Raw genomic sequence first — 72,089 nt, forward strand, 5'->3', positions numbered from 1 at the left:
AATCAACATATGTCAAATGAACGTTGGTTTGGTCCGGAAAGGTGGGACAACTCAAGGAGAGGAGGGGGCTTGGGGCTTTCAGATCGTGGGTGGGAGACAAATGGTTGCATTCCTTTGACTTTCTGATTAGCCTTTCCAAAGGAAGCAATCATATATGCATTTATCTCAGTGAGACTTTGAATAGAATGGGAGGCAGGCTCACCCCTAGCAGCTCCCAGCTTGGACTAACACTAACAATTTTAAATATCTAGCAAAGACAAACATAAAATTCAGACAAAATGTATGCTGACAATTCTGATGGCATTTCTCTTTTTATTCCACCAATAATTGTAAAGCCAGCTTGTTTAATAAAGTTATACCTAAGTCATGTGAACTTGAAAATTGCTCAGACTTATTTACTTAATTTATGAGCATTCTTTTATTTATAACCGATTTGGAAGACACAATATATAACAATAAGTGTATATACAAATAATCACATCTAGACATGTATACACACACATAAACGAAGATCCAATAGCTTGGAACCTTGGCCGTGAGATAGCAATACAAGCTTGCCAGTTTTACTTTGCCCCAATAGATAATCCAAGGGAGGCTGAGAACCAAAATTTTAGGTAAATCAGTCTCCATGGCAGTTTGATTTTTAAAGGCTAAACCTCCCCAGACTCCAAGGAGCACTGGGGCCAAACAGTACCAAAGGAGGGCGTCACACGTTAACCAGGCTCCCTGCTTAGTCCAGCAGCACAAAAGCAACAGCAGCACAAAAGCCTGAATACATGCAATGCCATCCCACTTTCCAATTCGACAGTAAACTTCAGATTCTAAGCAATTTTGGGGCCAAGCAGCATTGCAACTGTGAGAGAAAATTCCAAAGAGGTCTTATTACTAGATCTCAGAACCTCTGCCAGGAGCATCCTCTTTGGAGAGTTTGAGGTCTGGAGGATCCCCAGGAGTGTCCACTTGTGGGGTCTAATCTTAGCGCTCCAGACGTCTCTGGCCTTAGGTGGGCACTGGTGCCACTTTGCAAGCATTCCCTCCAGAGCCTACTATGAGCTTTCCTTTGGTACCTGGGTGTAATCCCCAACTTTTAGCATCCTTATAATTTGATAAGGCCTTATAATTTGAGAAGCTTTTCCATGCTTCTCATTCCATGAACTTTAATGATAGGAACTGGAGGCTGGGTGGGATTCCTTCACCCTTAGCCAGTTGAATAGGGGAAGGGAAGAATTTAGCATAGGAAAAGAAGGTTTAAGTCACCTGAAACATGTGCGGGTTTGCTCTGAGCTGTGCCACATATAGGGATCAGGGACCATACACCGAAAATGCATTAAAAAGAGCCTTCCCCCTTCAGGGCAGGCCAATTATTCCCATTCATTCTTAGGCCTTCGGGCAATACCAGGGAGTGACCCCAGCCAATTGCCCTCAATTTCCAAGGAGCTACTAGGAGACAGCCATCGAAAGACTGAAAATGAAGGAGGAAAAAAAATGAAAGAGATCCACATTCCTTAAGTGAACCGGGTGGTGGGGGTCAGGCTTCTCCACATGGAAACCCCTTAGTTTCACTGACCATGGCCAGAAATGTGAAGTTGCTTCCATGTTTAGATGCTGCCCACCAAGGGTCCCAGGTTGGAAAGGAAAGGAGAGAGAAAGAGATTCCCCTGTATGGAGCAGAAAAGAAAAGGAGAAAGGAGAAGAATAAATCCCAAATTTTGGGCTTACCTCTTCCTCCTTCCCGGGTCACCAAAATATGTTAACGGTGGAGGGTGTCCAGGTTCTTGGGGGTATTTAAACTCCCAAAAATTCTACAGTGGGGCCTTTGAGACCCTCTGCTCAGGCACACTCCCACACTGTGGAGTGTACTTTCATTTTCAATAAAACCCTTCATTCCTTCTTGCTTTGTTTGTGCGTTTTGTCCAATTCTTTGTTCCATTGGTTGCTTTGGGTACGCCCTATATAAATGGGGAGGATGAAGTAAAGTTACAAAGTCATTTACCGCATACACCCTATGGAGAGGATATTTCCTGTTATAGCTGAAGTGTGAATCAGCCTTATGTTCCCTGCCTCCAGACCCTATTTTCCTGCCTCAAAATGAGCTTTGAAAAACCCCCAGTCTACCAGTCTTTGATGAGATTGATTTAAGTAATAACTCTCTCCCATGTGGCGTGGCTGGCCTCATGTCAATTACATTTTCTTTGCTGCAATGCCGTGCTCTCTGTGAATTGATTTTTGTTTGTGCAGCAGGCAGGAAGAACAGGTCGGGTGGTTATATCAGCCTTTCCACAAACAGATAAACAAACCAACAGGCCAAGACATCCAGTATTTATCACTTTTTTTTTCTCTTAAAATGTGGAGTTGAGTCCTCAGCAGTGAAACATTTGTATACCATTTATAAACATTACAAAATCTTTCAAATGTTATTTTAAGAGCACCCTTATATTTTCTGCACCTCTTCTACACTTACAGTGTTGTAAACAATGGGTGGGTAATGAAACGGTTTTCTGAGCTAGCTAGTGTTCTCCTCCAAGAAGGCATCATTGTTTCTGTGAATGCTTCAACGTTTTATTTTCATTACAGAGAAAACAAAGCAGAGTAAAATAAACAAAATGAAAACAAACACACATACACTGTGCAGAACTATTTACCTGCCCTGCATTCATCCTACTTTTTCTCTCTAGAACATGCATTTCTGCAGATTTCTATCTGACTCAATGCCTCACATTGGGAAAAATTTCATTGCATATAAACACAAGATAGCAAAAAACTACTTAGTGACTGCCTGCTTGCAGTAGGCAACTGTGACTTGCTGTTTTTGTTTTGTTTCTATTCTCTCTTACCACAATTAATCCCCCTTTTGAAATTAGCACTTGATTTTTTTTTTTTTTTTTTTTTTTTGGTAGATTCACCTTCTCCCTTGTCACCCTCCAACCCGGCAGCTCCATGCGTCTCCTTCATATGGGGCTGACTTCAACCTCAGGATGCAGGGAAGTCACCTAACCCAGGCCTGACCAATCAGGGCGTCACACCTCTTAGAGAGTATTTAAAGGGCAGGCTTGATGGCCAATGAGATCTCTTCCTGGGGCTTTGCTGAGAATACTGAGGGAAGTTGTCCTTCCTTCCATCAGTTTTCTCTGCTGATAGATGAATAGCTTGGAGCTGCAGGCGTTTATCTTGTGTTATTTGGGAAGCATCTACCTGAAAATTACAGAATAAAATAGAACCAAATATGAAAATCCCATTACCTGAAGACATTTTTGATAACCTGGTCCGCTCTTGTACCTTTCAGCTGCATAAGAAAATGCATTGCCTTATTTGTGTGTTCATGTATGTCTTTCTTTACAGGCTTCATCACAGTGGAGCTAGGTCTTGGTCACTTTCATCTGAGACCTGACAAGTACGCTCATCACACACTCTGCACCTTACTGTGTTCACCCCATTCTATCCATTCTGCCTCTGTGTTTTGAAAACATTGCTTCTTATTCTCAAGATACCTTCCCCTTTTTTCAGACTGGTAGCATCACAGCTATTCAAATAAATGCTCCCTCTTCTACCACTCTCCCTGGATGGGCCAGTGGTCTGCCCTTTAGCATTCACAGCTTTGGTCTACTGCACTGGACTATGAGTGACCTGTGGTGGAGACTGTGTCTGAGTCATCTTTGTTTGCAGCACCCACCACAAAATGTTCGTGCTGAACAAGCAGAGGAGGCTCCACATCCTGTTCTTTACAGATTTTGATTACTGTCAGGTGCCTGGCTGGGTGAAAAAAAAATTCTTCCACTTTCCTGGCTTTCTGAATGTCTTTCTTTTCTGGATCTTCCTTAGGAGACGGGCTCAGCCACACCAAGCTCATGCAGTCCTCTTGCTTTGGGGGATGTTCAGCATCCAGGTAGCTGCAAAAAAAGAAGGCAGATAGTTATGAATCTACCTTTTCGTCTCTTTCTGCCTTAACATACCATAATTTTGAAGAGGTTTTGTATGCCCTTTACTTCAATGTGCTTGTGTCTGAGGGAAATATTGAGATACAGACATCCGGCAGAAAATGTTTCCTGGCATTGGAATCCTGCACACATCCACCTCTTCTGTGTTTACCCCAATGCTGCTGTTAGTGAGGGGAACAGGGAGAGACCCTGAGACAGCCTGAGAGTCACCTACAGGAAGAGACAGGGCTTCTCCTGAAGAGGAAGTCACTGGGGTCTGGCAAGCAGGTCAGCTCACTTCATTACCACCTGGGGCCCAGGTCTCTTTCTATCCCTCATGGAGTGGTTCCCAGCTCTAATAATGAAAACACTTAAGGAGCTTTCCAAAACAAAGATTCCTGAGTCCTATCCCAGATTTAGAGGTCTGAAGATCTAGCAGTAGTACCTGGGGAATTCATTTTTTTTTTTTACAAAGCTCTGCAAGTTTGACAACCACTACCTTAAAACACACACATCTACCATTTCAGTCAATTAAAGATGCAATATTAACATATTCTCTGCACCTCACAGAAAACCAGAGCACGAAGGCCTTTAATTTCCCAGGATTGGCCCATGTTACAGAAAGGAATCCTAACAGATTTGAACATCTTCTGTTGTACCATACTAGGGTGCTTGGAAAATATGTTGTTTTCTGTCTCTCTCCAGGCATACACGTAAGAGAGCACTTCACAAAATTATTGACTGAGAAGTGGCCATGTGTCTTGTTTTGGCCAATTAAATGTGAGCAGAAATCATGTGGGTCACTTCCAGGTGTAAGATATAAGAGGCCTGCATGCTTCATCTTACTAGTTTGTCTCTCTTTGCCATGACAGCCAACAATCTTCCAGAAAGGCAATGCCTAGTAAGTCTGGCTCAGAGGTCAGGACAAGCAATGTCATTGTGGAGCAGCCTCCTGAGGTTAATGAGTAGCCTGAAAATCCTAAGTAATCTCCAAAAACCTTCTAGAATTAATGCGTGAATTTAGCAAGGTCTCAGAATACAAGGTTAACCCCCAAATCTACCAAATTTCTATATCTTACCAGTGTACAATTAGAAACTCAAATTAAAACACACACACACACCCCACTGCTATGTAGAATAGCTCCCCTAAAGTGAAATACATTGATATAGATTTAACAAGACATGTAAAGGTTGGTATGTTGGAAATTACAAATGCTGATAACACAATCAGTGACTACCTACATAAAATGAGAACTAATTCATGTCAACATAGTAAAGATGTTACTTTTCCCCAAATGGATCTTTAAATTTAATGCAATACTACTTAAAATCCCACCAGGATTTTTATAGTTATAGATATGCTAATTCTATAATACATATGGAAAACAAAATGAATTAGAAGACCAAAACAATGTCGAAAATCAAAAATGTAGTTGGAAGAAGCAGTACCCAATTTTAAGACTTACTATTAATTGATAGTAATCAAGACATTGGTGCACTAAGGAAGAGATGGCTACTCCCAGGACCCAGACTGTGATCTCTAAATGCTATTGACCAGTAAAGAGAACCAGAGCCCCAAAAGGAAATGGCTGATTCCAAATATTGGTCTGAAAAGGTACAAAATGAGCATGTATATCTTGTTATGATTGAAAGCAAGGACATTGTCAACTATTAATGCAATTTAGTCAAAAAAGATACAGGGATCTGACCATCCCTTTATACAGGCCATCCCTCTGGATAAAGAAGTGACCATCTGAGGATTAAAAAAAAAGATATTGGCAATGCTTTGTAACACACAAAACATAGTCAACACAAGTAACGTTTTGAGCTTACTAGATTACCACATTACCATTTTGACTTTCAGAACTGTAATATTGGCCAGGCGCGATGGCTCACACCTGTAATCCCAGCACTTTGAGAGGCCAAGGCGGACAGATCACTTGAGGTCAGGAGTTCAAGACCAGCCTGGCCAACATGGTGAAACCCCGTCTCTACAAAAATACAAAAATTAGCCAGGTATGATGGCAGGTGCCTGTAATCCCAGCTACTCGGGAGGCTGAGGTGGGATAATTGCTTGAACCTGGGAGGCGGAGGTTTCAGTGAACCCAGATCGTGCCATTGCACTCCAGTTTGGGTAACAGAGTGAGACTCTATATCAAGAAGAAAAAAAAAGAACTGTAATATAATAAATTTATATTGTTTTTAGCCACTACATTTGTTACAACTTATTAGGGTAACGTTAAGAAACTTTTCTATTTTCCGTAGAGGCCCCGGAGCTCCTTAGCTTTGGGATAAGCCGGTGCTTACCCCAACTGTGGGGTCAGAACGTGGAAGTGAGAGAAGGGAAAGACCATCATGGTTTGCTGTGGTCAGGGAAGGCTTCCTGGAGGAGGAGAAAGTGGAGGAAGCAGCTGAGCCTGGAGGGATGAGGTCACTGCCTTTAAAGCATCTGTCAGCCATGGGGATCTGATGGTTTTTTTATTTTTTATTTTTTATTTTTATTATTATTATTTTTTTTTACAAACCCTTGTGTGGAGGGCTGACTTTCAATAGATCGCAGCGAGGGAGCTGCTCTGCTACCTACCAAACCCCGACCCAGAAGCAGGTCGTCTACGAATGGTTTAGCTCCAGGTTCCCCACGAACGTGCGTTGCGTGACGGGCGAGAGGGCGGCCGCCTTTCCGGCCGCGCCCCATTTCCCAGGACAAAGGGCACTCCGCACCGGACCCTGGTCCCGGCGCGGGGCGGGGCGGCTCGCCGGCGGGGACCGGCTATCCGAGGTATCCGAGGCCGACCGAGGCCGACCGAGGCCGGCCGAGGAGCTGCCATATCGTTCCGCCTGGGCGGGATTCTGACTTAGAGGAGTTCAGTCATAATCCCACAGATGGTAGCTTCGCCCCATTGGCTCCTCAGCCAATGGGATCTGATTTTTTAAGCAGTCACAACACTAGACTTTTAATTGAGAAAGCTCTGTAAGCAATTAAAAGCCGCTGTTGTTTTAAACTCTTCTTGTGTCACCTGCTGGCAATGAGGAAAATGATACATCACCTCAACAAAATGCCTCAGTGAGTTGGTACACATTTTTTATTTGCATTTTTATTTGCACATATTCTAAGATACAACCATGTCAAAGCTTCCAATTATCTTTTTTTGTTTGGTTTTGTTTTTTGAGACGGAGTCTCCCTCTGTCACCCAGGCTGGAGTGCAGCGGTGTGATCTAGGCTCACTGTAACCTCCTTCTCCCCGGCTCAAGCAATCCACTCACCTCAGCCTCCTGAAGAGCTGGGACTACAGGCACCCACCACCACATCTGGAGAATTTTGTTTGTTGTTTGTTTGGTTTGAGACAGGATCTCACTCTGTTATCTAGGCAGGAGTGCAGTGGCGCAGTCTCAGCTCACTGCAACCTCAGCCTCCTGGATTCAAGCGATTCTCCTGCCTCAGCCTCCCAAGTGGCTGGGATTACAGGCACCCGCCACCATGCCTGACTAATTTTTTGTATTTTTAGTAGAGATGGGGTTTCACCACGTTGGCCAGGCTGGTCTTGAACTCCTGACCTCAAGTGATCCGCCTGGCTCGGCCTCCCAAAGGGCTGGGATTACAGGTGTGAGCCGCCATGCCAGGCAAATGTAATTATTTTTGACCTCACAAATTTACTTGCAAATATATGGTGAGGGTTAGACACTTGCTACATAGCAGGAGGCACTCAGGAAAGCAGGTGTGGTGACTGCACTGACTGACGTTGAAACCTAAGGGAAGTGACAGGCAGCAAAGAGTTGCCCTATAATAGATGAGTGGTCTTGCAATAACTCTGTTGTGAGATAATGTCAGTGGAGGCCCCTGTTGAATTATGCAGCCCAATGTGGGATAGGGTGGAAGAAGGAAGGGGAGAGACATCCAGAGATGGGGTTTGGCATCATCTCTCAGAGTCTGGGAGAGACCCAGTCCAAGCCCACATGCTCAGCCATCTTAATTTATTGACAAATGGAAAAAAAATGTACAATGTATTATACTTTAAATGCTTCCATTAAAAAGATTCTTATTTCTGATAGGCGCATGCAAGTATAACTGTCTTTCAAAATATTAACAAATACATTTATCTGTGGCTGTGGGTCAGTTAGAAACCTGCATCTAATGTGTCTTCTTCCTGCTTTCTCTCTGCCCCACTCCATAATCGGCTGTGGATCTTAAATGGCATGACTGAGCCTCAGATTGGGTGAGTTCGACAGTACAGATGCCAATTTTTAAAAATGAAATGAACCTTGAGTACAGAAGGATAGATTTCTTGTAAAACCAAAATGGTACTATCTTCTACCAAAGAATTAAGGCTGCAAAGATATATTGTTCCTCCGTACATCTGTTCATGATTGACTTATAGATTAGGAAATAGAGCCAGGTTAGGTGGCAGATCACGTGAGGTCAGGAGTTCAAGACCAGCCTGGCCAACATGGTGAAAACCTGTCTCTACTAAAAATAAAAACTTAGCTGGGTGTGGTGGCGGGCGCCTGTAATCCCAGCTACTCGGGAGGCTGAGGCATGAGAATCACTTGACCCTGGGAGGCAGAGGTTGCACTGAGCCGAGATCATCCCACTGAACTCTAGCCAGAGCGACAGAGTGAGACTCCATCTAAACACACACACACACACACACACACACACACACAAGATTAGGAAATAGAGCCTGAGTCTCTTTTTTATTATAACCAGCAAGGGTGAATGGGAATAAATAATCATATTTTCTCTTTGCTTTGCACCATTATGCCATTACCCAACTTGGTGGGCAGTTTCAGGAATGCCCCTGGAACCTATTAACGGTGAATTATTTATCTTAACAGCTGCTATGAAGCGCATTCCAGCAGTTGCTCCATGAAGGACATCTCACAGTTTTTGAACTTTGCTGAAGGCCCATGTAAGAAACAAAATTCATCATCAAATGAAAGAGATTTTTTTCCTCGTTTTCAAATATAAAAACATAGTCACACACAGAATTCTTCCACAGGGAAAGCCAAAATTCCGATCTTAGCTATGTTTGCAAGATAGCACTCTCATTGCCACTGTGTTCTGTGCAATATTTAGTCTAATGTGGAAACAGAAGTGGTAGCTTCTGCCCACCACAATGGCAGACACTCCGAGTTTCAGTCATATGTTAGGATTCATCGCTTTAAACAGAAGAAATCTCAGGCAATGTCCCTCCAGTACCAGTCCACCTCCCTTTATTTCTAAAATGCTGTGTATGAACATGCATACTTTAATATTAACCAAGGAAAACTTTACTAGAAAGTCAAAATAATGAAAACTTCAAAAGAAACGACTTCAGATACTTTGGATTTCTTTTTTTTTTACCCCTTTCCACCTCAAAACATATCCATTCAGTGTGTCACTTCCTCAATATCCCTCTCTACCATTTCCAAGATAAAAGCTCCATAATGGAAAAACTGATTTGAAATAATATGTTCAATAATTGTTAGCAGATTGGCCAAATTCAGATGTCAGTTTCCATTTTAATGGGAGCTTTTTGGGAACATAAGGGGGACTGTGTTGGTGGAAATTTTAGGAACAGTCACAAATATGGTAATAAGAAATATGGTCTGGATAGTGCTATATTTCCTGACAACTTCAGTAAAAAGCAACCATCTGAAGTTCTTTGTTTTAATAGTTGTGTTCCATCTTTTTTTTGGTACCATCTCAGGAGATGGAAGTTGAAGTTGATATACCCCTTCAGATGTCAAGATCTTTTTAACCAAACAATGTTTTTCTAACACTTTCATGCCTTCCTCATCCTACGTTCAGTTGGTGAGTAGTGGGAGCAGGAGAGAGGAAAGCACATGAGATGATAATGCTTCTTCAATTTCCATGGGCGTTTCCTGCTCCAAGAACAAGGGCATATCTGCATGAGAAGGTCAGAGTAACTCAGCCTCCACCCACACCTGCACAAACACGTGCACACTATTCCACAGAGAGCCAAACATCAGTCAATGAGGATGTTTAAAGCGCTGAATCTCCCCAGCACTTTGGGAGGCCGAGGCGGGCGGATCACCTGAGGTCGTGAGTTCAAGACCAGCCTGACCAACATGGGGAAACCCCGTCTGTACTAAAAATGCAAAATTAGCAGGGCGTGATGGCGCATGCCTGTAATCCCAGCTACTTGGGAGGCTGAGGCAGGAGAATTGCTTGAACCAAGGAGGCGGATGTTGCGGTGAGCTGAGATTGTGCCATTACACTGCAGTCTGGGCAACAAGAGCGAAACTCCGTCTCAAAAAAAAAAAAGCTGACACTAGCGGAATACAGTGAAATTCCTGTGGGCAGGCATGGATCTTAAGTTGTCTTCCATTGAATTCCATTTAGGAATGTGGAGCTGTAGACACGTGAACACAGAGAGAAATCTCCAGATGAATAATACAGGCACCTAAGCTCCTGCATAAATACACAAGAATGGCAGTTACTTAAATTTCTGATATATTGAGGAAATAAAAAGTTAATACCAATTTGCATTACCAGAGCCTTGGCTATTGCTAGTTCTGGAAAAAAAAAAAGATAACAAGAGTGGAGTGATGAGATGATAAATTACACTTTCAACCACTGCAAAGCATTGAATGTGGCTTGTCCTGGCTGCTCTACAGTTACATATTCACCTAGCAAATATGTATCCAGAATTTGCAAAGTACACTGTTAGCCCCATGCTTTAGATGAGTTGGATGCATTTGCATCAGATCAATAGGTTAATGAGGGAATCTCTGACTTTGCACCATGGTGCCCGTAATGAATGTCTGCCTTGTTTCCTGCAGCCAAGCCCCATCCTCTGGTCCTCCAACCGTCTTTGAGCAGGGGCTACTTGCCTGCCCTTTCAGCTTCCCTAGGTCTAGGCTTCTTCTCAGACCCTCATTCTCTCCTCCCAGGTCTGAACCTCAGTCTGAACATCAGGGCTCTGATGCCACACAGGGACCATATAGACACCCACTGGCTGGCACTGCCCCTCAACTCCTCCTGCGGGGACTCCCTTGGTTCCTGTCCTGTCCCCAGGGATCTGGTCTCTGGGTCCTTTCTGCCCAAATGCGGCTCCCCCCACCACCAGCCAGGACAAGCAGAAAAGAAGAGATTAGGCAACTCTATTTTGTTTTCCAATCTGTGGTGAGCAGTCAGTTGTTGCTACTTCATTCTTAGCATATGTCTTAGTTGGAATTCTTCCCAAAGCAGACACTGATACAGGGACTTAGGTTGAGGTGAAAGTGGACCCAAGAAATCACAAGTGAGAGAATGGGGGAAGTGAGACGGGGGAGAGAGAAAGTCAACAGGTATGTGTCAAAGGGTGTTTGCTCCTATGTCGCTGGGGCCCACATTCCACTGGGAACCTTCTAAGGAATGATGCATGGTGTGCCTCAGAAAAGACCCTCTGTGGGACAGAGACACTGGGCTGTCTGTCCAGAACTCGTCCCTCCCTTTGGCTGAGAGTTGCTTTTGGCAGCATTTCCAAGCTGTCTTGCACCAGGCTGAGCACCTTCTGCAAGGCTGGAGAAAGCTCCCAGGCAAAGATGTACAAGGATCCAGGAAGCTTCCAGAGTGCAAAGAAACTGCCCTCCATGGCTCTGGATGGAATCGAAACTCCACAGCTCTGGATGGATTTGAAAGTGGGCTCAGCAGCTGTGGGGCAGGGCACTAGCGATAACTGTGACAGCACAAGTTCCCATCTCACACCTGCTGTTGCCTCTGCCAGAAATGTTCTTCCCACACATCTGAAAGAGCCTCCCCTTTAACTGCAGGCATCTGCTCAAATGTCCCCTCCCAGTGGCATCTTCTCTAACCATCCTATTGAAAATAATATGCCTTAAACCCCAGAAAAACATTCCATCGTTTCTACTCATCTTGTAAGTGATACACATGTGATAGATGTGTGTGTATGTGTGTGTGGGTGTGTGTGATCTCTCCCTCTCCAGCAACGTTAGTTCCGAGAGGGCAGGGACCAAACACACAAAGCTTCCTCTACTTGTAGGGTTTGTATTCTGAGGACTGGAGAAAGGGAGAACAGAAACAAAGGAGAAGATAATCATGTGGCTTGTTATAAAGAGATGCGTACTGTGGAGCAAAGGAAAGAGTAGAATAAGGCGACTGAGAATGCATGCAGGCTGGGCAGGGCTGTGGCTTCAGTTTTAAACCATGCTGTGAGGGTAAACCATGGGACATGTGACTTTTTTTTTTTTTTTGATGGAGTTTCACTCTTGTCACCCAGAGTGGAGTGCAGTGTTGCGATCTCAGCTCACTGAACCTCCGCCTCCCACGTTCAAGCGATTCTCCTGCCTCAGCCTCCTGAGTAGCTGGGATTACAGGTGCCCGCCACCATGCCTGGCTAATGTTTATATTTTTAGTAGAGACGGGGTTTCACTATGTTGGCCAGGCTGGTCTCGGACACCTGACCTCAGGTGATCCACCCACCTTGGCCTCCCAAAGAGCTGGGATCACAGGCGTGAGTCACAGTGCCCAGCCAGATGTGACTTTTGAGCAATGACTTGTTGAGCTAGACCATGTGCCTGGCAGAGGGAATGGGCACTGCCCAGGCCCTGAGTGGGGAGCAGGCCCAGTGTGTTCCCAGAAAGGCCAGGCCGGGAAGTCAGTGTGGGCAGAACACAGTCAGGAAGAGAGTAGGAGGAGAGATGCTCAAAAAGGCCTGGGAGGAGATCATGTGTAGCTTTGAAATATATTAAAAGAGATACGGAGCCGAGATCCTGCCACTGCACTCCAGCCTTGGCGACAGAGCGAGACTCCGTCTCAAAAAAAAAAAAAAAAAGAGAGAGATACAGTCTCTTGCGATCTACCAGAGCTTGCTTCCAGGAACTCCAGCAGATACTGACATCTGGGGATGCTCACATCCACTCTCCAAATTTACAATCTTTGCATCCAGCAAATACCGTTTTTGAATCTGAGATGCAAAACCTGTGGGTACGGAGGGCTCACTGTAAAATGACACTGAGCTTTACTCTGAGTGTAATGGGATGGCACTGCCTCATGTTCTATCTAGGAGGGGCCCCCTGGCTGCTGCCACACCCTTGAGTGTGCATGGGGGGATGGGGGATGATATGTTAATTATATTTGTCAACTTGACTGGGCTCAGGGGTGCCCAGATAGCTGGTAAACATTATTTCTGGGTGTGTCTGGAGGATGTTTCTGGAAGACATTAGCATTTGAGTTGGTAGGCGGAGTTAAGAGGATTTACCCTCACCAATGTGGGTGAACATCATATAATTTTTTGAAAGCCTAAAGAAAACCAAAATAGCAGAGGAAGAGTGAGTTCTCTTCTCTCTCTTTTTGAGCTGGAATATCCATCTTCTCCTGTGCTGGGATGTCAGAGTTCCTGGTTTTTGGGCCTTCAGACTTCTGGACTCTGGAATACAACAGAGCTCTCCTGGTTCTCAGACTTTCAGACTCAGACTAAATCAAAGCATCTGCTTTCTTCATTCTTCAGCTCACAGATCATGGGACTTCTCAGCCTCCATAATACTGTGAGCTAATCCCCATAATAAATCTCCTCTGATGCATCTAGGCCTGTCCTATCTGTGCTGCTTCTCTGGAGTACCCTGACTCATCAAGGGGTCAAGGGTTGAAGCAGGGAGACCATCATGGGTGCACTGCAGAATCCAGGGGAAAGGCCATGGTGGATGAGAACTGGGAGTAGCAGGGTGGCGGTGAGAAGTGGTCAGAATTTGTGTATAATTGGAGGAGGTGGCAAGAGGATTTCCTGACAGATTGGATAGACAGATTGGATAGAAATGAATGGGGCAAAAGTGAGTTAGAGGCTTTGACCTGGAAGGACAGAGATGCCATCAACTGAGATGAACTGGCTGCCAGGGACCCCAGATGTGACTGTGGTTAGAGTGGGGAGGGGCCAGTGCTTATAACTCTGTCTCTGCAGGGATCCCCAGTTCTACTCTGGCACCCCAGTGGTCCATGGCTGAGGAACATCATAAGAAAACACCTTTGGCATGACCATTAGTGTGTAAGTGGCTGACATCTTCAGTAGGGTTCGTGCTGGGGCTCCTCCCAGCAATCTCTCCAGGAACAGACTTTGCAGGACCTGAGATGGTAGTATGGAGGTTGTTAAGGGTCACAGATGTTCAGGTTTCATTCTGCAGCTGTGTGCCACCAAAACCAATGGGTTACCCAGCAGGCAGGTCACCAGGCAGCCTCTGCTCACGTTCGAAAGCCCAGTAACGTCATGTGATATCAAACCAGTAAGTTATTAATTGTATCTAAATTTGTAAACTTTAAATAGGCTTTAAATCTTCCCTTACATATAATAAGATATTAAAATCATCAAAGATAGATTGCAAATTAGTCCACACATCTCTATGTCCACTGCCGGCTTCCTATTCCTCACTGAATTAGTCCATTCTCATATTGCTATAAAGAACTACCTGAGACTGGGTAATTTATAAATAAAAGGGGTTTAATTGACTCACAGTTCTGCAGGCTGTACAGAAAGCGTGACTGCGGAGACCTCAGGAAACTTACAATCATGGTGGAAGGTGAAGGGGAAGCAGGCACATCTTACATGGTCAGAGAAGGAGGAAGAGAGTGAAGGGGGATGGGCTACATACTTTTAAACAACCAGATCTGAGAACTTACACATTATCATGAGAACAGCAAGAAGGAAATCCACCCTCACGACCCAATCACCTCCCACCAGGCCCCTCCTCCAACACGGGGGATTGCAACTTAACATAAGATTTGGGCAGGGACACAGATCCAAACCATATCACATACCGTGATCTACCCTTTCCTGGATGTTTATCACAATTTCCTAGTATGTCTCTATGATGTTCTTTCTGCCCTAGGCCAGAAAGATCCTTTTAAATATTAAATTGTATCATGACACTCTGTCTCTTCAGAGCTTTCAGTTCCATCTCATTACACTTAGAATTTAAATCTCTCTCTCTCTCTCTCGTCTCTCAAGAGTGGTTGAAGAGGCTCTGTGTGGTATGACCCCAGCTCATGCACCTTCATCTCATGGTCCTTTCTCTTCCTCCCTGTGCGCCAGCCACCCTGGTGTCCATCACTGGCTATAAAGCAACTTTTATCTTTCAAAAAAGGGAATTTAGTTTTAGGGCACCTCCATCTAATAAAGCCTAAAAACCTAACTGAATACCTGGAGTTAATGACTGATTAACTTTGTTGATCAACATTGGGTAAAAAGCAACATTTGAAGAGAAAGTTTGTTTTTGGCCATCTCAGAAAGACACATGTGGGTCACAGGTGGGATGGCAGTGGCAGCTGCCAGCTCACATGGCACTAGGAGCCACCAACCTGTGACGCCCCTGAGCCATTCATCACTCTTGGCAGCAGGACTTTGATATTGATTAAGCAGCGGGCACGGGGGAAGGAGAAAAGAAGCTCTTGCCACTTCGTCTCGGCGTTTGTCTTTTCTCCAAACGTCAGGGCAGGGGAGCATCTGCTGCCAAGACATAAATTATAAACAGATGAAGAAACTCACTTTATGGGCCAATTCTCTTCTTTTTCCTCTCCACCTGTTCCACCTATGCTATAAAACCCAACATATCCTCTGCTTAGTAAACTCTTAATCATGTAAAGGATCATAGACAGGGCCCCCTGTGACTCACACCACGGCCGAGAACAATTTCCAACACTTGTCACCTCCCATCTGCTGGGTTTATTAATGTGAGAAGCACCAAATAATGTTCAGCAACAGCCTCATCCTTTTCTCTGTTGTCCTCTGCCAAGGCATGAATCTAAAGAAACTCTTTAGGTACTTGGTTTTGCGTTAGTTATTCATTGATTTTGTCAATTGACAAATATCTAACAAGCATTGATTAGCTAACAGACACTAAGAATAAAGCAAATGTAGTGCTTGCATTCATGGAGCTTAATTATTGTGAGGAACATATGAAGATAATTAGTATTTTATATATATATATATATAATTTTGAAACAGAGTCTTGCTCGTCATCCAGGCTGGAGTGCAGTGGTGCAATTTTGGCTGACTACACCCTCTGTCTCCAGAGTTCAAGTGATTCATGTGCCTCAGCCTCCAGAGTAGCTGGGACTATAGGTGTGCACCACCATGCCCAGATAATTGTTTTGTATTTTTAATAGAGATGTGGTTTCACCATGTTGCCCAGACTGGTCTTGAACTCCTAGGCTTGAGTGATCTGCCTGCGTCGGCCTCCCAAGGTGCTGGGATTACAGGCATGACCCACTGCACCTGGCCATATTTTTAATATTTTAATCTGAACACTTTAGAATAGAATATAGAGAAAACATAAAGAGGAAGAGATATGAATTTAAGTGGGTATATTTCATTGGATGAGTAAAAACTCATTGCTTCAGGTCAGTGGACATCGTACCTATCATCACAGATTTCTCGGTCAAAGTGGCACCCACCCCAAGACTTACATAAGTGTTTCTATTGGTCAAGTGCAGTAGTTCACACCTGTATTCCCAATATTTTGGGAGGCCAAGTTAGGAGAATCACTTGAGGCCAGGAATTTGAGATGAGCATAGGCAACATAACAAGACCCCATCTCTAAAAAAAAAAAAAAAATAGCAAAATTAGCTGGACAAGGTGGTTCATGCCTATAGCCTCAGCTACTCTGCAGGCTGAGGTGGGAAGATCGCTTGAGCCTAGAAGTTCAAGGCTGCAGTAAGCTGTGATTATACCACTGCACCCCAGCCTGGGTGACAGAGTAAGGCCTTGTCTCAATAAATAAATAGATAAATAAATACTTCTATCTTTTGGGTTGCAGAGTCCCTTCTTTGTCCAAGGAAGGAATGGGAGATAATTCATGGGGTAAAGATGCATTCTTGAGGGTAATAGCCTGTGATACAGCACAAGACACAGGCAGCAGAGGACACGCAGGTGGAATCTGAGACCCTGAGAGTCAACCACCCCTCCCCCACTAGCTGGCTCCCCATTGGTCAGGTAGAGAAGTGAGGTGAGGTATATGACAAACGCTTCTCCACCATAACACCATTACATTAGTGTAAAAAGCACTTGATAATTTGTTAACAGTATTTGATTAATGTCCGGAGTCCTGATTTTGATAATTGCATTGTGGTTAGGAAGCAGGATTGCAGATGGGCAGCACTCTTTCTGCCAAAAGTAAAATTACCTTGCTGAGAAAACTTTTTGTCTGAATGCTGATTCTTCCTTGCAGCACCGAAGAATAAGCAGTTAATTCAACATTTTCCCATCAAATGGAGACCTGCGTGGCCTTTGGTTTAGCTTAAGGGATGATGTCTCCTCAAGCATGCAAGCAGGAACCAGTGTTTCAATTGCTTCTCTCCATCATCTCCATATCCTCCTAGTCCACATGGTGCTGCTGGTGTGTCATGGGCCTACTTCTGCACCCCATAACTTCCTCTGCCCCCTTGCATGGCTGCTGCAAGCAGCTCCTACTTGCTTTCCTGGACTTCCATTTTACCTCCTTTCAACTCCTCCAAATCCCCGGCAGAAAACCACGTGTAAGACACTAATCTAATCACATTGCTTATCTGATTATTTCCATAAAACATTTTCCCACCATTTTAAGAATAAATCCAAATACCCTACTGTATCTGAAGCCCAACCTGACCTCTGGGCACTCACTGTCCACATCCCATATCCCAGCTGTAAGCGGGTATGTTGTTGTTCTTACACGGGCAGTGTCTGCTACTTATCTCAGTGTTCACCTCTTAGCTTTGGTTCTTCCAGAAACAAACCCTGAGGCACAGGTTCAAGTGAAGAGTGTTTATTTGAGAAGTTCAGGAAAGACTGGACAAGAAGTGGGAACCTGGTAGAATAAGAGAAAGAGATGTCAGAGGGCGCTGTCTCTGGCCAGCAACCACAGGGATCACCAGATCTTTGGGTGAGGAAGTGTCAGGAAAAATTGCAGCAGACTTGTCTCAGAATTTTCCCATCTGAGGTGTGGGGGACCTGGGGTACTTATACTCCACCCACTAAGAGTGATTCATGAGGGGCTACTCCTAGGGACAGGTTCCTATTATTCTTCAGATGTCTCACCCACCCAACAGTCAGATAGCTGACTTTTTCACAGTTGTGGGTAGGAGGGGGAGACGTAAGGCACAGAAGCACATGTATGAGAAGTTATAAGTTCATGGTAGAGTGGAATATTCACATGGAATGTTTCAAAAGCTATAGATAGGGTGGCCCACTGGGAATATCTGATATACCTTCTGTCCCCGCTCTCTCAAGACCCATCTTCAGCTCCTTTGCCTGGCCTATTTTTTATTGTCTTTTGTGCCTCATTTTGTGTGTTAAGTCCTGAGGGCAGACTTCTCTGGCCTCCAGCATCCTGGCTTAGCTGCCACTGCTGTAGTGTCTCAAGCACACACTGCTGTCTCTCCCTCACAGCCCTGACTGCACTGTATTGTGACTGTCTGTGAATGGGGTGGTGTTTCCGCCAGACTGCATACCGACTGAGGGCTAGGGCTGCCAGATTCACATAGACACCTAAATCTGAATTTCACACAAACAATGAATATATTTTTAGTCTAAAGCACGCCCTGTGTATATGCTATACATGTGGCACCTATTGAGAATCTTATGGTATCTGACAGAAAACAGGTACTAATTTTAATGAATGACTAAACAGAACATGCAAAGCAGCATATAGCTAATGTAACTGAAAACAGATGTACATCTGATCCTATGGCAAGCCTCTGTTACCCCAGCCAAAGTGAAGCCTCCACAACTATCATTTTTTTTTTGCAGAGTGACAAGACATTTAATGTGCGCTAACTTCAGGAAACACATTGGCTGTCAGGTGCCATAGTCCCCTATCAGGGCATTAAAACGGAACCTGTACAGCAGCCAAGGCAATGAAGCTGCAAAAAGCTTATGGGATGAGGAGATTGAGATCTAAACATCCACATGTTTCATGACCCTTTGTATTAAATCGTTTATGGGAATGACTGTGTTGCTAAATTTAACAGAGTGTAACAATAGTCAGTAGTCTCACAATGATTATTTCCCTCCTCACTTGATTGGTTAAGTTTGTGATGAGGGCAGATCACCTGAGGTCAGGAGTTCGAGACCAGCCTGACCAACATGGAGAAAGCCTGTCTCTACTGAAAACACAAAATTAGCCTTGTGTGTGATGGCACGCACCTGTAATCCCAGCTACTCTGGAGGCTGAGGCAGGAGAATAGCTTCAACCCGGGAGGCAGAGGTTGCAGTGAGCTGAGATTGTGCCATTGCACTCCAGCCTGGGCAACAAGAGCAAAACTCTGATTCAAAAAAAATAAAAATAAAAAAGTTTGCCATGATATTCTGTCAAAGATAAGGGATTCCTTTTATTAGGAGACAGTTCACGAGAGTATCTGGTGCAGGCTCCTGCTTTGACAAAACACAATAGAGGACACAGAAGTAGAGGAAATTAAACAGACAAACACGGACAATGTGAGACCAGAAAATGAACTGTTTCCACTGCCTGATCATTTCATTAGGGAATTGACTTCATCCCCAAGCCTGAAGCCGTTTTACTCATCTCCCATCTTCCCAGTCTCTCTCATACACAGACACACTCTATGCCACAGTCTCTTGCCAAAGAGTTACAAATCCATTTGGCTTCCAGGCCACGAAGACAACTTAAATTCACAAATTGCTACTCACCTACACTCATTTTTTAAAAATAAACTTTATTTATTTTTGCTCACCAATTATGTATTTATGCATGCATTTAATTATTTTATTTTTATTTTAATAAACCTTTTTTTTGAGACAAGGTATCCCTCTGTCACCCAGACTGGAGTCCAGTGGCACAATTATTGCTCACTGCAGCCTCAACCTCTTGGGATCAAGCGATCCTCCTACCGCAGCCTCCCGAGTAGCTGGGACTACAGGCATATGCCACCATACCTGGGTAATTTTTTTTTTTTTTTTGAGATGGAGTCTTGCTCTGTCACCAGGCTGGAGTGCAGTGGCACGATCTCGGCTCACTGTAACCTCCGACTACCTGGTTCAAGCGATTCTCCTGCCTCAGCCTCCCAAGTAGCTGGGATTACAGGTATGTGCCACCATCCCCAGCTAATTTTTTTTTTTTTTTTTTTTTTTTTTTTTTTTTTTTTAGTAGATACTAGGTTTCACCATGTCGGCCAGGATAGTCTTGATCTCCTGACCTCATGATCCACCTGCCTCAGCCTCCCAAAGTGCTGGGATTACAGGCGTGAGCCACCACTCCCGGCCCATACCTCGGTAATTTTAAAAAAGTTTTTGTAGAGACGTGGTCTCACCATGTTGCCCAGGCTGGTCTCAAAGTCCTGGGCTCAAGCAATCCTCCCTGCCATGGCCTCTCAAAGTTCTGGGATCACAGGCATGAGCCACCGTGCGTAGCCAACTATTCACAGCAAAATTGAGTGGAAGGTACAGAGATTTCCCATATCCCTCCTCTCCCTGCACAGGCACAGCCTCCCTCATTCTCAGCATCCCTCACCAAAGTAGTCTACTTGTTACAATGGATAAGCTTATATTAACAAGTCATTATGACCCAACCTCCATAACTGCCATTAGGGTTCACTCCTGGTGGTGTCCATTCTGTGGACTTGGAGAAATTTATAGTGTATCCACCAGTGTAGTAACATATAGACTACTTTCACTGTCCTAAAAATCCTCTGTGCACTGCCTATTCATTTCTCTCTCTAGATTTTACTGCATCCAAAGATGGATAAGACACAGCCATATTTTCTCAGTTTCAGAGAAAATCCTGGGACCCAAAAGTGAAATCCCACAATTTTTGAATCTCTGGAGCCCAGACCTGTGCTCACAGCAGTCCCCGTGACATCCTACCTGACACCCAGCTCCTGCTTAATCCCCACTTAAAACTTGGCCTAGCCCACTCTAGCCAGTTCAGCCCTCAGGGAACCCCCACTGCCTCTGTTTTCCAAACTACCCCATGCACCAGTCATGGGGAATTTATCCCAGATTCTCATCACCACGAATGGCAACTATCTGTATCAGTCATTGTACAGACACTGCCTCATATATATGTATACATTTACTTAGTTATGTATGTCATATTTCAAAAGATTATGATGATTTAAAAATAATATCCAAACAACATGCTTTGTCTATAGAGTTTAATTTGAACAGAACAATTGGAGAGGATAATTATCAGGAGTGTTTCTGTTAAGACCTAAGCTAAGGGCTTTCTTTTCTTTTTCACTTAATTCAACCTCATCATAATCCCAGGAGGAAGTTACCACTAGAATCCTTATTCTTTGGGGAAACTGAGTCCAAGGGAAGTGACATCTCAAGTGGCTACACAGGTAGTGAATATCAGAGCTTGAGTTTAAATCCAGGATGTGGGGAATTCTTAAAAAATGTCCTTGAGAAGCATTTGGGTGAAAGGATAACTTGTGGAGTGCTGAGACTTTCCCAGATCCAACACAAGGCTCCAAAAACCATGAACATGTCCCAGAATTTAGAAACTGGAGAAGCCAGTGGTTTGCAGTGAGCCTTCCTCAGGTATACTTACGGTGCCTATAGGCTAAATCAATACCAACGTCTCTTTTCAGGAACATCCTTGGCTCTTTTCACTTATTTGTTAAGTATCTTCTTCCTTTTTTTTTTTTTTTTTTTTGAGACGGAGTTTCCCTCTTGTTGCCCAGGCTGGAGGGCAATGGTGCGATCTCAGCTCACAGCAACCTCTACCTCCCGGGTTCAAGCGATTCCCCTGTCTCAGCCTCCCGAGTAGCTGGGATTACAGGCACCCACCACCACGCCCAGCTAGTTTTTGTATTTTTAGTAGAGACGGGGTTTCTCCATGTTGGTCAGGCTGGTCTTGGACTCCCAACCTCAGGTGATCCATCCACCTTGGCCTTCCAAAGTGCTGGGATTACAGGCGTGAGCAACCACGCCTGGCCCATTAAGTACCTTCTTTTACTCACTTTACTGGAAAGATTCTGTGCTACAATTCTGCCTTTTAATGGGCAAGTAACATACTTACTTTTCTTTAACTGCTCAAGCCCAAGCATCCCTAAGGAAATAGAAGCAGATAGCGATGCTTGCAGTTCTGGAATTTCAGAATGCCTCATAGACCTGCCTCCTCATAAATGCTGCTTTGCCTTCCAATTTTAAACCTAAACTCAATCCTTCATGAGGGAAAGTATCAGGTATCATGATAACATAATAATCTTGATTGAAGTATAACAAACACACATGAAAACACTGTGTATTAATCAGGGTTCCCTAATAGGATAGATGTATATACGAAGGGGAGTTTATTAAGGAGTATTGACTCACACGATCACAAGGTGAAGTCCCACCATAGGCCGTCTCTAAGCTGAGAAGCCAGGAAGCCAGTCCGAGTCCCAAAACCTCAAAAGCTGGGAAGCCGACGGTGCAGCCTTCAGTCTGTGGCCAAAGGCCCAAGAGCCCCTGGCAAACCACGGGTGTTAAGTTCAAGAGTCCAAAAGCTGAAGAAGTTGGAGTCTGATGTTCAAGGGCAGGCAGCATCCAGCATAGGAGAAAGCTGAAGGCTGGAGGACTCAGCAAGTCAAGTCCTTCCAACTTCTTCCGCCTGCTGTATTCTAGCCAGGCTGGCCTCTGATTGGACGGTGCCCATCCAGATTGAGGGTGGGTCCGCCTCTCCCAGTCCACTGACTCAAATGTCAGCCTCTTTTGGTGACACCCTCACAGACACACCCAGGAGCAATACTTTGCGTCCTTCAATCCAATCAAGTTCACACTCAGTATTCACCATCAGACACTGTGGTAAGTGTTCTTGCCTTAATCACAGTTTCACGTTACGATGGCGCACAGGGACCATAACCTGGACTAATGTGACCACAGAGAGCTTTGTCTGGCCCAATTCATGTTTAATGTCTTCACGAAGAGAGCCCATGCTCTTCAGACACCACAACCCTCGCCAGCTCATCATGCACTTGCAGTCACTTGGGTTACGCACTTGGTACCAGCAGGCGTTTGCTTTTGGAATGCCTGGAACTTTTGTGAGGACTGTACATTTTCTGTCTCTGTCTATATAGAGGTGCTAATATCTGATTAGCACCTGTATATGTATATAGAGGCAGAAATATCTGATTAGGTTTTTTATTTCTAATCTGAGGATTGAATTTAAATATCCTTCAAGAAAGAGCAGACAGATATAAGCTATCAGTGACTTGTAGTTATTTGTAGCTATTGGGAAGACTCATTCTTTGATGGTTCAGAGAAGGCACTGTGCCTTTTTCAGAACTCGGCTGCTGAGTTAAGTTCTGATGTGGAGGCTGACATCTGGTGAAAGATGTCACGCCCGTGGGAAGGAGATACATATACCAAACTCAAGCCCACCATCTGTTAAGTGCAGAAGTGGCTTCAGTGCATTAAGGAGACTTCACCTATGAGTCTTTCTACAGAAGGAAAGTGAGCCTGATGCTAAACAATGATATGTATGATACAGGGTGCTACAAATGGAGGCTTCAGCTGGGCATCAAGAGTGTAGGTAGGCACTTCAAAGTGAGGACAAGAGCAAATGCAAGGACCCACCACTCACAGCCATCTCTTTTTTTTTTTTTTGGGAAAGGGGGAGGGACAGAGTCTCGATCTGTCATCAGGCTGGAGTGCAGTGGCGTGATGTCGGCTCACTGCAACCTCCGCCTCCTGGGTTCAAGCGATTCTCCTGCCTCAGCCTCCCAGTAGCTGGGATTACAGGTACCTGCCACCACGCCTGGCTAATTTTTGTATTTTTAGTAGAGACATAGTTTCACCATGTTGTCCAGGCTGGTCTCTAACTCCTGACCTCAGGTGATCTGCCCGCCTTGGCCTCCCAAAGTGCTGGGATTGCAGGCATGTCACAGGCCATCTCTTTACAACCACTTAATATTTACAAGTGTGTCCCAGTTTCCAGAGTATGAAAGAAGGGTCCTAAGAACCAGTCTCAATAAGGAAAATTAGATTAGATTTAGCTCATTTGATGCATCCCTACTTTGTTCCTGCATCTGGGAAGAGAGGGACTTATTAAAGTCTAGCATAAATCTGGTAAGAGCTGGCATATTCAATTTAGTAATTATTATTAATATAAATGATTATTAATAGATGAGAGTTTTGTAACTTAGTAAGAAGGTAGGAAACGATTTGTTTCCTATTGAGGATAATTAACCATGAAGGGAATAATTATAGACCTCATAAGTAAAAATCAAATTAATTTTATATAATTTTTATTTTGTATAGTTTTTATGCTCAGAGAAGTATAAAATTTCTACTTATTAGTTTTTTGTAAATAAGAACAAGAAACCTGAAACTGTTCAATAATATAATAATGTTATAAAGATTACATTTAATCTTTTATTTAAATTCTACATTATGGACAGTTGGGAAGAAAATGAGGATAAAAAATTCAGAGACTCAGAGAATCAGGATGGGGTTTACAGAAGAGCTGGGAGTCTGGAGATTTGGGTCCATCTAGTCTGGGGTCCATGATGAGAAATCTTCGTGGAGTCATTCCTACTGCACAAAAAGAGTTTTAAACTCATTGGTCGCTTTGGTATCATCTATCTGTGAATTAGAATCAGAAGGGAGAGAGGAAGAGTTAGTTTAATGACACTCTCTCAATTACTGATACAAATAGAAAATAAACAAAAGTATAACAAACTTGAACAACTCAATTAAATTGGACTCAAATTATCGTTATTGGACCCTCCACCTAACAAGATCAGCGCACATATTCTTCTCAAGTACTCACGAATCATTTCCCAATATAGAACATATTCTGGCCCGTAATAAAGCTTCAAGAAATTTAAAAGGATTTGAATAATATAAATTTTATTATCTGACCAACATGAACATAAATTAGAAATCAGTAACAGAAAGACCTACAAAAAACTTCCAGATATTTGGAAATCAAACAGCACAATTTTAAGAAACTTAAAGCAGAAACTGGAAAGCATTTTGAATTAAATGGAATTAAATGGAAATGAAATGCAACATATCAATATTCGTGGGACATGGCTAAAATATTACTTGGGAAAAGTTGTTTCATGAAAATTTGTGTGACACTGCTAAAATAAGAAAAGTTGTTTTTGTTTCTTTTTTTTTTTTTTAAGATAGGATCTTGGTCTGCTTCCCAGGCTGGAATGCAGTGGCATGATCACAGCTCACTGCAGCCTCAATTCCTGGGCTCAAGTGATCCTCCCACTTCAGCCTCCAGAGTAGCTGGGACCACAAGCATGTGCCACCATGCACAGCTATTTTTTGAATTTTTATTTCTGTAGGAACAGGGTCTTGATATGTTGCCTAGGCTGATCTCCAACTCTTGGCCTCAAGTGATTCTCCTGCCTCAGTCTCCCAGAATGCTGGGATTATAGGCATGAGCTATTGCAGTACCTGGGCAAAGTTTACTGGGAAAAAAAGTCTGTGTTAGAAAAGAAGTAGGGCCGGGTGCAAATTAATGACCTAAACTTTCACCTTCAGAAATAATCCCAAACAGAGAAAGGGAAATAAGAAAGAAGGGCGAATAAAACCCAAAGTAAGCAGAAGAAAAGAAAGAAAAAAGATCAGAGTGAAAACCAATAAAATTGAAGAGAAAAGCAATAGATAAAAATTAAAGAAAAAAAACTAGTTCTTTAAGAAAAATTGAAAGCCCTCAGTCAGATTTACCAAGAAGCAAAGAGAGAGAGAGAAGACAGAACTTGGCAACGTGCAGGACTAGAGAGGTCATTTCGCTGCAGATTCTACAGACGGTAAAATAATAAAAATGAAACATGGTGAGCCCCAAGCCTATAAATGCACGCACTTAGTTGTAATACGTAAATTCTTTGAAAGACATACTACCAAAGCACACTCAAAAATAAATGTATAAAGCCAGGTGTGGTGGCTCACGCCTGTAATCCCAGCCCTTTGGGAGGCCGAGGAGGGTGGATCACCTGAGGTCAGGAGTTCAAGACCAGCCTGGCCAACATGGAGAAACCTCATCTCTATAAAAATACAAAAATTAGCAATGCATGGTGATGTGTGCCTGTAATCCCAGCTACTTGGGAGGCTGAGGCAGGAGAATCACTTGAACTCGGGAGGTGAGGTTTGCAGTGACCTAAGATCGTGCCACTGAACTCCAGCCTGGGCGACAGAGTGAGACTTTGTCTCAGATAATAAGAAATAAATATATAAAATTAATATCTGAGTTTATTAAAGAAATTTAAGATAAACCTTCCCACAAAGCAGCCAGATGGCTCCACTGGTGAATTCTACCATATGTTAAGAATGTTAAGAATAAATAAACATACAAATAAATAATAGCAATTCTACTCAATGTCTTCTAGAAAACTGAAGAGGAGAGGACATTTACTGGCCAATAAATTCTATGAGAGCAGCATTATTTTTATACCAAAATCTGCCATAGATAAAATAAGAATGACAGCTGTAGATTCATATCCTTAATATAGATGCAAAAGTTCTGAACAAAATGTAATTCAATAATATATATAAGCAATATATAATTTATCATGGCCTAGTATGGTTTACTCCAGTAATACAAGGTGTTTTTTAACTTCTGAATATCAATCAGGGATAAATTTATTAACAGACTGAAAAACAGAAATAAATATAACTATTTTTTTAAAAAGTAGGAACTGCATTTGGCAAAATCCAACATCTATTTCTGTTAAAAAACAAATGAACAAACAAGAAATACTCAGTAAACTTGTAATAGGAAATAAATAATTTCCCAAGTGGGTAAAGAATATTTACAGAAATACTCCAGCTAATATCATCCTTACAGGTAAAAGACAGTTTTACTTAGCGGTAGTTTTTACTCAGAGATAAAAGACCCTTAAGGTGGTGAGCAAGTCAATGATGCCAGCTCTGACTAAGAGTTTATTCAACATTGTCCAGGAGGTTCTACTCAGAGAAATAAGGCAAGAAAGCAGAAGGAAAAGACTTGAATATATGTCTTTATTTCACAAAAGATCTCCTGGAACTCATCAGTGAGTTTTAAAATGTTGCCAGATACAATATTTTGAAAATCCATTGTATTTCTATTAGCAATAGACAATTCAAATTTAAAGAAACAGATAGCATTTAAAATGGCATAAAAATATGTGTAAGAGAGGAATAAACCTGACAAAAGATGCATAAATTCTGTACAGCATGTGAAACACCACACAGAACCGGCCTCCTCTGTGGCACCTGCCAGAGTGAACACAGCTTGTCACTTGCCTCCTCTGATTCCAGATCTTGCCTGCTCCTCGGACCCTGAGAATTAATCAAGGCTCTCCAGAAATGAGCCCCTATGAGCCTCTGAAGGCCTCACTCTGGTCTTCCCAGTCCATACCCTTTCATCTTCCGTTAGACTCCAGGGGCTGCCTTAACAACATACCACAAATAAAGTGGCTTCAAAGAACAGATCTTCATTTCTCACAGTTCTTGAGGCCATAACTCTGAAATCAGTGTTGGTTCCTGCTGAGGCTGTGCTGGGAACCTTCTCTAGGTCTGTTGTAGCCTCCGGTGAGTGCTGGAGACCCTTGACCTTCCTTGGCTTGGAGATGTGTCACTCCAATTTCTGCTTTCGTCTTCACCAGACCTTCTCCCTGGGTCTTCCCACGACTGTCTTCTTATGAAGGACACCAGGCTTATTGGATTAGGGGCTCCTCCTGCTCTAGTGTGACTACATCAGAACCAATTATATGTGAAAGGACTCTATTTCCAAATAAAGTCACATTCTGGGGTACCGGATTTAGAACTTTAACAGATTTTTTTTCTTTTTTTGCGGATACAATCCAAGGCATGACACCTTCCATACTCCAATGATATCATGGGGTTTCACTTGACCACTTCCACTGGGCATGGGTGGACAGTCTGGGGCAGCAGTGGCCTGGGTTTGAGTGACTTCTTGTTCTGCCTCTTACAGGTTTAGTGAATCTAGACAGATCATTATTCTTCTCTGGGCCCTCTTTCCTGACGTCTATGAAATGGGTATGAACGCTGTTTCATGCTTCTAGGATTGTTACAGTGATGAAGTAATGAAGTCACTTCATGGGCAATTCCTATAATCCTATCCCAATGAGTCTTATTAATTCTAGTCGTTATCCATCAAGACACTGTTCAGATTTATGTCTAGTTTTTACTTTCCATGATAACCTGCCTTTTCTAATTTATTGATCATTTCAAAAGGCATCTATGGCAATGTGTGTTCAACTGTCCTGTAGCCTCATTGTCACTGGTCTATGAATCTGTTGCTGAGGGCATTCTCGAAGCTCTCAAAAACAGGATCTAAACCTCGCTCTACCATACCTACCCTGAACCTTGTATTTGGCAGCTTTAGCAAGGGTTTGGCAAATTAAGTTCAGAAAATGTACAGACAAATTCTAGAGAGATTATTTCAAAAGCCAACATCGAACAAGACAGGCAATGGTTCCATGGCTTCCCGCTGACTTAGGAAAAAGACAAAGCTCTTTTATATAGCTGACAAAAATCCATGCAGCCTAATTCCCACTTTTCTCTCTGGTTAAGGTCCCCAAGTTCCCATTCACACTCACCTTTGTGCATCGCTGGCCTTGCCTTGTCTTTCATACTCACTATGCTCTCTCCTTTCCCAGGACGTTGGCATAGGCTGCTCCCTCTGCTCTGCACCCTTGCCTCCTGCTTTCACCTGGTAAATGCTTCTGTATCCTTCAGGCTCCAAGTCAAATGTGAGGTCCTCAGAAGCCATCCCAACATCCTGGAGTGTGTCAATTCCACCATTTCATGGTCCTCCTCTGCATAGACTTGTAGGTGCTGTAATTTTCCATATGGTTATGGGACTATCTCTCTCCCCTAGCCTGAGCATGCAGAGAGGCAGGGACTGGCTTCCTTATTCCACACTGTGCCCTCCCGTACCCATTACCTATATAAAAAAAGTTTCATTAGTTAATTAATTAGCACCAGAACACATGTGAGTATATTTTACTTTACTATTACCCTTTAGTGGATTACATTAAAAAAGTTTTAGAAACAAATAAAAAAATGTAAATAATTCCTGATTTTATGCGACACCTAAGGAGATGCATCTGTGCTCTAGAATATGTTGCTAAATATCATAAAAGAATAATGAAAAATGTGCCCTTTTTTCTAATTATACTTATATCACATAAAATATATAAACATACATATTTTCTAATTATATTTATGTATATATACACCATTCATACATTCATGCATATATGTATGTATATATGAAAGAAAAAGATAAAAGACATTTTTATAAGTTATCTTAAGGAAAGGGTTATTTGAACTAGATAGCCAACAGGGTTTTGTAAGACCATGAAAACCATCGAATATATGCCTCCTTTTGAAGATTACCCATCTCTGTTTTTTATCTTGTCTCATCATTTTAACTTAATGTTGTGGTCCTAGTCAATATTTATTGTCTATTAAATATGTATCTCACACAAAGACAATCTTAGCTCATACCAAGTACATATCAAATTTAATAAGGGGCTACTGGTAGCTGGGGATTCATTACCATGGCATGAATTTTTATATCCAGATCTGGGAAACACAATCATTAAAAATAAGTCATCATATGTGTTTACATTAAATGGCAACTAAAATACCTAAAAATATAGTTTTCTCATAAAGATTAAATGAGATAATAAGGGAACTATCTTATTAATTTGGGTCACCAACATTTTAACGTAATGTAACACTATGTGCACTAAACTAATCATGAGCCATTAATGGTGTGGAATTTTAAAATGCTGCACCATCCTATTAAACATTACTGGTAACACTGATAGAACCAGACACAGCTTGAACTTCTGTTCTAACACTTCTTATGCCTGCACGACAATGTCATTATAGTAAAAATAGTTTTATAGGATTGATTCTACACAAACGTGAAGCCTCATAAGGCCCCAGGCTGCAATCATCAGTATGAAGAGTTTACCACAATGCTTCTGTTATATTTTAATATAGATAAGTAGTTGTCACACTGTGTTCCATGGACCCATAGTTTCCACAGCAGACCTGCTTTTTTTAGGGGAAGAACAAAATGGGTGGTGAAGGGTGAGCATCAGGTTGAGTTGGGTTCATGAGTTCCTGCCTGGAGCAGCCACCCTTTTGTCTGGGAATTCAGATAAAAGAGGAATGCAATTGGTAGAATGTCATCTATGACAGACGAGGTATATCTTCTATGCTGTGTTTGACTATAAACAACAGAAAACCTAAGTCAGAGTGATTTAAAACAAAAAGACATTTGTTCTTCACTTAATGAAATGTCCGGTAGTGGCTACCTCATGGTTGGCTTAGTAATAACTAAAAGATGTTATTAGAAATGCAGGCTCCTTCCACTGTTTCACTCTAACATGCTCAACTTGTTATTTCCTCTCTAATGCTCAATGCCTCACAGTCCCAAAGGGGTTGCCTCAGCTCCAGGCATCACATCATCACAGACAGCATACAATGCAGTACTGAATGTGATACAGGAGAAAAAGATAGCCTATGCATTAAAAAAAATAAGTGAAGGATATTTCTCCAGAGCTCCCAGTTCTGACTTATGTCCCATTGTCCAGAAATAAGTCAGATGTGGCCCCACAGTCACTGGGAACAGCACTGCAGTAACGATCAGACCAGTCTTGTTAGATCCTCTGGGTTGGGAACATGACTGGCCCAATAACATCAGGTTTAGGAAACTGGGAGACAGTGAGAATGGCTGCTGGGTGTTGGCCAAAGGAGGATAACAGCTTTGGGCACAAGTTGGTTTTCTGCTGGGTGGGAGATAATGAAGAAAGTGCTTGTTTGGGAGTTTTGACTGTGAAAAGGTCCTATTAATGAGCACCAGTGAATTATTTTTAAAATTACTGCGGTTATCCTTTTTCCCTTACGAAGAAAAGCAATACAGGTGAAAATTAGCTACTTTCTTAATCTAAACTTGAGATTTCCCAGAGATTCACCTTCTGGTCACCTCTAACCTAAAAATTGGCTCTTCGTATTAAACATGACTACCGTAATGCCACATTGCTCTGTTAGCTGCCAAAGGGAGATTCTTAGAAGTGAAATGATAAGAATATTTTTAAATAAACTTTAATTTCAAAGTGTGGACAAATAGAATTCTTTCAAGATCCCCTGTGCAAATGAAGAACCTGGAAGGCAGTTTTAGGTAGAAGGAGGAAATTTTCTTTTACATTGAAAACAAAAAAAGCAAAAGCAAATGTAATTTTACTACAATTTCTGTTGAGTTTTCCAGATTAAATCAATCATTTAGTGACAAATTATTTTTCGTAGTCATTTTTCATAGTCATTTAAGTCATTGATTGGGGTGGTTCACTGAAGTGCTGCCACAATTAAATATTTCACAATCAAGTCAAATAGATCCTTAACAATGATATGCAAAACCCACGTATTGTAGTGGTACTAACTTTGCAGAAACTGCATTCATTTATCATGGATGACTCAGACATGATGTGGAATTCGCTCATGTGCAATCAAGCCTACATGAGCTTATTTTGGTTACATTAATAGCTGAATCTCTGATGAGAGACACCAGGAAATAATAATCAAACTCATTCAGACTTTTCTGCTGTATATGTGAAGCTGCTCAGCAATGATTCATGCATTTGCAACTTTTAGGAGAATAAAAAATATGATGTCATGTGAGGCATGAGCCAATAAGGGTGGATAGAAATGGACACAAACTAATTACAGCAGTGAAGAGCAGGCTTTTCCATCAGCTTCCATTCCAATAAGCCAGAGGTTTGATATATGGGCAATTATGTTACTAGCTGGTGGAACTCCAACTTCTCCTCTGCAAATTAGTGAGCACTATTCTTTTGCAAAACATTTTTATTCATTTGAAAATATTTTAATACATAGATATTCTTAAGTAAAAAAGTAGAAAATACAGATGAGATTAAAAATGGAACGTGATGAAATCTCTACCATCCAGGGAAATAATGTTCTTTACAAATAGCATTTCCAAAATATATCAAAAATACAAAATAATCAGATGTGGTTTCTCTGCTTTCCTGCTGATTGGTCCTACTCCTGAGTTGACGTGATAAACGTATATTTTACAGACTGATGCCTCTGATGTGAGCTCAACCACAACCCTGTAGATACAACTTTAAAGCTTAGGACTCACTGTAGCTCTGTTCCTCTCTCATTCAGCATCATACACCATTCTGTAATTAGTCACAGGCCAAATCAACAACTTATAAATGTGCCGCTGGATTGAAATCAATAATCCATTAGCACAATGGATTCTCCAGCTTTCTCTAAATCTGGACAATGGTGTTGTTACTTTAAATGGTCTCAGCTGGACACGTTTTGACCCTGAAAGCTGACCACTTGCAGGTGACCTCCTGCTGTTCACACAGAACATGGCTGGGCAAGGTTAGTGGTAAGAAACACTAGTTAAAGCTGGAGCAGCAAAGACTGCAACAATGCTTATTCAAAGAAATTGATTTATACTTCACAAAATCATTTCCTTTGGAAATAGGCAAGCAGGTGGCTGCAATTTATATTTGTTAAGTTTTCCTCTGCTGTTTTTATTTTTTTTTTATCCTTAGGGACAGCTTTTTAACAAAACTGCTAATGTACAAGTATTTATCCTTCTTGTTTTTCTTTTCTTCTATGTCCATTTCCTTCTCTGCCTTCATCATGGAAAGTTTTAATCAAAAATGTAAGCACTATCTACCAGAAACCAAATGAGCAAAATAATCAATGTATTTCCTTTTTTAAAATGTATATCTAAATAGATCACTTGTGGAAAATTATGAGTAAGGACCGATTATGATTCCACATTGTGGAGTTGTGCAATGTTTTCCTGCCAGGCCCTGAGCTATCATTATAATCAAAATTCTTTTTTTTTTTTTTGAAAAACCAAAATGAAATTTCAAACTTTCTAAACAGTGCAAGATGGTGGCAGATAGTAGCTAATGCAAAAAGTTAATGGAAACTTAGATCCATAGATCACACTGAATAATTAGAAAAGAGGATGTGATCTCCCATTGCCTAGTAACTTTATCACATCTTCTCCTCTTTCAGAGATATTGAAGAACCTAAGTTAGTGTTTGCAAAAGTAATGGCAAGATGAGAGCAGAATTAGTTGCTTTGCCTATACTTCTGAGGACAGCAGGAATGGACACCTCCCCTATGCTCATGCGGGTGGGACATCTTCGTGAAGCTTATATTTTCAAGGAAGAATCTTGAAAAAATATCTACGGCACCCCAGCACCGTCATCACTCCTTCCTCAGATTTCACCCAGCTGCCCGCTTAAGCTAGCACATCTGCAGAGGTAACACTGACCCCAGCATGAATATAGACCTCCAAGTGTGCTTCCTCTCAGCTGTATCTAGCCACACTGTTCTTCTACTGTTGGACTAGAGTCTCAACTACTGCCTGCAAGACTTCCATGCTCCTGTCTTTCAGTCTGAACCCTGCTTACCACCAAGTGTCTACAGGGCATTAGGCAGGTCACCCAACTCCTTGTGCCTCCATCTCTGTACTCAGGATTCTGGAGTAGCTAATCTGTCAGTTCCTTCCACCTGGAGATGCCTGCTTATCATTTCAATAAGGCCATACCTTACAGGTGGGGTTTCTCAACCTTGGCACTATTGCTATTTAGGGTTGGATAATTCTTTATAGCAGGAAGCTGTGCTGTGCCCTGTAGAATACAGCATCCCTGACCTCTGCTAATTAGATGACAGTCATGCCTTCTCCTAAGCTTGGACAATAAAAAATGTTGCCAAGTATTGCCAAATGTTCCCTGGGGAGCAAATGGCCTCAGGTTGAGACTTGCTGCTGTAGATAACCACATTATCATTTGAGAGTTTTAACAGGGGGCGTTGTGATTCCTTACCTTACAACAACAACTTGGAACAGTAGGTTAAGTCTTGACCACAGACAATTACAAGACAATTATAAAGGCTTTCCCTGCTAGGCCTCACTGGGGTGGGGGAAGCTGCTCCCCTCAAACCAGCTTTAGGGCATAGCTAGTGCTTTGCAGACTCTGAAGGGAGCTGCACTCCAGTCCTCAGACCTCCCTGGCTCACCATGCCTTTTCATGGTTCCATTCCCAGCCCGAGTGACTCCATGTTTAGGTCTCGATCTGAGGCACTGGGCCCAGGTCTTCTTCAGAGGCCTCTGCCTGGTCCTCCTTATGAGGGTCAGAGAGGCAGGGAAAGGGTGAGATGCTTCCATTCTGACTCAGTGCCCACCTGTTTCCCACTCCTATACCTCCTCCTCCTCCACAGGCCCCAGGGTCCATAACACTTCAGGAGCCTTTCGTGGGGGGCTCCCTCAACAGGGATATGTAGTCTTCCTGCACTCTACTCTGAAGTTCCATGGGGGAAAATTACACAGAGGGAGTAGGCATTTTCTTTGGTTTTAGACTTTTGATTATACCCTGGCAGTAAGTGATTGAAGGCTTAATGCTTCCATTTCTGGCTTGTGTCTTTGATTGGCTGCTCTTACCCCCCAAGAAACGGAAAGAGCTCAGGGCACTTGCATGCCTGCACTTCTATGGGCATGCACACATGTTCTCTCTCTCCCTCCCCCCACCTTCCCTCCTTCCATCCTTCCCCACTTCCATCCTTCCCCCTGTCTCCAGCTCAGCTAAGGTACGCTTGGCTAAGCACTTAGGAGAAACCACACACTGGATGCCTGGAACTGCTAATTACCTTGCCGAGAGAATAGAAGGCCAGGCTAGGTTTTAAGGAGAAGCTGGATCTTTGTTCTCTTTTTAAAAACATTACCCTCTTGGTGAATATTGGCCCTTGTATTGTACAGCTCTCCCGGACCTAAAGCCCAGTGGTCTGTCCAGCCTGAAGCCTGCAGTTCAGCCCCTCTGAGCACTGCAGAAGCAAACTCCTGCTGCCCAGGGCTTTCAGGCATTCTGGCCCTAACGCCTCTTCCTTTTGCACACCCCACCCTGCTCAAGGTCAAAGCCTGGGCCATGAGTCAAGGGCAGCTGTCCCAGCCTTATTCATTAGACTACCTGTGTCTGAATAGCCTGTTAGTCAAGTGATAGGTTAAATCCATTGAGAAAGGTGGACTGTAAAAGAACTTAATTAAGATGACCAAATACTTTATCATTCAAACTGGGATACCGTTGAAAATGAAAGGGCTAGAGTCAATAACTATAGCAAGACAGTGATTGCAAATTGGCCAGGCCATAGAATCCCCTGGTTACAATGACATTTTCTGCAGAAAAGAGACTACTCTGTGGATTCTCAGATATCAATAGTGTGTGTGCTAAAGTGAGGTGGACCAATTTCCCCCAAAATCCTTACAAAGAGTCAAGAAAGCCAAAATTTGAGGATAAACAAGTTGATAAACCACTAACTGAATTAACAAAGAAAAATGGAGAGAAGATCCAAGTAAGCACAATCAGAAATGACAAAGGTGAAATTACAACCAATCCCACAGAAATACAAAAGAGCCTCAGAAACTATTATGAACATCTCTATGCACACAAAATAGAAAATCTAGAGGAAATGGGTAAATTCCTGGAAACATGCAAACTCCCAAGATTGAATCAGGAAAACAGAAACCTTGAACAGACCAATATCGAGTTTCAAAATTGAAGCAGTGATTTTTAAAAAAAGCCCTATCAACCAAAAGAAAGCCCCATAATAGATGAATTCACAGCCAAATTCTACTGGACATACGAAAAAGAGCTGCTACCAATCTTCTGAAATTATTCCAAAAAAGAGGAGAGGGACTCCTCCTGAACTTTCTGTGAAGCTGGCATCATCTTGATACCAAAACGTGGTAAAGACATAATGAGAAAAGAAAACTTCAGGTCAATATCCCTGATGAACCTAGATGCAAAAATCCTCAACAAAATACTAGCAAACTGAATCCAACAGCACATCAAAAAGTTAATTCACCATGATCAAGTAAGCTCCATTCCTGGGAGGCAAGGTTGGTTCAATATTTGCAAATGAATAAATGTGATTCACCACATAAAAAGAGTTAAAAACAAAAACCATATGATCATCTCAATAAATGAAGAAAAAGCTTTTGATATAATCCAATATCCTCTCATAATAAAAGCCCTTGAGAAACTAGGCATTAAAAGAGATTCACCTCAAAATATTAAGAGCCATCTATGACAAACCCACAACCAACATTATACTGAATGGGCAAAAACTGGAAGCATTCCCCTTTAGAACTGGAACAAGATAAGGATGCTGACATTCACCATTCCAGTTCAACATAGTACTGGAAGCTCTAGCCAAAACAACAAGGGAAGAAAATGAAACAAAAGGCATCCAAACAGGAAAAGAAGAAGTCAAACTATCTCTTTTTGTGGACAATATGATTCTACACCTAGAAACTCTAGAGATCCTGCCAAAAGCCTCCTAAATCGGATAAACAACTTCAGTAAAGTTTTAGGATATAAAATCAATGTACAAAAGCCAGTAGCATTTCTACACACCAATAATATTCAAGCTGAGAGGCAAATCAACAACACAATTTCATTTACAATAGCCACTAAAAAAAAAAAATCCCTAGGAATACATCTAACCAAGAAGACAAAAATTCTTTACAGGGAGAACTACAAAACACTGCTAAAAGAAATTATAGATGACGCAAACAAATGGAAAAACCTCCATGCTCAGGGATGGGAAGAATTAGTATCCTTAAAGTGGCCATACTGCTTAAAGCAATGTACAGATTCAATGCTATTCATATCAAACTACCAACATCATTTTTCATAGAACTAAAAAAAAGTATTCTAAAGTTCATATGGAACCAAACAAGAGCCTGAAGAGCCAAAGCAATTCTAAGAGAAAAGAACAAAACTGAAGGCATCACATTACCTGACCATACTATAAGGTTACAGTAGTCAAAACAGCATGGTACTCATAGAAAAATAGATACATAGAGCAATGGAATAGAATAGAAAACCCAGAAACAAATCTGTACACCTGTAGCCATCTGATCTTTGATAAAGCCAACAAAAATAAGCAATGGGGAAAAGACTCCTATTCAATGAATAGTTCTGGGATAGCTGGCCAGCCGTATGCAGAAGAATGAATCTGGACCCCTACCCTTCATCATATACAAAAATTAACTCAAGGTCGATTAAATATTTAGATGTAAGTCTTGAAGCTATAAGAATCCCAGAAGAAAACATATGAAACAACATTCTGGGCATTGGCCTTAAGAAAGAATTTATGACTAACTCTTTCAAAAGCAATTGCAACAAAAACAGAAATTTACAGCTGGAACCTAATTAAACTAACGAGCTTCTGCACCACAAAAGAAACCATCAAGGGATCAAACAGAGAACTTGCAGACTGGGAGAAGATATTTGAAACTATACATCCAACAAAAGTCTAATACCCAGAATTTGGAGGGCCCTTAAAAAATCAACAGCCAAAACAAATAACCCCATTTAGAAATGGGCAAAGAACACGAACAGGCACTTCTCAAAAGAAGATATACAAGTGAATAACAAACATGTGAAAAAATGCTCCACATCAGTAATCATCAGAGAAATGCAAATCAAAACCACAATGAGATATCATCTCACACCAGTCAAATTGGTGGTTATTAAAAAGTCAAAAAACAACTGATGCTGGTAAGGCTCCAGAGAAAAGAAAGGGAATGCTTATAGACTGTTGGTGGTAATGTAAATGACTTCAGCCACTGTGAAAAGCAGTTTGGATATTTCTCACATAACTAAAAACAGAACTACCATTCAACTAAGCAATTCCATTACTGGGTGTATACCCAAAATAATATAAATCATTTTATCAAAAAGACACATGCATCTATAGGTTCATCACAGCACTATTCACAATAGCAAAGACATGGAATCAACCTATGTGCCCGTAATTGGTGGTTTAGATAAAGAAAATGTACATATACATCATGGAATACTAAACAGCCATAAAAAAGAATGAAATTATGTCCCTTGTGGCAACATGGATGTAGCTGGAAGCCATGATCCTAAGCAAATTAACACAAGAATAGAAAACCAAATACCACATGTTCTCAATGATAAGTGGGAGTTAAGCATTAGGTACACACAGACACAAAGATGGCAACAATAGACATTGGGGGGAGGGAGGGAAACAGGTAGAGGTTGAAAAACTTATTATTGGGTACTATGCTCACTACATAAGTGATGAGATTTGTACCCCAGACCTCAACATCACACAATATACCCAGGTAACATACCTGCATATATACTATCTGAATCCAAAACAAAAGTTTAAAAAATAAAAATAGAAATGTTTTTTAAAAACCCCTGTATTTAACATTTAAAAATGTATATTTCAGGCTGAGCATGGGGGCTCACGCCTGTAATCCTAGCATTTTGGGAGGCCGAGGCGGGTGGATCATGAAGTCAGGAGATGGAGACCACCCTGGCTAACACGGTGAAACCCCAACTCTACTAAAAATACACAACATTAGCCAGGCATGGTGGCACGTGCCTGTAGTCCTAGCTACTCAGGAGGCTGAGCCAGGAGAATGGCTTGAACCCCAGAGGCAGAGGTTGCAGTGAGCTGAGATCGCGCCATTGCACTCCAGCCTGGGTGACAGAGTGAGACTCCATCTCAAAAAAAAAAAAAAAAGTATATTTCAGTTTCTCTTAAAAAGAAAAAACATGTAGTAACTCCAGGCTCTTGTTCCCAATCTGAGCTGTGTGTGCAGCTGCTCCAGCCAGCCAAAGGATCTGCTCTGCTGACACCACAGTCGCTATTCCTGTCATTCCACTTGTCTCTCCTAAGTAATTTAAGTCTCCTCTCTGGTGGCTGTTGGTGTTTATTTGGAACTTGTTCTACTCTTCTGCCCTGATATCTCTCCTGTGAGCTTCATTACTTCCTAAAGTCTCATCCCACAATCTCTCCCAGACTCTTAATGCAGATTCTCAGCTTGTGCCTGCAAATGAGCTGCCATTCACCCTGAGCAGAACGAGAACAGCCAGGGGCCCAAAGAGGAGAGGAGAGGACAGGGCAGCCTGCCAGGGGACCTCTGAGGAGCTGACAATGTGGCCAAGGGGGCAAGGGTCTTTCTATCCTTTCTCCATGGGTTTTCCTACCTTGTCCTCTTCTCTGACTAGTGCCTGCTGAGGGCAAAATGGGGACATCATTTGTGTTGTGCTGGGCTTGTCAGTCATTCTACCGGCCATTCTTCCAACTTCAGTCACAGTCCTGGGGTCTGGGAGTCCTTAGAATTTTGTGGCATGGAATTCCTCCACACTCCTTCCTCTGTGCATCCACAGCACGTCTTGAAGGTCCCTTTAGTTTTATTCTGCCACTTGCTAGTTTGTCTGTGTGTCATCCTTCAGTCTTGCAATTTCCTTACCCTCATATCCAATGCTGGAACAAGTTTTATTATTCCAGCCACTAAATGCCCTCCTCTCTCCACCTAATTTCCACCACCCTACTCCTTGCTCACCTATTCTTATGCTTGGACTATTGCAGTAGCTTCTTAAGTTCACCACAAGTCTACTCTTGTCCTGGCAATCCATTATCCACACAGGATTTATGGTGACTTTTTAAACTACATTACCTCACTCTCTTGCATAAAAACCTACCCATGAGTTTCTCAATGCATATAACACCATCAACTATAGTCAGCCTCTCCAATCTACTCCATCCATCTTCACCTCTTTCACCTTCCAATAAATGGGTTTCTTCACCTTTCTCAAACACTCCAGGCAATGCCTTTGCACTTCCTGTTCCCTGTTTCTGGAATTATTTTCCTTTAGGTTAGCACATCTGGCTTTTACATTCTCCTGGTCTCTGTTACATGTCCATTCTTCAGAGAGCCCTTCTTGGAAGACTCTCAATTAAAGCAGCACCGTAACTTCACTTTATGAAGTTAAAAGTGATGTTACGAAGTAAAAAGTGATTTTTTTACTTCATAACTTCATAATTGGAGTAAAGTGATGGAAATAATTGGAGTAAAGTTCTCCAATTGTTGTCTCCTGTTTTTTTTCGTCATTGTTTGTTTGTTTGTTTGCTTGTTTTTTGAGATGGAGTCTCACTCTCTCACCCAGGCTGGAGTGCAATGGCACAATCTCGGTTCACTGCAACCTCTGCCTCCCAAGTTCAAGTGATTCTCCTGCTTCAGCCTCCCAAGTAGCTGGGATTATAGGGGCCAGCCACCACACCTGGCTAATTTTCATATTTTTAGTGGAGACGGGATTTCACCACGTTGACCAGGCTGGTCTTGAACACTTGACCTCAGGTGATCCACCCACCTCGGTCTCCCAAGGTGCTGGGATTACAGGAGTGAGCAACTGCACCTGCCCAGGTTTTTTTTTTTTTTTTTAACCCTCTGAAGCCATCTTATTTTTTCATTTACCCATGCCCAGTTGACCACTCCCACAGAATATCAGCTCCATATCAGCAGAGATCTTGCCGCGTGTACACAACTGTATTCCCAGTGACTTATTAGTAGAAAGTGACCCTCACAAATATTTGTGGGATGGTGAATGTTTTGCAGTAACTGTAAGTTGCCTCAAGAATTACTGTTTTATTTTTTATGTTTTTCAAGAGATAGGGTCTCGCTCTGTCACCCAGGCTTGAGTGTAGTGTTGCAATCATGGCTCACTGTAGCCTCAAAATTCTGGCAATGATTCTCCTGCTTCAGCCTCCCAACCAGCTGGGAGTACAAATGTACCCACCACACCTGGATAATTGTATTAGTCCGTTCTCATACTGCTAATAAAGGCATACTCAAGACTAGGTAATTTATGAAGAAAAAGAGGTTTAATAGACTCACAGTTCCACATGGCAGGGGAGGCCTCACTCTCATGGTGGAAGGTGAAGGAGGAACAAAGGTACATCTTACGTGGCGGCAAGTAAGAGAGCATGTGTAGGGGAACTGCCCTTTATCAAACCATTAGATCTCATGAGACTTATTCACTATCATGAGAACAACATAGAAAAAACCCATTCTCTGGATTCAATTATCTCCCACCATGTCCCTCCTACAACACATGCAGATTATGGGATTCAAGATGAGATATCGGTGGCACAGCCAAACCGTATCATTACTTTCTGTATTTTTTGTAGAGACAGAGACACCATATTGCCCAGGCTGGTGTTGAACTCCTGGGCTCAAGTGATCCTCCTGCCTCGGCCTCCCAAAGCACTGGGATTATAGGCGTGAGCCACTGCGCCTGGCCAATAATGACTGTTAACTACTCAAATTACTGTAAATTTCTCTTTTGTGGGGCTCATGTCACCCTCTTTCCTCTCCAGAATCCAGCATGGTTCCTGGAACAGGGCAGCTGCTATCACACGTATTTGTGGAGGCAAATGCTGGCTGCCTAAAAACACTTTATATTTACTCATGACCATGAAACTGTCTCTGGCCAATGAAATGTGAGAATTAACTCACATACAAACCAGTTCTGGGGCTTGACTCTCTACCCTACTCTTCCCTAACTCTGTACACATTGGATCTCATGGTGAGATTGAGCCTCTGGTCAATGTGGGTCCCTACAGTAAGGATGCTTCCCTCCAAATAACAAAAACCCCAGGTTGGATATGTGGCAGAAACATGAAATAATCTCTTGTGATGTTGTTTATATTTTATGGTGCTGAGATTGTGGAGCTGTTTGTTACAAGGGCATAACCTAGCCCATCCTTACTAATGTAGCATATCCACCTACTAGACACTATCTTAGATGTGATTGACACAAAATGTACAAGACAGCCTCTTCCTCCGAGGAAATTAAGGCTGGTGAGAATGACTGATAGAAATTAAATGAGGTGCCTAGATGATTGATGCAGTCAATGAACAGCATAACTTAGCACACTTGCACTCCCTACTCAAAATACATTTCTCTAACTGCACATTTATGTTTCTTTTCCACAGCATTGGGTTGCTGTTGAACACCTCCCATACAATACATTAAAAACTATTTCATCTTTTTGTATGTTTATATTATTTGATCACCATCATCAACCACAGAAGTTGTTGGAATGAAAATCACTAGAACCCTCTCCAATGTGTCCTTAGCTCCTATCTTCCCATAGACTTAGTTTCCTCATCCACGGATATAAATTAGAAAACAGCAAGAAAAATTGTAGCCAGCCGAATGCCCAGCACTTGAAAAATTTACACACAACTTTCTAAAATCAACCTTGACTTGGAAAGATACCCAGGTTCTCTTCACCCTTACTTCTGAAAGTATCTGAAGGTAATAAGATACCAAAAGTCTACAACTGTCACAGGAAGTTAGCAAGTTTATAAAAGTTTATATACATGCGCATGGCATATGTATTGGCATATGTGTGTGCGTGTGTGTTTGTGTGTGTGTGTTTATATTCTCTGGTACCATTCTTTTTATGTATTTACTTGGCCACGGCTGACCCTCCCACAGGAGGACCAGCTACATAGCAGCAGACAGCTTGCACCTTGTTAGCCCCTATACCCCAACTGGGAGAAAGGACACTAAGCTGGCAGCAGTAGGTTTATGATGGGATTAAATGCACCAGATAATTTTTGTTGATATTTTTAAATAAAAATATGTTACTATTGCATTTTTAAGAGAAATTATACTAAAGGAACTGTTTTACCTTAATGTGTTCTGAGCCTCCTATTTGGGAAATTTTACATCTTTTTAATTTTTCTTTCATCTTTTAGAGATGGAGTCTGTCAGCCAGGCTGGAATGCAGTGGCGTGGCCATGGCTCACTGCAGCCTCGACCTCCTAGGTCTAAGTGAGCTCCGCCCTATGCCTGGCCAGATTTTATAGCTTTCACACTGAGTTGTCTAAGACAGAGCAAGCCATCTGTGCAGGACTGTCTGAGATCAGAAGCACATAACTGGGTGAGCTCCCCTGCATGCTCTTATCTCCTTGTTGTGGCATCCTGGGGCAAGAGAAGGAGAGGAATTCTGAGGGCACGTTTTACCTCAAACAGTGATAGGATTGCTTGAGAGTGCCTGTCAGGGCCATCAGCGGGATAAACAGGAGCACCGTATTATGAAGTTTTAACTCAAGTTTAGAATACTGTGATGGCATTTCTAGAGCTAATAGCATTGACGTTATCACTGTTGTTTCCCAAATTATGCATATTTTGAGAAGTTAATGAAATATTTCTTATTCTATACCAATTTTTAATGCTAACAAGATTACCAATGTTATTAACAGTTGTTCATATATGAAAGCCGCATTTCTAGATAACTAATAGGAAAAACGTGTCAATCCAACCCCAAGGCAACAATTACACAAATTAGTTTGCTTTGCTTTTAAGCAACAAGCAGACTATCAAAATATTAATCTGATAAACTACAAAGTAAATTAGATTAAGCAAAGTAGCTACTTTGTATTTTTATATTTTAAATATTGTCATATGCTTATCAGAGAAGTAATTCCTATATAGTAATTTATTTCTGCATTTTAATGATGTTAAAATCCTCTTTACACTTATCTTTTAAAAATTTTAATGATATTTCTTAAATGTATAGAAATAAATTTTAATTTGGCACGCAAATTAAAACTGGCATTTATACTCAAAGGATAAAAGGATGACTCTCTAGAAGAATAAAAATATTAGCTAAACATAGGCTTTATATTTTTGTTCTTTTTTTTTTTTTTTTTTTTTTTTTTTTTTGAGACGAAGTTTCACTCTTGTTGCCCAGGCTGGAGTGCAAAGGCATGATCTCGGCTCACCTCAACCTCTGCCTCTCTGGTTCAAGCAAGTCTCCCGCCTCAGCCTCCCGAGTAGCTGGGACTACAGGCATGTGCCACTATGTTCAGCTAATTTTGTATTTTTAGTAGAGATGGGATTTCTCCATGTTGGTCAGGCTGGTCTCAAACTCTTGACCTCAGGTGATCTGCCTGCCTCAGCCTTCCAAAGTGCTGGGATTATAGGCATGAGCCACCATGCCTGGCCTGTTCTTTTTTAAGATGGGAGAGTTGACACAGAGTTTATATCTAAACATACATTAAGAAAGCACACATTTGGTCCAATTGTTCCATTATGCAGTGTTTAGCTTTGTGCTTTCTTGCAATTTTACCATTGATAAAATCATCCCTAATCATGAGGTTCAGTGTTATTCACCTGGTTCCCCAAATTCTATCCCTTCTTGAATGGCACAGTGGTGGCCATGCTGATAGTGTATGAAAATAATAGGGCAATTGGAAATGGTTTTGAAATTTCTATCATATAAGCTCATAGTTAAATTTTCTGAGTTCTGTTAACTATGATCTGGAAAACTATCTTTAATCTCTGGGAAACTTTGGCTATGTTTGAAAGAGATATTTCTGAAATTGGCTTTCTCAGTATGTACAAAATAACTTCTTAAGCAATGAAATTCACTTATGTATGTAAGCAGATGTGAGCAATCATAATGGGTGGTTTGAAAAATGTTTTCTATTCATTTATGATCAGAGAATATCTACCAGAGTCAGATATTAATGTTAATAATAATAATAATTATTATTAATCTCATTCAGCATATATTTATTGAGGAATCACCTATACCCCATGGTCTGTAGCTGTGACAGTCACTAGTTGCAACTGCCACCCCAGCACATACAACTTCATTCTCTCTCTTTTCCACTAACAAAATCCTCAGTCTGAGCTAGCTATGCAGAATAAACACTGCATTTTCCTGCCTCTCTTGCAGCTAAATATAGTCCCATGATTAAGTTCTTGCAAGTAGGATATGGAAAAATAATGTATGCCTCATATGGGCCATAGCTATTTTTTTTTTTTAAAGAACAGAGTCTCTTCTCCATGCCCCTCTTCTCACTCGCTGTCATAGGGTGTGGAGATGCATCATCTTGAAACATTTCGATAATAAAAATATCCTAGGGATGGGTAAATGACAAAATAGAAAATGTCCTCTTATGACCATTTCTTCCTGAATGCCTCATGTTTCCAGATATAAGTACAAACACCATCACTTACACACCAGGTAAAACCAGCATCGTTATCTCTTCATGAAAGCTATGGAGGCTGACAGTCAAGGGGCTAAAATACACAGACAGTTCCTGGTGACATCAGAATGGGAAGTGGGATTTACCAATGGAGATTCCTGGCAGGGCGGTGACAGGGATAGATAATAGAGTGTTAAAAGGAAACAAAGGCACATTTCCTGTGAGAACCCGTATTTCATTCTAGCTGGCAGGGAATTTAATGGTAGGAGATGGTGAGATAATCTGTCAGTGTTGAAGAGGACTTTAAACTCCTGAGTAGCAAGTAAAAATCTCAGATTCAAGCAACATTGCTGGTCATAAAGCGTTTTCCCTCCTCTCATTCTTCCCCACAATCCCTCCTGCACAGGCAGGCAGTGCTATTGCTTACCCCTTGCAACTGGAGAAATAACACACAGATGATATATTAGCCTGTTTTTGCACTGCTATAAATAACTACCTGAGACTGGGTAATTTATAAAGGAAAGAGGCTTAGTTGGCTCATTATTCCACAGGCTGTACAGAAAGCATGGCTGGGAAACCTCAGGAAACTTTCAATGATGGCGGAAGGTGAAGGGGAAGCAGGCACATCTTACATGGCTGGAGCAGGAGGAAGAGAGAGAGAGGGTGGGGGAAAGTGCTACACACTTTTGAACAACCAGATCTCGTGAGAAATCTATCATAAGAACAGCAATAAGGGGGAATATCTAGCCCCATGATGCCATCACCTCCCACCAGGCCCCTCCTCCATCACTGGGGACTACAGTTCAACACGAGATTTGGTCAGGGACACAAGCCCAAACCACATAGGAAGGCTTCAACTTTCCTTATCACGAAGCACTTGCTTTATTTGTAGTTAAGGACTGTATCTCCGTCGACATGCATTTGGTCCCAATCCAGCTGTGGCATAGCCCAACTTTTCTTCAATGTGACAGCTGAGAAAAAAAAATGCGTTTCCCTTCAACAAGCTATAGAGAAGCTGAGAAAAACACTCACTGACCCTGCCTCACCTTGGAAGCCAGGTTTCTTGGTTAGACTTTATGTCTGCCATGAGTTGAGTTACCTTTTGTAATTTTTTTAAGTGAACGAGGAAGAGTTCTAGCATGGCAGGATTGGCAGAAGCTCACGCTGTTGGTTCTCAGTGTACACACAGTGAGCTGAACAGGAGAAAAACCCTCATGTTGACTGCACAGAACTCTCTAAACCTTCCCTGACAGCTGTTGATGCAGGTTAAAACGTGGCATTCTGGGAAGCGGAAGAGACAGCATACAGACGGGATTTCTGATAAAGTTTGGTCATTAAAATTGAGAATTTTGTACCTTTTTTTATTATTCAAGAAGATGGTTCCATTGGTCTTTCATAAAATGAACTCAGCAAACATTAATAGCTCAGTAATCAATGTCTGGCTATTGGGCAAGGTAAAGAACTAAATTAATAAATACAAGATTGAAGACACAGAACACTGCTAATTTTCTGAAGACCGGCTTCTGACTTTATACCACGTGAATGGGCAAGTTCCACCTGTGCTCACAGGCAGTACAGGATTTCCTTGTAGCTATAGAGGAAGGGAGGTGTTTTTGTTGACATTTAAATCACATTTAAAGCTGTTGCTTTAATTAGGGCTTTTGTCTTAATCCCATTATGCTGAAAACCTCGTGGGGCACAGCATCATTAGGGATGTTTAGTGGTAGATGGAACACAGGTTTTGGTTTATGTATGGACTTGGGTTCACGCTCTGCTTTATCCTAAACAATAATTCTTAACCAACTATTATCAACTTGAAATTATATATATATATATATATATACATATATATGCACAACTAGGACCATACAAACCCAAATTAGAGATAATTAAGCCATGAGTAATAATACTCTTTTTCTTTTCTTTTTTTTTTTTTTAAGATGGAGTCTCGCCCTGTAGCCCAGGCTGGAGTGCAATGGTGCGATCTCAGCTCACTGCAACCTCTGCCTCCCGGGTTCAAATGATTCTCCTGCCACAGCCTCCTGAGTAACTGAGATTACAGGCACCTGCCACCACGCTCAGCTAATTTTTGTATTTTTAGTAGAGACAGAGTTCCACCATGTTGGCCAGGCTGGTCTCAAACTCCTGACGTCGTGATCCGCCTGCCTCTTTTTGAGTACAATTTTCAAATATTTCTACATTTAGTACCTTGCATGGAATCCTCTGGGATTCAGATTTTTCAAAATTAGAATATGAAGCGGCTAATTTCAAATTTCATTCTAAGAGAATTTTACCAGTTGGTTACAGAAAGTCCATTTTGAGCAGTATGATAAACGCATACTTCTAAATACATTTTAAATAAATTGAGAGCATTTTGACCCTCGACTGATTATTTTACTTGCATGATAGTTCCATAATAAAAGAACGCTGTGTGTGGAAGTGCAGGAAATAGAGATGAGGATATTTTAAGAATCTTCTAGTCTCTTTTGTGCCCGTCTGTATTAGTAAGGAGAAACAGAACCAATAGGGTAGATACATAGACAGATATAGAAAGATATATGAGGAGACATATTAAGGAAATTGACTTACATGATTATGGAGGCTGAGAAGTCCCATGGCAGGACACTTGTAAGCTGGAGACCCTGGCATGACAGTAGCGTGGCTCAGTCCAAGTTCTAAAGAATCAGAACCAGGGAAGCTGACGGTGTAATTCTCAATCTGAGTCCGAAGTCCTGAGAACCTGGGGGGGCTGCTTGTGTAAGTCTCAGAGTCTCAAGGCCAGGGAGAATGGAATTCTAATGTCCAAAGTTCAGGAGATGAAGAGTGTCCCAGCTCCAGGAGAGAACAAAAGGAAACCCTTTTCTCTCTATTTTTGTTTTATCCTAGTCCACAGCTGCTTGAATGATGCTCTCCCACATTGAGGGTGGGTCTTCCCCACATGATCCACTGACTCACACACCAGTCTCCTCTGGAAACACCCTCACAGACACACTCATCAGTGATACTTTATCATTTCTCTCTATATTCCTTAATCCAGTCATGTTAACTATTAAAATTAACCCTCACTCTCCCCTCCACCATGTTTTTATAAAGGATTAGAGAGGAATGTTGGACCACATACAAAATGAAGATTGACTCCTTGGGACTCTATTGGTTTATCTCTATATTCAGGGAAGGCTGACTTTCTCCAAGCTGAAACTTCTGCAGAGACTTACTGGATTTTTGCTGTACCTGGACAATGTGAACAGGAAAGATCCATCTGTGCTCACAGGTAGTACAAGATTTACTTGTATATTTACTTGTATTTATAGAGAGGGGGAGTCATTTCTGTTGACATTTGAGTCACATTTCAAGCTGTTGCTTTAATTAGGGCTTTTGTCTTAATCCCATTATGCTGAAAGTCTTGTGGGGCACAGGTGTCATTAGGGATGTTTTAGTGTAGATGGAACACAGATTTTGATTTATTTATTACTTGGGTTCAAGCTCTGCTGCTTGTTAAATTTGTGGTTTTGGGCAAATAGCTTAAACTTACTGAACCTCACATTGTTTGACTGTTGAAATGAAGCACTTACATCATTCAACTTCTATGATACCTAAGCAATAAAACAGGACAGTTGGCATAATTACTATTTACTCCACCTTTTCCTTTTAGGTGCTGCTTCTACCAACTCCATGTGATTCTGGTGAAGTTGTGAAATGTGTGGCTCCCTTAGTTAGTAAAAACCACGTAGCTCTTACTTCTTCCAGGGATTGTTCTAAATTCTTTTAAAATATTAATTTATTTAGCACAACAAGCTTATGTGGTGATTTCCATTGTTTACTTCATTTAACAGGTGAGAAAATAGAGGCATGGGTAAATGTAGTGTCTTAATGAAAATTATACAGCTAGTAAGTGACAGAGCTGGAATTTACATACAGATTGTTAGACTCAAGGGTCTCTGGTTTTAAATCCTATAGTATGATGAACATGTGACTCAGACTGGCCCATTGGATGACTCCACTTTCTGGAATCAGTGAGTGGTTCAGGGTTGTCATGTGGATTCTTACACGGTGAACCCAGTTTATGGCAATTATTGATCTGAATCCTGGGAGAGAGAATTTTACTTTCCTTTTTTGTAAGATTGCTTGTTATGAAGATGATGTTTTTAAAGTGGTTCACCTTGGAGTGTTAGTTGCTAGTTTGCTTCATGACAACTGTTAAAAAACTTAACGAAGCCATGTTTGAGCCAGCCTGCCTGGAACTTTCCAATACACGAGGCACTAAATTACCTTTTGTACCTAAGCTGATCTGATGTGTTATTGGAAGAGACCTGACAAACAGATATCATAAAGCCACTGGTATTGTCTGCAGCAATGTTAAATAGACTCAATATACATCTATACACCCATATATGCCCTCATATATGCACTAAATACACCTTGACTTTAGGAGTTGGAGACTAAATTGATTTAAACTAAGAAGAAGTCAAATAAAATGCCTTAGATAATCTATAAATTACAAATAAAATAAATATAAAATATCTAATAAGCTAACAGTTCGAGCATTCTGCAATTAAGGAAACTGCCTAGTTCACTTTGTTCTTTTGTTCTGTTTTGAATTTCATTAATTTGTGTCTCCATCTTTATTATTGTCTTTTTTCTCCTAGATATGTGTTTAACTTGTTCTTATTTTTCTGGTTTCTTTTGGGAAAAAGTTACATTATTAATTTGAACATTGTTTCTTTTCTAATGTGTACATTTAATGATATAAAATTCTATCAAGGTGTTATCCCTTTCCTACGAATTTTGATATGTTGTCTTTTAATTTTAATTTAAGTAGAATATTTTTGGATGTGTCATTAGACTTCTTTTATAATCCATGGGTTATTTAGAAGTGTGCTGTTTACTTTTCAAAGACTTGGTGATTTTCCAAAAATTGTGTTACTGATTTTAATTTGTTTATTTAATAATAAGAAATTATACCTTATATCATCTAAATTATTTTAGTTTTTTAAGGTTTGTTTTATATCCTAGAATATAGTCTACATTGATAAATGTCCTATGTGTGCCTAGAAATAATGTATATTCTGCTGATAGGGGATATGTTCTATAAATCTCATATAGATCAGGTTGGGTTATGTTTTTCTGGATTTCTTTATACTTGCTGATTTCCTGTCTAATATAGTAATTACTTGTCACTTATTTAGTGAGGTGTTGAAGCTTCTAAGTTCATTTAGGAATTTCTCCATTTTTGTTTCCCGTGCGCACAATTTTTGCTTTATATATTTTACAGCTATATTGTGAGTGAATACATCTCAGGATTGTGATGTTTTCTTGAGGAATTTATCCTTTTATCAAGACCAGTCAGTGGAGAAAATAATTTTATTTTTCAAAATGTGGTGTCGCATAAACAAATATCCAAATGCAAAAGAATGTAATTGGAACTTACATTACAACCCATGCAAAAATTAACTCAAAATGGATGAAAGACCTAAATGTTAAGACATAAATTTTCCTTTTTTTTTTTTTTTTTTGAGATGAAGTTCTGCTCTTGTTGCCCAGGCTGTAGTGCAATGGCACAATCTTGGCTCACCTCAACCTCTGCCTCCCGGGTTCAAGCGATTCTCCTGTCTCAGCCTCCTGAGTAGCTGTGATTACAGGAATGCACCACCACACCCAGCTAATTTTGTGTTTCTAGTAGAGACAGGGTATCTCCATATTGGTCAGGATGGTCTCGAACTCACGACCTCAGGTGATCTGTCCGCTTCTGCTTCCCAAAGTGCTGGGAATACAGGCGTGATCCACCACACCTGGCCAAGACACAAAATTTCTACAAGGCAATATGGTCATAAATCTTCCTGGTGTTGGATTAGTTGATAGTTTCTTAGTTATGCTATCAAAAGTACAAGCAAAAAAGAAAAAAAAAAGATAAATTAGACCTCAAAAAATTTTTAAATAGTGCATCAAAGGACACTATCCAGAAACTAAAAAGAAAACTCACAGAATTGGAGAAATATTTGCAAATGATTTGGCTCATAAGAGTCTAGTATTCAGAATATATAAAGGATTCTGACAACTGAAGAAAACAAAGAAAATGACCCATTTACAAAATAGGCAAATCCTTTGAATAGACATTTCTCTAAGGAAGCTATTCGAATAGTCAATGAGCACATGGAAAGATGATCAACAACATTAGTCATTAGGGAAATGTGAATCAAAACCACAATAAGATACCATTTCCCATTCATTAAGATGGTTATAATTAAAAAGATGGAAATTAACAAGTGTTGGTGAGAATGTGGAAAAACTGTTGATGGAAATACAAAATGCTACAGCCACTTCAGAAAAAAACAGAAGATTCTCAGCAAGTTAAACAAGGAGTTACCATGTGATTCAGAAATCTTTAGGTATTTACCCAAGATGATTGAAAATATATGTCTAATAAATACTGTTACACAAATGTCCATGGTAGCATTACTCATGTTGTCCAAATATTGGAAACAATCCAAATATGCATCAACTTACAGAGAACAAAATGGTTGTATGTCCATATAATAGAACCTGATTCAACCATAAAAATTAATAACATTGATGAAACTTGAAAACCTTATGTTAAGCAAAAGATGCTGGTAACAAAAGTGATTCAATTTATATGAAATTTTCAGAATATGCAAATTCATAGGTATAGAAAGCAGATCAGTGGGTACCAGGAGTGGTGAGGAGGAGGGAGAGAGGCTGTTAATGGGTACAGGGTTTCTTTTGAAGGTGATGAAATGTTCTGGAATTAAATAGTGGTGATGGTTATACAAACCTATGACTATACTTTAAAAAGTGTATTGTGTGCTTTAAATAGTGAATTTCACGATATGTGGATTTTATCTCAAATTTAAAAAGAAAAAAATAAAGCACCCTTTATTGGCTTCTCTTTCTTTTCTGTCTCACTGGTCTCCACCAATATTTCTGGGACACACTTTCTGCATAAAGAACTTGTATTTGAATTCTGGTTTCAGATTTTTATTTTGAAGAATGCAAATTAAGGAAAAACCCATCTCACTCCAAGCTTAAGGTAAAAGTAAAGTGCCCCCCTTGCTAGCTCAGGGAGGAATGGGGGTTATAACATTTCGACATCTTTCTCCAAAGAAATCCCCACACACTGCTTAGCCTCTTGGAACGTCAGTCTTCTTGTGGCCTCCATATTTGTAGTCACCATCTTTACAATGTTAGTTTAGCTTAGCACTTCACGTTGAAAAATGAGGGTTCTTAATCTCAATATTGGTTTGTTGAACCATAAACTTGGTCCCTTATTATATTTTATTATAAATGCAAGAATAATGTAGCAACACCCGTGTATGCCAGAGTGTCTTCAGGAGTAAAATCTTACAAATACAGTCAAAGCCTCTGGGATACTTTTGTCTCCCCCTCGCTTTAAGATACTCACCATCCTGAGTTTGGTGCTAATCATGTTTAGTAGCCCTTTTAACTTTGGGGTTTGGCATGTTTACATTCACAATTTGAAATACAGCATTCATAAAGTGGAGATTTCAAATTTTGCCTTTCAATTACCATATCTCATGCATTTTAATGTTTCAGAAAGACACAATCTATTTCATTACAACTTACTTTATTTCACCTAACAAATCCTCACTCATAGGCTGTGCTGACAAATTTGAGACATCATAAATCATTGATCAATATTTAGTTATAAATTCACTCCAGCTTTGGAAACAGGCCCAGGAGCCAATTTTGTATCTCTTCTTGCAAATCATCCATAATTCATAATGACTCTCTCCTTCAAATGTGACAGGTATTTGATTTTGTAAAATGGCAGTTTGTTGACCACACAAACATACACACACACACACACACACATACACACACACACTTTCCTCTAAAAACAGGTGTTCTCCAAAGGCAAGCATTGCCAGAAACTCCTTAAAGGTATTTTAGGGAAAAGAAAAGCAGCGTTTACAGAAACAACAATATGAGTTTGAGTAACAGGAGAATTCCCATTGCTTATTTCAGCAAAAAGATGTTAGCTTACATTTTATGATTGTTGATGGTATGTGACCTAGAATAACTTTTCTTGTCAAAAATTAAAATTTACTTCAGATGTTTGGCTCGGTAAATTGAAAGCTCTGGGAATTTTGGGTACCATAAATTTCTGGTGCGGGTTTGGAATAAATAGGGATATGTAGACATCAGTCATTTCTTTACAACACAAGAGGTTATTAACTGAGCACTGCATGGTGTGTAGAGAATTTGGGGATGTGCTCAATGGTGAGGAAGGCCATATATGCCACCCCAGGTAGAGCTTTTAACTTCTTCCAAGGGATGTGAAAATATCTTCAAAAATATTTGACAGTCTTGTGAACTCAAAGGAAAACAAATTATTTAAGCCTCAGAGACGACAATAAGTTCTTCCTTGTTAAAAGAGTGACACTAAAGCCTACACTTCTCTTTAGAAGACGGAATGTTGACAGCTAGGATATTTTCTGTGGAGAAACATTGTTATTCAGTAACTTAAAACTCCATAGTACTAGGCAGAAAATAGTTTAGAGTGGCAATATCTGAATCAAACAGCACTGCACTTTTAAGATCCTTTTTCATGTTCAGAAGCCACTGGATAAATTCCCAATTAATTCTTCAGGCCTTGGAAATAACATCCTTATTGAAAACAAACAACAGTATTACCATCACTCAGCAGGCAATTTTCCAAACTGCTCATTCTCAACCAGGCTAAATGTTTACTTTCAAAAGCTATAGTGTTCAATAGTCTATTCATTTGAAATGGGCAGCATTTCCAAGACAGACAAGGGTTTGTTCCTAATGAAAATTGAGTTCATAAAATATATTAGTTTCTGAGTGAGTACTGTTACAGGGATTAATGAGTAAATACGGTACGGGGACCAGTGGACTCTGAGAAGGGCCGCCTGAGTCTTTGGACCAGTGTTCACAGGTATCTCTGAGTTTAACAACCCTAAGGACTGTGCAGCTGTGCTTAATTACCCCCTTGGAGTGGGATGTATTAGTCTATTCTCATGCTGCTATGAAGAAATACCCAAGACTGGGTAATTTATAATGAAAAGAGGTTTAATTGACTCACAGTTCTGCATGATTGGGAAGGCCTCAGGGAACTTATAATTTCATGGCAGAAGGCACCTCTTCACAGAGCAGCAGGAGAGAGTATGAGTGCCCAGTGAAGGAGGAAGTCCCTTATAAAACCATCAGATCTGGTGAGAACTCACTCACTATCATGAGAACAGCATGGCGGAAACCACCCCAAGATTCAATTATCTCCATCTGGTCTCCCCCTTGACAAGTGGAGATTATTACAATTCAAGGTGAGATTTGGGTGTGGACACATGGCCGAACCATATCATGGGGTGTCTTCCATTCATTGCTGTGGGATTGAGAAGCAGAATTCTGTCTAATCTGCTGTTGAGTGTCCAAGGTGCTTTGGGCTTACCTGTGCAGAAACAGAGGGCACCTGCCTTCCCAATCAACTGCCCTGAGAGATGGATCTGCAGGATTTTAGCTGGCCCCTGAAGTCAGCACCGCCTCAGGAAACAGAAGGAAGCAGTTCTGTAGAATAGAAGCCCACTGTGGATCTCACTAGGCTGAAATCAAAGAGTCGTTAGGGTTGTATTCTTTCTTGGAGGCTCCAGGGAGGACGCGTTTTCCTTTCTATCTTCAGCTTCCAGAGGTACATGCATTCCCTGGCTGATTGCCCTCTTCTCTCTTCTAAGGGAACAGTGCTGCATCTCCTTGTATCTTACATCTATAGTCACGGCTTTGTCTACATTGTAGAAAGTTTCTCCAGTTTTAGGGATATATATGATTAGATTTGTCCCACCCAGATAATCGGGGATAACCTCTCAATTTGAAGTTTTTCTTTTGTTTGTTTTTGGAGACAGAGTCTTGCTCTGTCATCCAGGCTGACGTGCAGTGGCACGATCTGGGCTCACTGCCACCTCCACCTCCTGGGGTTCAAGCAATTCTCCTCCCTCAGCCTCCAGAGTAGCTGGGATTACAGCGCCCACCCCCATGCCTGGCTAATTTTTGGTACTTTTTTTTTAGTAGAGATAGGGTTTCACCATGTTGGCCAGGGTGGTCTCAAACTCCTGACCTCAAATGATCCACCCTCCTCGGCCTCTCAAAGTGCTGGGATTACAGATGTGAGGAACGTTCTTAACTTTAGTCACATAGACAGATCCCTTTTACCATGTAAGGTAACGTGCAACAGGTTCCAGAGATGAAGATGTGGACATCTTTGAGGAGAAGATGGGACCATTCCACCTATGACAAGCAGCCAACACTTTCGAGGTAACTCTCAACGAAGAGGAAACGCAATTCCATGGACCAACGTCCCAGACTTCTATCCTTAAGGGGAGAATGTCTGAGGAGTGCTCCACGCAACTCCTCCGAAGCTCCGCATCATGACTGAGACCAGCATTTGCTCACCACGGTAAACAGTGCACATCCCTCTTGGCTTCCCCCTTCCTGACCTCCCTCCTGATTCCATTCTCTGGGGTCAGCTCCCAGTTAAACTGTATAACCCCAAGTAATTGTCTCAGGCTCTGCTTTTGAGGGAACTCCAACTAAGCCAGCTTGAAGCTTCCTCTTTGCTTGCTGACTAAGGAGCCACAACATCTTCCTTACATGCAGCACTCCTGCCATTCATCTGCTGCGATCTCCAGCTTAAAGCAGACCAAGAGCCTACAGATGCCTAGGAAGAAATTAGAATCAGTGAAGAATACTTATAAATTGCTATCATCTAAAACCGTCTATGTACTATTGTGATATCCTTCTAATTCGATAGGGTTTTAGAAGAAATTTTTTGAATAGCCTTTCAAATTTGTTTTAGCATAAACAAAATCTCTCAAGCCTTGTTTTTCACTGGTCTACAAAATATTTTATTGTATTAAGCAATTCCAATAGCAAAAGAGCAGCTAAAACATGCTAAAGGTAAACACATCAAGGAGCAGCCATTATTAAAGTTCAATTTCCATGAAATGGTACTTGAATTATAAAAGAAAGGAGAAATAAATCCAAAAATAGACTGCAAACTAGAACAAAAAATCTGGAGATGTTTCATTTTTTTAAAAAAGTTTGCACTTGATATGTTAAACTTCGCCATGCAGGTAGAAAGCTGAATGACTGAACTCCAGGTACAGCAAAGAGTCTAAGAAACACAGGATATACCCGAAAATGGGGGCTGTTTCATAAAAAGCAAACATTCTTTGAGAATGAATTTACTGGAGATGCATAGAGGAGTTCCCCAGAGAGATATAAACAGCTTTAAATAAATTACCAGTTGATCTTGACACAAAACGAAGATGTGTAGATAGTTTTTTAAAGTGAATAATTGGGGACTTGGCTTATTATCCCAGAAAGACTGCTGATTCAGTGTTAAATGACCCTAAACCAAAAGGAGAAATAAGGAAAATTTCCCAGGGCTGTGTCTTTTATTACAAAACCCAAACCTATTGAATGGAATGAAAAAACATCTCTTTTATTTCAGCTCAGACTTTCAGTTAAATGTGTCAAAGTAACACTGGCTGAATTTAATGCCAATTTTCAAGCCTGAAACTTTCCCATTGTCTCTAGGGCCTTGTTCTTAACAAAAAATATTTGTGCCAAAAATGGACATTCTGAAAAAGTGAACAACGAAGTCTTAACTCAGGTTCTTGTGTTTTTATCAATTTCAACATTTTTCATTCAATTACAAGTAAGAAAAAAGTGGGTTCTATTATATAGAGAATTTTTAATAGATGTAACTAGTTTCCACTAAGACAATATAATATTTTTAAAATGTGAGAATGGATACTAACATCAAGTTCTGTAAAACAAACAAATAAAAAAAGACAATAAAATCATGAACCTCTGGTGATTATATTTCTGTAAGGATTTCTTCAAAGTCTGACCACAAAACGAAACATTAAAAAAATAGTTGTTTGGGGATCTTCTGAATATTGACATAAAGTCCTATAGAGAGTTGCATAGATGGAGGAAGAAAAAGGGGAATTTCCCAAGAGCAGTAGGAAGACAGATCTGTGAGACAAAGTAGTAGTGTTGATGAGGTGCAATAGTGCATCCCTCCAGACAATAGCAACATTGAAGAGGTAATTTTAAAGCTTCTTAAGTCCCATGTAGACCCACTGAGTTTATCCCTTAAACGCCCGCACTTTCAACAAAGGAAATCTCTTCTAATTCTTGAACCAATTGACACTTATTTTACAATGCAATTGCAATAAGTTTGGTTATTCATTCAACAAATATGTATGAATCAATTAATGCCCTGACGCTGTACTAACAAGGTGCCAGGTGAGCAAGATAGACAAGGTCTCTTCCTTCAGGAAGCCTGCAGTCTAAAAGTTGTATGGTCTCCCAGGCAAAAGGTGTTCATAGGAAATAAGAGAGAAGGTATGGAGCCTGAGATGGGGAAAAAAAGAGTAGGGAGTAACATCACAGAGTAGATGGGAGGAACACCACAAAATCAAAAGGGAAACTTTAAAGAGCTTATCCTTTTGGGTCATTTAACAAGGGGACATGCTGGCTTAAACCAATAACTCTGGTAATGGTCGCTGCAGTCCACACTGGTCACAGAGAAATAGTCAGTGCAAATGGGGTGGGTATCTGGCACACACCTGAAAGTTAGCCAGTAGTCTCTCTGTATTAAGATTACAAGAAAGAGGACTGCTTTTAGGCAGACTTTCCATTAAAACTTGGTTGTGATGAAGTTTTGGTATTTAAAAGTATACATTTTTATTAGTATGGAATTATTCCATTTCAATATTGCTGGAACCCAGGTTTTCTTTTTAAATTTTAATGTATTTTTAATTGGCAAACAATGATACATATTTATGGGTACATACGATGAGTGATGTTTTGATATATACAGTGATCAGATCAGGGTAATTAGCATATCCATCATTTATCATTTCTTTGTGTTGGGAATGTTCAACATCCTCCTTCTACCTATTTGAAACTATATAAAAGATTGTTAACTGTAGTCATCCTATAGTGGAATAGAACACTAGAACTTATTCTTCCTATCTGTAATTTTGTATCCTTTAACAAATCTCTTCCTATCCCCTTATAATCATCATCTCACAAGCATTTTCTCTTTTTCATAACAAAAAGAGAAAATTTAGAAAGAAATTTTAAAAAGAAAACCTGTGTTCCAGCATCCTGTGTCAATGACTATTTTGTGAAAACTCTTTCGATTTCCTATACGACTAGGTCAGCGGCTTTCGGGAAAAAAAAAATCCAAATGGACTCACCAGGTTAAGATAATAGGATGGAGGAGACAAAAGGCTGGAAAATCAGAGCCGTCCAGGAGTCCCACGATCTGAAAGCCGTTGACCCGGAGTTCTGGCTAAGGAGGCAAAAGTGGAACTGTCCACATGGAGGCCCGATGGACACGCATTGTTTCCCTAATGTTGGAGATGGCACTAAAGATCTAATGGCATTTTGGAGCAACTTTGTAAACGGAAAACAAATTCTAGGAAGGCAGGACTCTTTCCCAGGTCTAGGCTTCTAACTGAAAACAATTGGAAACTTAAACAGGTGTGGCAGGCAGATTCCGTACACATGTCAAATTCACGAGATTTATTTCTAACTGTAGAATAATCCCTGAATTGCGACTTCAGAACAAACCTACAGCCGAGGTGAGCTAAACGCTAACTCTGTTATCCACAAAAAGTTCTGAAATTGTAACATTGCTGTAGGGCAGACAGGGGCCCCACCATTACCATATGTAGAACATCATTTCAACTTCTGAAACATTTACTGCTACTTGTCTAAAGCAGAAGTGTGAGCAGGGCTAAAACCTCTCTCTGAAATACTCTATGCATTCATATGAAATGTACAAATTTCAGCCCAATGTGCAGGATTGGTCTATATTTTACCAACCCTGGGATGAGGGTGTATAAAAACCCTCAAGTTTGCCATCCCAGACACACAGCTCATTGTGGTCCTCACCGCATTCTGGAGGATGGCTCGTCTCACATTTACCCACCCCTCAGATTGGTGGCAAGCAGCCTTCTTTTTCTGAGATTTCATTAGCTTCTCTTTACGATTCAGCATTCCCCATAAGTCTTTTTTTTCCTTTAGGGAAGTAGGTAGCAATCGCTGCAAGAATTAGTGAAAGTTTTGACTTTCCAGGGGAGGAAAAGGGTGGCTCTTAGAAAAATAAAGTTTCACTCCAATGTGAAACAATGTGTGACTTTAGGAAATTCAAATACTAAAACAGAAGTTAAGATGGTGGCAGGTTTATAATACACAAGGGTCAATTAACTATATATAATAGTGATTGTTGTTCTTTGGGTCTTTTCTGTATCTATGCTTTTACTTGCTCCAGAAAAGAAACTAAATGCCAAAGTGTATGGGAAGAGAGAAAAGGAGAGGAGAGGGGAGAGAAGTGGAAGGAAGAAGTGGGAAATACATACTTCTTCTATAATGTTTTACTTTTAATCTTGTCAATGAAAAGCCTATAATCTTTACATTAAAATAATTTTGTGTCAAATTTGTAAATCTTACAAAATCAACTATCTTGCAGTAGTGTATTTTTCACGTTTGCAGGGTATAATTTTTGATGAATTAAGCGACAATAAATATAGCAATAAAATAATAAAAGGAAAGATGCAAAGATAAATAATCATTTGAGTTGTCAAGGGAAGATGAAGTGTTTCTCTGGACAAGTGATACAGTTATTTCTTCATTTACTTATTTTTGATGTACAACAAGAGTTTTTCATGTGCATATACATAGTGATATTATTACTACAGGTAAATAATTAAACACGTCTATTACCTTCATAGCTACCTGTTATGTGACCATATTATACTCTCTATAGACAATGCAAATATTTGTTATTTAACATGGAGTCATTAATCATTGTGTGCTGTTAGCAAGTTAACGTGTCTGGAATTTATTCTTTCTGGTGGGTTCTTGGTCTCACTGACTTCAAGAATGAAGCCGCGGACTCTTGCGGTGAGTGTTACAGCTCTTAAAGATGGTGTGTGCGGAGTCTGTTCCTTCAGATGTTCAGATGTGTCCAGAGTTTCTTCCTTCTGGTGGGTTCGCGGTCTTGCTGACTTCAGGAGTGAAGCCGCAGACCTTTGGAGCCAATGTTACAGCTCTTAAAGGTAGTGAGGACCCAAAGAGTGACCAGCAGCAAGATTTATTGTGAAGAGGGAAAGAACAAAGCTTCCATGGCGTCAAAGCAGACCTGGGTTGCCACTGCTAGCATGGGTGGCCAGCTTTTATTCCCTGATTTAGCCACGCCCACATCCTGCTGATTGGTCCATTTTACAGAGTGCTGAATGGTCCATTTTACAGAGTGCTGATTGGTCCATTTTACAGAGTGCTGATTGGTCCATTTTACAGAGTGCTGATTGGTGTGTTTACAATCCTTTAGCTAGACACAAAAGTTCTCCAAGTCCCCAGCCGACCCAGAAGCTCAGCTGTCTTCGCCTCTCATTACTTTGGGATTAATTATGATTATTTGTCACAGAAACTCACCCAGCAAACTTGACTTTGGATAGAAAAATACACGGCATGTGTGGTGACTCTTTGCTCTGTCGTTTAGCCTCCAGGGAGCAAAGGCTGGTGAGTGCCTTGTCTGAGGTGGCTTTGCTTATTCCTTCAGCAGACCAAAGAGTACAGGGAACGTATGCCTAGAAAGTGTAGGCAGAAATTAATAAGCACTTGGAATTTATTTTGTTTGTTCTTTCTCCCATTGCCCCCCACCAACCCCTGGTTCTTTTTCTGTCTCCATGTAAACCACAGCTTTCACTAAAATTCTGGTTTTGTAGATTGAGGAGAGAGAAAGAGCATGGAAACGTTTATTGTCACAGAGATCCACAACATTGACTTTTTCTGATTAGACAGCAGTAAAATGTAGAGATGTTGACATGATGAAAAGAGAATCTGATAATACCTGCGAACCGGATTAACTGTTATTTAGACATTTACATGGTGCACACTATTTTAATGTCACTTACATAATAAAATTATTCAGACGAAAATGTGAAGAATTAGTGACTCAGGATTTTTTCACTTCCTCCAAAACTAAAAGGAGGGAAAAGTGCATAAATTTTATTTTTCTTTTGGATCCAAATGTGTAAGAACAGAGGGATTAGAAGAAGATATGGAGAGAGATACATTTTGGAAGCTAAATCATATGTCAAAATTGAGGCAATCCAAGAAGAAATTTAATTTAGCCCATTCCACCTCCAAAGGCTCAGAAAAAAATGGCACCAGGTACCTCTGGGATTGAGGAAGCAGGGCTGACTCCCAGAGGGGAGGTTTAGAAGGCATAACCCCTCCCTAGATGAGACGGTCACTTATTCTCTGCCTAATAACCTAGTTTAACAGGGACCCTTCCAGCCTCACATCCCCTAACTCCTGGGCCTGCCCTCCCCTCTGCCCTCCAACAAACTTTGGTCCCAAGAATGCATTTGGGTTTATTCACAGCCAGGCCTTATCCTAAAGAATGCACTCACAGAGAATGCCAGGTTTTATGTTCATTTTAAGTGACAAACCTAAGAGTCAAGTTATTATCTCAAACATTCCCAGTCCCCGATCATCAAACACCACTCCCATGAAGCCTGTGGGAGACTACGGCCTGGACCTCGTAACATGCCATTCAAATGAACAAGGACGGCCACCGCATGTTGATCCCCATGTTGCTCACAGGAGGCTAGGACTGTGAGCCCGAAGCCCTGCAGCACCAGACTCAAATCCTCCCATAACCAATTGCTTTAAATATAGTCCAAGTAGGCATCTGTTTAGCCGTTTAGAGACGTCCTGCCCTGCATATCCCACAAAAGTGCACTCAGTAACTGCCAACAGTAGATCAAAGAAACTCTGGCACTCTAAAAGACCCTAAGTCATTGCCGTCCTTCAGCCTCTCCGACACAGAGGCTCCCCGTCCTGTGGCTGAGCAACGTCTTTCAGACTCATCAGCCCCCTCACTAGTCCCCTCTCCCCAAGGAGTTTCCTTGTCTTCTTCTCCTGGGTGATGGAATCCCAGGCAACTGTTCCTGTAAGATGTCGTGATGGAAGGCCTTGTCCCACATGCAATCTGTCACAGCACCATTCACGCAAAGCCCATTATGAGATACTGTGTCTTGTGGCCTTGTCTTTTCCATGTCAGTCCTTACATCTTCAAACACACTATACCTGTTTTCTTTCTCTACTAAGGACACCCCTCCAGACTCAGCTTGCTAAGCGAGGTGAGATGGTGAGCCAATGCTTACTTCATTGCTGCAGCAGTGAGATGGCTGCATATCCCCTGGGCCAAGGAGATCTTCAAAGTCAAATGTTTATTTACGGGACACTTCCGTCGACTCTCAGGGCTTTCTTTCTAGAACTCTCACTCAAATTCTTTTGAATCAGGCAAGGCCTTCCGTCTGCTGACTTCATCTAAACCCCCCTTAGCTCTGTTTCCAGAAAAGTAGTGAGCCCCTCTTGCCCAGGCATTCTACCCCTTCGGCAGGATTTCATTCAAAAATGTCCCCAGGCCAGTATTCCTACCCCTAAGGTGGAATCTATGATGGGTCCCAGGAGTAGCACAACTTTAGCTCACAATAGAGGGGCGCGTTCTCTCCCCTTTTCTCCCAGGTACAGCCCTCTGCTCAGCCACCACAGGCTGCGTTAGCTTTCTCAGTGTGAGTCGGGACCTGTCCTCTGTGCCTGCCTCATTGCAAGAGACACGTGTGCAGCTCCTGGCACAGGTACAATTCCTGGCACAGCTCCTCTCACCAACTGGGGCTTTGGGGCTGGATACCCTACACTTTCGGCTTGGGGTGGGGTGAAACTTGGAGGCCAGCTCTATCTAAATGAATGCTCCTTCCCAGTCCTCCATTGCCCCATCATGACTTACTACTTACCTTCAACAAGACTGAGTCATCTCTCTGGTTACCAGAAATTGCCTTTGAAATGTGCATGTGGCCTGTCTCTCAGGCCAGTTGAGGAATCCGTCATCTATCACTTCTTGGTACCTTAGTCTAAGCTCCGAAAGTGTCATTCATTTACTCCTATTTAATGGAAAAATTCTGTTGACGAATCTGCCTCTCCCAGAAGATTGGGAAACTTTGAAGCCAGAAGCAATGCTGCGTTAATGGCTGTGTTGCTAGGTTCCAACACAAGGACTATTGCAAGGTAAGCTCTCAGTATTTGCTTGTTTATTTGATGCATAAGGGCTTTCCAATTGAGGAAATAATTAGGGCACGATGACAAAAGTCCTGAAATAGAAGTGTTGGAAAGGTTACCATATACAGTTGTACAGGTTGTGCACTACTCAAATAAGAAAGTCCCATTTACATACGAGATGATATGAAGATGCTTCGCTTCTTAGTGTTGACCAGGGCACAGCAGGAACAGCTCTCCATGGCAGCCCTGCCTGGGTCAGGTGATGCCGTTAAAGTTCTCTTCCTCTTGTAATTTCTTTCCCTTCTTGGTTAATGCAAGTGAAGCTTTACCACTACACAGATGCCTCAAAGATGAGAACGCAAATCACAAAATTGAATCCTAAAATTTGTTGATGGTTTTGCAGCCTGGACTCTAGACAACAAAATCAATTTCAAAACTATCACAAGTAATAAGATATTAGTATTTCATATGAAGATATAAAATTAAGAGCACAAACCTAAATTAATAATGCTGGATCTCAAAAGAATTGATGAAAAAGCCATGTACAAGCATTCCATGATAGAGAAAATTATTCTTGGTAGAGCACTCGGACACGACAAAACACTTAAGAATCTTTATGCTAAAAATCATGAGGTATAAAGATAGGCAAAGTAGTGGGAACCTCCCCTGCCTTATGGCTAGAAATTGCAGAGAAATCATTAAAAGGGATATTTCTACAAACAGTTTGGTCTGATGTTTTCTGCAATGGATTTAAATTCTAAGTCGAATTGTTTGCTTCAAAGGAGGTATCTATATGAAGGTGGGTTTTTTGGGGGGTTCTTTTTGTTTGCTTTTTTCTTTTTTTTTTCACTTGTATAAATTTATGGGCTCCAAGTGTAATTTTGTTCCATGGATACATTGCGTAGTGGTGAAATATGGGCTTTTAGGGTATCCATCACCCAAAAAAGGTCCCGTGTTCCATTAAGTAAGTTTTTATCCAATCCTTCCCACTCCTCATCCTTCTGGCTCTCTATTGTCTATCATTCCACACTCTATATCTACATGAAAACATTATTTAGCTCCTAATTATAAGAGCATATAGCATTTATCTCATTGTTTATGAGTTTTTTCACTTAAAATAATGGCCTCCAGTTCCATCTGTATTGCTGCAGAAGACATGACTCCTTTTTGTGGCTGAATAGTATTCCATTGTGTATATACATCACATTTTCTTCATCCAGTCCTCCATTGATAGCCACTTAGGTTGATTTCATATCTGTTGTTATGAATAGGTGTCTTTTTGATATAATGACATCTTTTCCTTTGGGTGGACGCCCAGTACTGGGATTACAGGATCAAATGGTAGTTTTATTTTTAGTTCTTCAAAAAATCTCCACACTGTTTTCTATAGTAGTTGTACTAATTTACATTCCCACCAGCAGTGTATGAGCATTCCCTTTTCTCTGTATCCTTGTCAACATCAGCTATTTTTTATCTTTTAATAGTAGTTATTCTGACTGGTGTAAGATGATACCTCATTGTGGTTTTAATTTCATTTTTCGGATGGTTAGTGAGACCCTGGCCAGGGCTTAGGGATCCAGAATTTTGCTGTTGTGTGTTTTTCGTTTAAGTGTATCCATCAGTCTGTGATGGTGTTGCTGAAAGCATATTGGGATGCTGCTCTGGGCTGGGCACAGCTGGCGTGATCAAGAAGCAGCATGGACATAAGTGCACTTAAAAACCTTCAAAAGTTCCTCAGAAACAATGAGGGGCAAGCACTGAGCACAGCAGAAGCAACGCATGCACACACACACATAAACATACATAAACATGCAGACACAGACATGCAAACGTCAACATACATGAACATGCAGACACGGACATGCAAACTTCAACATGCATGCACATGCAGACACAGACATGCAAACTTCAACATACATGACCATGCAGACACAGACATGCAAACTTCAGTGAGACCGTAATGTCTCTTACCAGAGAAATGCCAACTCATCAGTCGCACTCATGAGCCATTAGACCTAAAGTAAAATCATTGCTATTTTGAAGAATAGAAGTAGACTGTTGAAGTTCCCACAAATGACTGGGGAATAAAAGGAAGAATGAAAAAAACATAACTCCAAAGAAGGAAGAAGGAAGGAAAATAAGAGAAGAAAAATAAGCAATGCGACAAAACTAACACAAACCCCAGAAGTTTCTATTATCTGAAACAGAAATTTCTATCATGCTCCCCTAAAGTAGGAAACTTTCCTTTCAGCAAAAAAACCTGAACAGGAAATTTGGAGAGAACCTGAGAGTGCTGATGTTAGCAGAGGGATAAACAACCAAACGCACTGCTTAGCTGTGCTTCTTGAGTAAATGAAGTGAATGGTTTTCACATGCTCCTGAGAAAAGCTGGTAGATGAGAAGGCTGAGCAGAGCAGGGCAGTGGAGGAGCAGGCTGCAGCCAACACACATGGCCCCTTTCTATGCATCTGGGAGACACCTTATTGTCCTAAAGGACAGCATCAGGCCAAGACACCCAGCTCAGACTGCACAGGGCAGCCAAGATGCCAGCCCCACTGTCCCAATCCACCCACATTTGTGCAGTGTACAGCTGCTGCTAGAGGCCTGCAGCTTGGTGTAGAGAGTGGAATATTAACAGACAGTGGAGGTCAGGGGCCTGAGGAAGCCTCCTTATAACTGAACGGCAGAAAAACTACTTAAATAGCTTCAAGGACAGGCCTGCCTCATGCAACTGTTGAGCTGGCTCGGGGTGCAATCCTCTTTTCTCTTCCAAACACCTCCCATCTCCAGTGGGATCTGCTGTACTCACATATTCTTTCTGTGATCATTCATTTGGGAAAATTAAGGGAAAGGCTGAGCTTCATGCTTTGATTTATGCAGTCCAAACCAGAGACAGGAAACTTCAGAGCAAGACCCCAGGAGCAGCAGCAACCACTAGAACATAAGCCTCAGGAATTTGCAGACAATTTAGGATGGTTTAAGATTTCTATCAAGAGAATGTTTCAAATCAGCTTTTTCCAGATTTCAGGTTGCAGGAGAACTGGCCTGACACCTGGTTTCATGTGTAAGAAGCAGGCACAAAAATGCTAGAATGAATGAGCTGACCACACCAAAACGTGAGACAAGAAAGATAATATTTTCTTCAATATAAATTTACACACCTGGAGATACTGAGAATGATAAAATATAAAATTATATTTAGACTTGTGTTTAATTTAAAACCTTTATAAAATAATATAATTCCACAAAAAAGGGGACACTTCTGAAAAATACAAATGTACCTAGACTCAGGTATGATTTCATAAAGTGGGGACACGTGGATTACTTTAATTCCTCCCTTGCATTTATTTGGCTGTGAAACTTTATAATCTGGGATTATGTAAAATAATATAGATAGGAAAATAAGAAAGATTATTGGTTTTCAATAAAAGGCTAATTAGGACTGTTAAACTGAGATTAGTTTGGGAACATTGAAAAAACATGATAAGCTTTAAATATTAATAAGGTCTAATTTTCCTCCATTGTTTGTGTGTGTGTATGTGTTGTGTGTGTGGGCACACACACACAGACACACACACACACATACAGAGAGAGAGAAGCATTTGAAAAACATGAACATTAGGATTTGAACAGAGCCTTAACACCTAAACATATGAATATATATTCAGACAAAAAGCAATTAATGGGCAGCTCAGCTGGCTAACATGAGAGTAATGAATCGTGGTAAGATATTGGACTGACATGTTCATGATTAATCTGAATTTAAAGGCCACTGTGCCCTGACTCAGGAACACACACATACAACACACATATGCATACATAGACACACATATGCATTATTCAAAGACAGACATGCATACACATGGACATTCAAGGAAAGCTGTATCTCCCAGACAATCACCGTAAGCAAATCCATCACACAGGACCAGGGGACCTGTCTAAATGATGCCTCAGTCATGTCATATCTTTACTCCCTGTGCAACAAAAAATAAAATACAAGTCCCACAGCCTGGAAACCAGAAGGACCCTTCATAATATGTTCCCAACTAGCCTTCCCAGCCATATCTCTTATCTCTTGATTCTCCCAGACCAGTATCAAATGCTCCATCCAAACCACACTCCTCAACATTCAACAAACAAGCTGGGTTCTTTCCTCAACTCCAGGCTTTTCCCAAACTACCACCTCTTCCTACAATCGAGCATCACTAGTGCTTAATAAATATTTGTTGAAATTATTTGAATTAATAAAAATAAATTCTCCTTTGGCTGTGCTTTTGTAATTGCATTATGTTGGTTTAAAACAAAGCCTGAAAGAAAAAAAAATGCCAAAGAGGTAAAAACAGCAGATTTACCTGGACACGTTCTTTTTTTTTTTTCTTTTCTTTTCTTTTTTTTTTTTTTTGAGACAGAGTCTTGCTCTTTCACCAAGCTGGAGTGCAGTGGCACAATCTCGGCTCGCTGCAACCTCTGCCTCCCAGATTCAAGCAATTCTCCTGCCTCAGCCTCCCGAATAGCTGGGACTATAGGCACCTGCCACCACACCCAACTAATTTTTGTATTTTTAGTACAGACAGGATTTCACCATGTTGGTCAAGATGGTCTTGATCTCTTGACCTCGTGATCTGCCCGCCTCAACCTCCCAATGTGCTGGGATTACAGGCGTAAGCCACCACACCTGGCCACGTTCTTTTTTTCTCTCTTCCCTGAGTTGCTGTGGCGGAAGCTATCCCCATAGCTTCCTCATAAGCACAACCCTCCTTCCTGTAGTGAGGCTCTAAATGCCCGATACTCATTCTTCCAGCCCCTTCTGTAGTTAAAAATGGGCATATGACACAGTCGTAGCCAAGGAAATCTAAGCAGACACCTGCAAGAATGATTCTGAAACATTTTTCCCCCAGATAAAAAGAGGCACCCTAAAAGAACATTCCTCCTTATCCTCCTCCTTCCTGTTTTGGACCTGGTTGGGCGAGAAAGCATTGCCTGGAGCTGCAGCAGCCTTCTTGAGACCATGAGGAGACTAATCTAAAGATTAGACTGACAGAAGCAAAGTGGGATAAAAAGATGCAAAGACCATGTATTTATTCAGTGGCATCATTGATTCACTGAACAACTCCTGGAGATTCCCTACCTCTACATTTCTTTTGTAATACTAAATGTCTTGGTTGTAAAAGAATCACTGAGCTGCTATTCCATGCAACTCATTGCAAACTCACCTGGAGAAAGGTCCTTCTCACAGTCTTCATCCCACATATACTTGTTCACTCTGAGTCACATCTCAACCCTGGAGATGTCCATGGAGATGCATCTCAACCTGGCCTCCTCTGGGAGGCCTCTGTGACACTCTTTGCCAAAGTTACTTTTGGGTACAAAATTCTCTGTACCCAATCCTAAAGGAAATTCATGCCTTCATTATAACATCTATAATGTTGCTAGTACAATTCATTTGATATAGTGATGTTTTGAATACCTAATATCCATTCCTCCTCCTTTAAATCATGGCTTCCCGAGTATGTTTAGGGAAAGAGCCCTCACTCCAGTTGGTGTTTCAGATGAGATGCCACTGAGGATTTAGGGCAAACTGTGTGACTCAAGAATAACAAATGAGAGCACAGAATCTCCTTGGGGGTTCTTGGCAGCCCCCATCATTACTTCATGGATAAACACATGACTATAGAAATCCCATAGAGGGTGGCATTGGTGGCTTGGGACTAATGAGCCCTCTGACATACAAACCTGAAAGTATTTCCAGTTTCTTGCAGTGAACACAGCATACCTATCTCAGGAGAGAGCAAGCTGGAAGGTATTTGTTGAGAAGCTATTTGACTTTTCCATTCCATTTAGAATCAGGAATAACAACTTTCTGACTGTGCCAGATGAGGTCCTGCTAGTTCTTACAAAGTCCTGAATGGGGGAGGCTTGCCAAGTGTCTCATTTCACCAACCACTTACCATAAAACTCAAATGTTATCAGTTACACATTGGGGAAAGCTGACCTTGGCTGTCCACTTGTCAGAATCTAACTTTGAAGTTCAGTTTCAGTTTTTTATTACCTTCCCGTACCCTCTTGCTAAATGGCTCATGGGTTATATATAATTATGAATTAATATCACATCATCGCAGATGATCTGCAAGTAATGATAATACTCAGACTATGGACAGACACTATCGACTAAAGACCCAAGAAAGACTGAGCCTGACAGTGCTGATCCATGATGCAATGAAAGTGAACCCGGAATTTGATGGATGCTTCTGAAAAGAAGCTTTTTGTTTGACCGGATGTAGACCTAGAAAGAGATCAGCCTGGATTTGCAGAAGCCCATGTTGCCTCTGTGAAAGAAACCCCTGAATGATGACGGAACTGACAGAGCAGAGGGAAACCTGGGACACAGAGCAAGAGCAACACTGTCTGATGAGCCTCTGGATACAGCTATGCCTGCAGATCAAACTTCAACAGATGTGTCAGTGCATGAGCTAAAAGCGTTTCATTTTGTTTAAGCTAGATGCAATTGCTTTTTTATGTGTTTTGGTCTTTGTCACTTGCTAAAGAAAGATAGTTACTTGATTAATTTCATGAATTCAGGACCATATAGGTATTTGTCTTAATCTCTGAAACATGAGGAGTTATTGGAATAAAATTGCTAAAGAAAGAAAGGAAAGAAAGATGGAAGGGAAGAAAGGAAAAAAGAAAGGAAGGGGTATCAGGAGTGATATTAAGTTTTAATTGAACTTCAACTTAAGTAACACAAAGGATATAAGCTAACAGTGACAATCACCTTAGAAACATATTCTGCCCCAAGAGATCCTACTTGTAAAATAAAATGCACTGTCTGTGAGCCAGATCACACTGTCCCATGGGTACTTTGCAACTATACCTCCTCCTTTAAAAATCTCATTATTTCAGAAAGTATTTTAGTTGGATTGTGAATTATTTGGATCAGTGGGCTTTGAGAAGCAAGATTGTTCTAAACTGATACACCAAAAAAAACCTGTTTCTAAAGACAATTAAAAATGGATTGCATTTTATGCACCAAGAGACTGTTGGTGGAGGTTTCATATGGGATCCAGGTGGAAGATATTTATAATTCCAGCATGTCGACCCACTCTTTAGTCACCGATCCCCAAATTTTGGTTCTTTATGAACACACAGAACAAAATTACATAAAGGAATCTGGGTCCTTATCAAAGCAAAACTTCTTTCAGAAAATTGAAAATATATATATTTAGTCATCTCAGGCTTTTGAAAGAGAAAATGTGAAGGAATACAGGAATGGAAAAGAGGAGAATAGAGGCCAATTTCGCAAACTCTAGAGATGCTTTGACCTCTTTCATAAGTTGAGGAAAAAAAGGGACCTGCGATCATTTTTCAGAGGGCTAGTTTCAGAAATACTGAATGGATAGTTACTCCTTGACATATTGGGGCAGAGGTTCCAAGCTCAAAGAGCAGGCAGGTAACAGAAATGATGAGGCTGGCCAGGGGAAGGGATAACCTGGCGACCTCTGACTCACCTTAAGTCAGTACCTACACTTCGCTCCACTCAACACTTTCCAGGTAGGCACCTGGGCCCCATTGTACCCGTGCTTTCAGAAGTGTATCAGTTTTCCATTCCTGCCTGAGAAATTGCCATATATGTCATTGGTTAAAATGCTCATTTCATTATCTCACAGTTTCACCAGGTCAACAGCTTTGCCAGGCTGGGTTCTCCCTCTAGGGTCTTGCAAGGCAGAAATCAAGGTATTGGCAAGTTGGCATTCCTTACTGAAGGCCCTGGGGAAGAATCTTCTTCCCAGCTTATTCAGGATGTTGGCAAAATTAATGTCTTTCTCATGTTTTCCACGTGATCTCTGCGTCTTCAAGCCAGCAAGGACACATTTAATCCTTCTCATGCTTCAAATCTCTCTGATTTCCTCATCCTCTCTCAGCCAAGAGAAAGCTCTGCTTTTAAGGGCTTTTGTGATGACATTGAGCCCACCTGGATAAGCCAGAGTTATCTCCTATTCCATGGTCACCTAATTAGTAATCTTAATTATATCTGCAAAGTCATTCTTGCCATATAAGGTGACATCTTCAAAGGTGAGATGTGGAGGGAAAAGGTCAGAGAGAATAAAATTCTGCCAACCATAAGAAGATACTGGACATTTACACTTCATGTAAAATTTCTGAATTTTTAATTATTGGCTACTAATTCAAAAAATTTTTTTTTACCAGTTTGTTATCTAGAGGGTCTACTTGTTGCATCTAGACATACTTCGCAAGTACAACCTCTGCTTCAAAATACATTGACACCAGTTGAATCCTAAATAAAAATGCCAATTTGGGTACTGAAATCACATGTCAGTGCTTGGGCTTAGGGGTTGGCATTATCTCAGGAGCATAACACAATAAAGATCTCAGCACTTCACTGTCCAGGGCAGCACAGTGGGGGCTGCAGCTGCTGCTCCATAGAGTCATTCAGGGCCCCAGGCTCTTTTTTTTTTTTTTTTTTTTTTTTTTTTTTGCATTTTGTGGGTCTAGTCACGCTCTCAGGACTCATCCTTCTATGATCAGACAATGGATGGCGCAGAGAGAGTGTGAAGAAGGCAGGCCTGACCTAACTGCTTCAGCCAAGAGGTGTCACTCATCATCTCTGCTTACATTCCACTGGGGAGAACTAGTTATGAGGCTTCAGTGAGTGTCGGGGAAGTGTGATCTGGCCACATACTCAAGAGGGAGGAGATATAGATATCAGGGGCATTAGAAGAATCTGCACGAAGATAAGCAAGTGATCCAAAATGTGCTTGTGTATATATGTGTGCTTATATATATATATATATATGTGTGTGTGTATATATACAAGTGGAGCATCCGCCCCTCTTGTTATCTTTACTTTAACCTCTGCTCCTAGACCAGGGTCTGGGAATGGTAGGCATTCAATAATCAATTAATTATCTTAGCTGATGAATAATCAGTGATTAATGAATATGCCTCATAAATTCTCTTATATTTATTGTCAAACTCTGCTTTTTTCCTTAAAGTTGCCAACCAGTCTGATTTTTCAAGAGAAGCCAAGTATCAAAGTTTTTAAAAATAAAATCCCACAATGTTAAAATAGAAGTGGCAAAATAAATTTTTATATTTACATGTGTGCAATTTCTTTATATTTGTAATTCTTTGGGATTTCTTGTTTGTGATGTGATGCTTTTTTGTTTTATTCCAAAGCAATGGGGCTATAATATTTAATATAATTTTCAGTGCAGGAAACAAGAGTCATTCATTCACAAGATTCACTTA

The 72,089-nt window shown here is 41.1% G+C and overlaps 1 long non-coding RNA gene across 1 annotated transcript; it reads right to left on the minus strand.

Moving 5' to 3' along the window:
• Positions 1–24,168: 24,168 nt before the first annotated feature.
• On the minus strand, positions 24,169–47,587 carry LOC129525738 (uncharacterized). The gene is made up of 2 exons (XR_008670189.2): positions 47,274–47,587; positions 24,169–24,406 (listed from the first exon to the last, which is right to left on the minus strand). It is a non-coding gene; the product is annotated as an uncharacterized lncRNA (long non-coding RNA).
• Between the last annotated feature and the right edge of the window lie 24,502 nt (positions 47,588–72,089).

Source organism: Gorilla gorilla, chromosome 10 (genome assembly GCF_029281585.2).
Source record: "Gorilla gorilla gorilla isolate KB3781 chromosome 10, NHGRI_mGorGor1-v2.1_pri, whole genome shotgun sequence".
Taxonomy (NCBI): domain Eukaryota; kingdom Metazoa; phylum Chordata; class Mammalia; order Primates; family Hominidae; genus Gorilla; species Gorilla gorilla.